The sequence below is a fragment of the Stenella coeruleoalba genome, assembly GCF_951394435.1.
Source record: "Stenella coeruleoalba genome assembly, chromosome: 20".
Lineage (NCBI taxonomy): Eukaryota > Metazoa > Chordata > Mammalia > Artiodactyla > Delphinidae > Stenella > Stenella coeruleoalba.
This window is the reverse complement of record NC_137166.1, coordinates 56696490-56767629: the sequence shown is the minus strand read 5'-3', so window position 1 is coordinate 56767629 and position 71140 is coordinate 56696490. Positions and strand designations below refer to the sequence as shown.

General features: G+C 48.0%; 3 protein-coding genes across 3 annotated transcripts in view; all 3 read left to right on the top strand.

Moving 5' to 3' along the window:
- The window catches only part of LOC307178749 (uncharacterized protein), an 8259-nt gene extending 5268 nt beyond the window's left edge, over nucleotides 1-2991 (top strand). Inside the window, exons 3-4 of the mRNA XM_079907256.1 lie at nucleotides 274-365; nucleotides 2710-2991. Of these exons, the coding sequence (XP_079763382.1) occupies nucleotides 274-365; nucleotides 2710-2892 (275 nt within the window). The 3' untranslated portion in view covers nucleotides 2893-2991. The remainder of the gene's footprint in view (nucleotides 1-273; nucleotides 366-2709) is intronic.
- A 13200-nt stretch (nucleotides 2992-16191) lies between these two features.
- LOC307178750 (uncharacterized protein) lies at nucleotides 16192-22491 on the top strand. The gene is made up of 4 exons (XM_079907257.1): nucleotides 16192-16249; nucleotides 18363-18452; nucleotides 19209-19300; nucleotides 22218-22491. The coding sequence occupies exons 2-4, from the start codon at nucleotides 18383-18385 to the stop codon at nucleotides 22398-22400; spliced, it is 345 nt and encodes a 114-aa protein (XP_079763383.1). The 5' UTR covers nucleotides 16192-16249; nucleotides 18363-18382; the 3' UTR covers nucleotides 22401-22491.
- A 6972-nt stretch (nucleotides 22492-29463) lies between these two features.
- LOC307178499 (uncharacterized protein) lies at nucleotides 29464-64747 on the top strand (the record flags this gene model as incomplete). The annotated part of the gene is made up of 9 exons (XM_079906691.1): nucleotides 29464-29533; nucleotides 30176-30267; nucleotides 33252-33357; nucleotides 35720-35809; nucleotides 37788-37879; nucleotides 39583-39706; nucleotides 46969-47058; nucleotides 52643-52732; nucleotides 64626-64747. 9 exons carry the CDS (start codon nucleotides 29464-29466, stop codon nucleotides 64745-64747), a joined length of 876 nt encoding a protein of 291 aa, XP_079762817.1.
- Nucleotides 64748-71140: the final 6393 nt, after the last annotated feature.

Sequence of the window (71140 nt, the reverse complement as noted above, 5' to 3'; positions counted from 1 at the left end):
TGTCTGCAGGCACTGCTGTGCAACGTCCCTAACCTTTCTGTGCCTCCGTTTCCTCCTCTGTAAAATGAGATGATAATAGTAGTTATTTCAGGGAGTTATAATGAACAACCAGACAAGCTAATAATTGTAAAATGCTTAAAAGTGTCCCTGCCACATCGCAAGTACTCCTCACATATTAGCTCTTGTCAAGGGTTCGTGATGAAGATTTTATTATTATTGTTTCTCAAGCCTCAGAGGGCAAGATGGCCTCATGCCTCTTTCTTCCTCCCTCAGCCCTGCCTTCTGAGGTTCCTGATGATCTGCTGAACAGTCCCTCCAAAACGGAGGGAACGATGTCAGCCAAACTCCTGCCGATCTGTCCCTTGGTAAGTCTGCTTGTTTCCTCGCTTGACCAGAGTCCCCTGGGTTCTGAGAGGAAAGGCACATCCACCACCCCCTCTGCCCAGCAGAGACCCTTGGGTGGCTCAGTGCCCCTTGTACCCTTGAGGATGTAGCCCCAGCTCTGGGGGATGGTTTTCTTGGAGATGCTGCCCTCTTTCCTGCCTTCTTTTCTTTCCTAATTCCTGCCTCTGCTCCAAGGTCACCTCCTCCATGAAGCCTCCCTTGCTCACTTTGGCCTCATTTCTCTCTAACCCCTTGCTTTGCTCAGTTTCTTCAGCGTTATTATTGCTACCTGAGGGCACACCTGTATCTGTGTGTTCATCATCTGTGTTCCCTACTCGAGTGGTTCTTGGGGAGCAGCAACCTCCTCTGTTGTTCAATGGCATATCCCTCTGCCTAGAACAGATGTAACCAGCGTTAGGCACTGTATACACATGGGCTGATTAAGTGAGGAAATGAGTTACGTAAGGGTCCCTCCTGCGTAGGCAGCTGTGGCTTTGTCCACCTGGACACCATTCCTCCTTCTGCTACTAACACCCTTGATTTTTCTTGGGGGACCACCTGTCTCCATGCCCTTCGGATGGATCTGATCCCATCCTCAGACCAGCTCCAGGTATGCCCCTGACCAATCAGAGCCAGCAATGCCAAGGTTCCCTATGATTGGTTCCAGGCTGGGCAGGTGACTCAACCTTTGCCAGTGAGGCGTCTGCTCTGTGTCTGGGATTCTTAACAGGTAGGGGCGGAGTTTGGAGCGGCCCTGATGGGGAACCATGGGTGCCACGGGGAGAGGTCAGGGGAGGCACAGGGTGAGGATGCTCGCAAGAACACGTTTCCTATTAGTGCCTGCAGCAGTCCCAGGGAGAACTCCCTAGAAATCTTATTAGAAAAGAATGTAAGAGTCACAGATTTTGCAAAGCAGTACAAAGATCATCCAGATTCACCAATTGTTAATATTTTGTATTTTCATGTTCTCTCTAATATATATATTTATATATACATTCCTCAGTCTATCACCTTAGATATAGAATATACTCTTACGTAAGTGTGGGACTGTTGTAACATTCAGGCTTTTATCCTTATGCACACTTTCATCTGATCTATGTCCATATTCCTGTTTTGTGAATTAGCTACATACTACCTTTTCTTTTTCGTTCTTTTCCCCACAGCACAAGTCCATTCTGGTCCAGGTATTGCGCTTAGTAATGTGTCTTTAGAACTCTTTAATCTGGAAAATCTCCTCAACCTTTCTTGCCTATGACAACTTTGAAGACCAGAGTCACCCCGCCCCATATTGTTTTATTTATTTATTTGTTTGTTTATTTTTTTTTTAACCATTTCCCCGCGAATGAGATTCAGGGTAGCTATGATCTCTGGAATACCACCTAAGTGATGCCCTGTCCTTTTCTAGACATCACATCTAGGTGCACACGAGGTCTGTCTGCCATCATTGCTGATGTACTCGGAAGAAATACTTGTCCGATTTCTCTACTGAATACTTTCTGATTTTGTTTTCTCCCTGCAGCTAGCTAATAAGAGGTCAGTTGGGACACATTTTTCATGAAGCAAAAATCTTAGAAGCGGACAGCATTCTGTTTGGCCCATTTTGGGTACTTTGCCCACCACTGAACCAATCATCAGCCGAGGGGATGCAGGACCCTAATTGCCCCAGCCTGGGTCCCATGACCATGGGAGTGTGTGGGGTAGAAGGTCCTTACCTTTCCCCAAACTCAGAGAACAGAAGTATGGATGAGGAAGTGATTCTCAACCAGAGGCAGTTTGCCCCCCTGCAGACATCTTCAGTGTCTGGAAACATCTGTAGCTGTCACAGCTGAAGGGGTGATGCCGCTGGTGTACAGCAGGTAGAGGCCAGGGTTGCCTCTCAACTTCCTACAATGCACAGCGTGCAGCATCCCCTGCAAAGGATGATCCCGCCCCACAATGTCCGTAGTGTGGATGTTGAGAAACCCACACTAAGGCCATTTTGGGGAAGAACTGCTTTGCAAAGATGAGGGCACTGAGTAGAAGAAAACCCCTCTGACTAAGCAGGAGGCATTGTTAAAGATGCTTTTCTTGGATTATCCTGTTCAATCCTCACGACTCCCCTTTGAGAAAGCACTTATTTATACTTCATTATACAGAAGTGTACACTGAGGCAGGGGAAGGTCAGGTCGCTTGCCCCAGGATCCCCAGCTGTTTGTAGCCAAGTTGGAATTCAGCCCCAGGTGGGCTGCCGCTGAGTGCACGTGCTCAGCCCTCACACTTGGGAGAGGGGATGCTACCCAGGGCACTAACGTTCTCCTCTTTCTTCTGTGTTCTCGTTCCTTTAAGCCAACTGTTTGCTTCGCCTATTACTTGGAAACGGATGACTCTGACTCTGATTCCCAGTTTCCTCCTGAACCTTCGAAACCTGGCTCGAACTGCACCTCCCCTTCCAAGCCTGGTGCAGAGTACGAGGAGATCCAGGCATGGGAATGTCCCCTGTGCTGCCTCAGCATCCTCTGCCTTTCCTAATACCCGAGGTCCCTCTGCTTCCCGCTCTAGACCCCGTGCTCCCCAAACATGCATGCTGGGCTACTGTGATGTAAAATTCCAAAATATAGCTGCTTAAATATGCCAAAATTGATTTGTCCTCCGTGTTGGTGGTCTGTGTGTAACCTCTCGGGGCGAAGGTGTAGACACTCTTTGGAGTTGGGCAGCCAGGGTCCTTTGACCTTGGTGCTCTGTGCCACATGTCTGGAGAGGGCTCACCCCCACGTCCCATCCACATTCTGGCTCAGGGGAAGGGGAGAAGGATGAGGAAAGGGGAAGACACACTTTAGTCCTTCAAAGGGCAACTCCTACAAGATGCCGGATCACTTTTCCTCAAACCTCATTGGCCAGAGCATAGTCACATGACCACATCTAGCTGCAAGAGATGCTGGGAAGTGCAGTCCTTAGCTGGGCAATCCTGTGCTCACCTAATTGCTTCTATTATTATAGCAAAGGAAAATGGCTATTGTGTCCCTACTGATTGGGTCTGTTAAGTTAATTTATCCTCAGCACCAGACTGTAATGAATACACGAGTGAGTAAGTGTATTCTTCAGTTCTGTATCTCTCTCCCCTTGACTAGGATCTCCTCCATTTTTACACAAATATTTAGAATAAGGAATATTTCGGGACTTCCCTGATTAAGACTCCAAACTCCCAATATAGGTGCAACGGGTTTGATCCCTGGTCAGGGAACTAGGATCCCCCATGCGGCATGGCATGGCCAAAAAAAAAAAGGAATGTTTCTTGAGCACTGACCATGTGGTAAGCCCTGAGCTCATTTCTTTACACTTTTTGATTCCCTTAATCCTCACAACCACGTGACAGGTTCTGTTATCTCTCTTTCCAAGACAAGAGAACAGAGGCACAGAGAGTTCATGTCACTTGCTTCAGGTCACACAGATCATAAGTAGCCAAGCCAGGATTCACACCCAGGCAGGCTGGCTCCAGAGTCTCTGCCCTTAACCATCATGGTAATAACCTCACACATGTGGACACTGGGACTTTCCCAGATGGTCACACAACTGTGAGCGGAAGAGCATCTTCCAACATTCATACCTTCCAAGATTCATAGCGTCCATTCACTTACCTCTTCAGATATTGCGTAAATACTCGGAATATGCATGCAGCACTTACGTTTAGACACAGTAGTGCCACTTAACTGCAACAACAACAGAATCCACAGAAATTGTCGACTGAAGTGAAAATGTACAATGTGAGAGCTGTGAGTTTCCATTTTGTGTGGGGTTTACTGAGGACTATAGCCCAGGAGACAGCCGCTCTGCTCCACAAGGTAGGTAGGAGGTCAGGTTCTGTGTGATTTTGGAGAACGTGTATGCGCAATGACGCACACCGCTTGGTAGGAGGGTACCGTTAGTCACAAGGAACACATATGTCACTTATGATTTTAGCCCTTTTCTAAGTATGAGAAGATACAAGAATAGTGGTTTTTAAAATTTTCTCCTGAAAACATCTAACTCTCTGAAAGCCTTTCTGCCGGTTTTCCCAGAGCATAGAGTACCTCAGCCTGATCTTCACTCTTAATTACTTTCCAGATGTATTGCTGGTATCAACTGAAGTGGTTAATGACTTCATTTTTGTAGAAGTGGGTGGTGGGGAACCTTCTTTTGTTGGCAGTGCCTTCCTCTTGGTCATAAATTCAACCAAGGTTTGGGAGGCATTTTATAGCCAGTTTCTCCCTCAGCACTAGTAAGGTTTGTTGCTAGCTCAGGCGCGTATTTAACCGCTAGCCCGTTCAATGTGTTATTGCTGGACTATGCCCTGTTAATGGTAGCCATACCTGTCTCTGGACCACCTATCTTACTAGTCCCTTATGGTCCAGGAAATGGTTCCCTCTTGTTGCTTCTTCCCGTATCTAGCATTACACTATTACGATCACTGATCTCACGTGGAACCATATATTCGATCCGTTGTTTCAAGGCGCCTAGGCATCATTATATTTATTGGAGGCTCAGTCACACAATTCTGTTTTATTTTTTTAAATATTTATTTACTTATTTTGGCTGCATCAGGTCTTAGCTGTGGCACATGGGATCTTTGTTGCAGCATGCAGGCTTCTTAGTTGTGGCACGCATGCGGGATCTAGTTCCCCGACGAGGGATCAAACCCGGGCCCCCTGCATTGGGAACGTGGAGTCTTACCCACTGGACCACCAGGGAAGTCCCAGTCACATAATTCTTAATGCAAGAAATAACAATATTGTAAATAGGCAGAATACAAGCAATATAGCTGGTAGCGTCACAAGTAAATGTTTAAGACAAGAAATTCCAGTAGGTGCAGCCCAGTATATCCCAGGTCGTTTGTCCCTGTCTATTACATACCAATCACTAACTTTAAGAGAAATGATATATTAGCATTGTTCATAAAGCACCCAGCCCAATTCCCTGTAGTCATTAAGCTGATTATCCTTAGCATGATTTAATTTTCCTCCACATAAGGGAAACCCTTAAATTTCAATGACCATACCCTGATATTTGCAGTACAAATTCATCCTGTAACTGAGGGACAGTCCCTCCTAAAAAACAGAAAGTTATATTCTTTGACTGAAATTTTCCTCATTGCTCTGATTGAGCTTGAGTAACGTTTAAAGATGATTCATTTAAAAAATTTATTTTATTAAAGTATAGCTGATTTACAATGTTGTGTTAATTTCTGCTGTACAGCAAAGTGATTCAGTTACACGTATATATACATACTTTTTCATATTCTTTTCCATTATGATTTATCAGAGGATATATTTATTTGTTTATTTATTGCTGTGTTGGGTCCTCGTTGCTGCACGTGGGCTTTCTTTACTTGTGGCGAGAGGGGGCTACTCTTCACTGCGGTGTGCGACCTTCTCATTGCAGTGACTTCTCTTGTTGCGGAGCACGGGCTCTAGGCGTGCAGGCTTCAGTAGTTGAGGCATGTGGGCTTAGTTGCTCCATGGCATGTGGGATCTTCCCCAACCAGGGCTCGAACCCATGTCCCCTGCACTGGCAGGCGGATTATTAACCACTGCACCACCAGGGAAGCCCTATCAGAGGATATTGAATATAGTTCCCTGTGCTATACAGTAGGACCTTGTTGTTTATTCATCCTATATATAACTTGCATCTGCTAATCCAAAACTCCCAATCCATCCCTCCCCCAACCCCCTACCTTTGGCAACCACAAGTCTGTTCTCTATGTCTGTGAGTCTGTTTCATAGATAAGTTCATTTGTGTCATATTTTAGACTCCACATATAAGTGAGATCATATGGTATTTGTCTTTCTCTTTCTGACTTACTTCACTTACTTTGATAATCTCTAGGTCCATCCATGTTGCTGCAAATGGCATTATTTCATTCGTTTTCATGGCTGAGTAGTATTCCATTGCATATAAGTACCACATCTTCTTTATCCACTCATCTGTCGATGGACATTTAGATTGTTTCCATGTCTTGGCTATTGTGAATAGTGCTGCTATGAACATTGGGGTGCATGTATATTTTTGAATTATGGTTTTCTCAGGATATATGCCCAGGAGTGGGATTGCAGGATCATATGGCAACTCTATTTTTAGTTTTTTGAGGAACCTCCATACTGTTCTGTATAGTGGCTGCACCAATTTACATTCCCACCAACAGTGTAGGAGGGTTCCCTTTTCTCCACCCCCTCTCCAGCATTTGTTATTTGTAGACTTTTTAATGATGGTCATTCTGACCAGTGAGAGGTGGTACCTCATTGTAGTTTTTATTTGCATTTCTTTACTAATTAGCGATGTTTAGCATCTTTTCATGTGCCTGTTGGCCATCTGTATGAAATATGATTCATTTTTATGGCTATGGTCAGAGCAAGTAGTTTGATTGGCTAAGTGAGGGGGTCCCATCTTGTAATATGAGTAGTGGCCCAAATAAAGCAAAGACAGTACAAAAAAGAAAATTACAGACCAATGAATAAAGGTGTAAAAATCCTCAACAAAATATTAGCAAATTGAATATGATAATATATAAAAAGTATCATACACCAGGATCAAGTGGGTTTTATTCCAGGGATTCAAGCATAGTTCACTATCTGCAAATCAATCATTGTGATACACCACATTAACAAAAGGAAGTCTAAAAGTCACATGATCATCTAACAGACACCAAAAAAGCATTTGGCAAAGTTCAACCTCCGTTCATGATGAAAACTCTGATGAAAGTGAGTATAGAGGGAACATACCTCAACTGAAAAAAGGACATTTATGACAAACCCACAGGGAACATCGTACTAGATGGTGAAAGCTGAAAGCATTTCCTGTAAAATCAGGAAGAAGACAAGGATGCCCACCCTCACCACTGCTATTTTACATAGTATTGGAAGTCCTAACCACAGCAGTCAGACAAGAGAAGGAAATAAAAGGCATCCAAATTAGAAGGGAAGAAGTAAAGCTGTCACCATTTGCAGATGATGTGATACTATATACAGAAAACACTAAAGTCTCCACCAAAGCTATTAGAATTACAACAAGGTCCTACTCTATAGCACAGGGAACTATATTCAATATGTACAGCAAAAATTAACACAACATTGTAAATCAACTATACTTCAATAAAAAATAAATTAAAAAAGCTATTAGAACTAATAAATGAATTCAGTGAAGTTGAAGTTTACAAGATTAATATATAAAAATCTGTTGATTTTTATACAATAGTAATGAACTATCACAAAGAGAAACAAGAAAGTAATCCTGTTTAAAATGGCATTAAAAATAATAAAATACCTTGAAATAAAATTAACCAAGGAGCTTAAAAACCTATACTCTGAAAACTATAAAACATCGATAAAGGAATTGAAGATGATAAAAAGAAATGGAAAGATACCCCATGTTCATCATTGGAAGTATTAATATTGTTAAATGTCCATACTAAACAAAGCAAACTAGAGATTTAATGCAATCCCTATCAAAATACCAAGGACGTTTTTTCACAGAACTAAAACAAATACTAAAATTCATATGGAACCACAAAAGATCTTAATTGCCAAAGCAATCTTAAGGGAAAAGAATAGAGCTGGAGTAATAATGCTCACTGACATTGGACTATACTACAAAGCTACAGTAATCAAAACAGCATAATACTGGCACAAAAACATACACATAGATCAATGGAACAGAATAAAGAGCCCACAAATAAACCTGCACACATATGGTCAATTAATCTATGACCATAAAAGGGCAAGAATATGCAATGGGGAACAGAAAGTCTCTTCAATAAGTGGTGGTGGGAAATTTACACGCTACATATGAAAGAGTAAAATTAGAACATTTTCCCACACCATATACAAAAATAAACTCAAAATGGATTAAGGACCCAAGTGTAAGACCCAAAACCATAAACTTCTGAAAGAGGACAAGGCAGAACACTCTTTGACATAAATCAGAGCAATTTTTTTTTTTGGATCAGTCTCCCAAAGCAGAAGAAATAAAAGCAAAAATAAACAAATGGGGCCATATTAAACTTAAAAGCTTTCGCACAGCAAAGGAAACCATCAACAAAATAAGGACACAACCTACTGAATGGGAGAAAATATTTGCGAATGATGTGATGGGCAAGGACTTAATTTCTAAAATATACAAAGAGCTCATACAACTCAATATCAAAAACAAACAAACAACCCAATCAAAAAAAGGGCAAAAGACCTAAATAGACATTTCCCCAAAGAAGACATACAGATGGCCAACAGGCACACGGAAAGATGCTCAGTATCACTAATTATTAGAGAAATGTAAATCAAAACTACAATGAAGTATCACCTCACACCGGTCAGAATGACCATCATCAAAAACTCTATAAATAATAAATGCTTATTATTATAAATAATAATAAGTGTGGAGAAAAGGGAACCCTCCTGTGCTCTTAGTCGGAATGTAAATTGGTGCAGCCACTGTGGAAAACAGTATGGAGGTTCCTTAAAAAACTGAAAATAGAGCTACCATATGATCCTGCAATCCCACTCATGCGTATATATATATATACATACACATATATATATTAAAAAAAAGAAAACACTAACTTGAAAAGATACATGTACCCCAGTGTTCATTGCAGCATTATTTACAATTGCCAAGATATGGAAGTGACCTAAGTGTCCAGCCCCACATGAATGGATAAAGATGTTATACACATATAACATCTCACACACACACACACACACACACACACACACACATATACACACACACACACACAATGGAATACTACTCAGTCATAAAAAAGAATGAAATTCTGCCATTTGCAACAACGTGGATAGACCTGGAAGATATTAGCCTTAGTGAAATAAGTCAGACAGAGAAAGACAAATACTCCATACTATTACTTATATGTGGCACCTAAACAATAAAACAAAAAAATGAACATAACAAAACAGGAACAGACTCACAGATGTAGAAAATAAACTAGTGTTTACCACTGGGGAGGGGAGGAGGGGCAAGATAAGGGTAGGGGGTTAAGAGATACAAATTACTATGTATAAAATAAATAAGCAACAAGGATGTATTATACAGCACAGGGAAATATAGCCATTACTTTGTAATAACTTTAAATGGAGAATAATCTATAAAAATATCGAATCACTATGTTATTCATCCAAAACTGATATATTATATATCAACTATACTTCAATAAGAAAAATAAATAATGGCCCCAACAGAAGTATAACTTCTTTCTTCTAGAATAAATTTCTTAAGGGCTATCCAATTAGAGTCTTGCACAGGAGAAATCCACCAAGATAACCCAGTAGTAGATGTAGTGGATGTGGGTAACTGACCATAAACCCAACGACTGGAATAATCTTTAAACTCTGCATAGGATTGTGCTAATGATAGCAAAACATTTCATTCACATGCAAAAGTCCTCACAATCAAAAAACAGTATAAATAATCATACGAGTCAGGTCTGGCATCTTGGGATAGCCCTCTACTTCTGATGCCATCTTCTTTTTGTCCTGGTCTGAATATAATTTCTCCTGTGTTTGAGCATCGTTGTGAGATGAGGTTGAGGTCAGCAGTCCTCTCCATAGACCAGTCATATTCCACCTGCGATATCTACAGATTTGGGTGGTTTCCTCTCTTCTCAAGGTCTCCAACGTGTCTTGAGATTCCTCCACCTACTAGGAGGTATCCTTCCTTCCCAGTGTTGCTGGGAACTCTGAAGCAAGGTGCCAGGTTATTTTTCCAAGGGGCTTTATGGCTCCATAAAGTTCACCTTGGTTCTTTAAAGCTGTCTAGTCATATCTGATTCTCTGCATATTCTTAAATATGACATGCCAGTCAAAGCAATGGTAATAAAACAAGTGTTTCCATTTATGTCCTGTTACAAGGAGAATAGATTCTTATTGAACTTATGCAAATAACTATGTTGTCATAAAACTAAGAATACTAAGAGTTTCCAAATGCTGGAAGGATCAGGTAGAGAGAAAATATAAATGTTTCTGCTTACAAAGGTGTAATTTACCAAATTGCTGTCATAATTAGTTGAAAGTGAAATGCTTCCTTATGTCTAGAAAACAAAGATTAAAAGCCAGTGATATTTCAGACAAAAAGCCATAAAAATTAAAAACATATTCATCCCTTCACTGAGTCCTATGGAACTAATCCTTGTTGATCTTAATCTTGTGTTAACAATTTATGAAGTCATCAGGTTTTCCATTTGAATTCTTTAATTTCTTACCCAGTTCAGTGGTATGATTCGAAAGTTATCAGAAATCTGTATCTGTCAAAAAGACATTTCAATGTAAACAAATTAAACATAAAGTTCAAAACAGTTTCTCAGGCCCGCCAGGCACATGTCAGTGGCCAGATGTGGCCAGAGGCTACCATACTGGACACTGCAGATACAGAGCATTTCCATGGGCACAGAAGGGTCTGTCTCAGGACTGCTTTAGATCTCTTACATTATCAGAATTATTACACACCATTGCCCCCAGAAAGTGAGGATGTGGGCTTGGTGCTGTGAGACACTGAAGAAGCACAGCCAGACAGAGCATCTTATCAATGGCTCTTGGAGACTCCTGGCTCCATGCACGGTCCTCTGGGCAGTTTGAGTCTCAGGGTGGCCAGTGCCCTGCCCGCAGGACAACCCCTCTGCCTGGGGCAGATTAACCAGTCGGTTGCTGATAGTGTAGATAAATGCTAACATTTCCTGGGCACTTTCCACCTGTCAGATATGGTGCTGAGCACTTTACATAGATGATCTCCTTTACCCTTCACCAGAGTCCTAGGAAGCAGGAACTAATATGATCCCCAATTTGTAGGAGAGAAGAACAAGCTCATGAGAGCTTTTTAAAAAAGATCATTATTTCAGGTTTTGAACATAAATCAAGGCTCTATGGCTATTTTTTATATTACACTTTTTCAACTTCACGGGATTCAAATTTTCACAAACTATATCTCTAAAAAATAAAGTATAGCTGCTTTCATTTCTGCCCAAACTGCCCCTTTTCCAGGAGCGGCTTGGCTTTATCTACTGTAGGAGCTGGCACAGAAAATTCTCTTGGTCAAGGGTGGGCAGACTCTGGCCATCCAGCCCACAGCCTGTTGTGTAAATAAGGGCTCTTGCCACAAGTACACCCATTCCTTACCTAACGTCTGGGCTGCTTTCATGCAAAGTCTTTTAGCTGCGACAGAGACTTATTGGTTCAGAAAGGCTAAAATATTTGCTGTGAGACCTTTGACAGAAAAAGGTAACTGACTGCTGCTTCTGAATACCTTCAGGATACATAAATAAGATTGAGCCAAAGGGTGTGCTAGGGACTGGATGTGGAAGACCAAGGAGTGGTGGGCGTGCTTTTCTTTTTCCTTTTGGCCACACTGTGCAGCATGCAGGGTCGAATCCATGCCCCCTGCATTGGGAGCACAGAGGCTTAACCACTGGACCACCAGGGAAGTCCCTGTGGGGGGCGTCTTGAATGACTTCATGAATTCTGGCTTGAGCCACTGGAGGTGCTGGGTTCCAAGTTGAGGATGACTTGGGAGGGACAGAAGTAGGATGATAAGGGTTCATTTAATTTTGGACGTGTTAAGTTGAATTATAGCCAAATAAGCCTTAGCAAGCGCAGGGAGTGTGCATTAAATCTACAAATATTTAATTGAGCTTCGTGTCTGTCTGGTTTTTCAAATTACCTTAATATTCACCCATTCCCTCTTGTCCAGGAATCTGGCACTGCCCAGTGAGTTCTGATCTGCAGGTCAAGCTTGAAACTTGATAGTCAATTAAGTCATTCATTCATTTATTCCAAAATCTTTTACTGACACCATAAATAAAGTCAAAATTTGAATAAGAAATGGATCAAAAGTACATTCAGTACACATTACAGAGGAAAGATCAATATCCTTAATATGTAAAGAACACTTACAAATAGATAAGAAAAAGACCAATGACCCAATCAAAAATTGGTGAGATATATGAAAAGGTAATTCATAGTAAAGAAATGAAACTGCTTCTAACCATGTTTTCACCCAGCAGTTGGTAAAGATTAAAAAATATGTTCAAAAAATAATAAAAAATGTGTTCATATACTGACTTGGCCTCTCCAAATGCATTGTTAGTTGGGTTCTCATCTGGCACTCTTTGCATAGAGCACTTTGGCAATAGCTGTCCCCAAATTTGAAATGCACATACGCACTGATGCAATTCTTTCAGTTCTAAAACCTATCCTGAGAAGCTTCCAATTGTGTGCAATGACACATTTTCAAGGAAGGTCATTCCAGTAGTGTTATTAGTAAGAAAAAAACCAGAAGGCACCCAACTATCCAGTCTTAGGAGACTTGGTTAAACAAATCATGGTAAAGTCATTCAGGGGAATAGTCTACCACCATCAAAAAGAATGAGGCAGTTCTGTATGGACTGACATGGCAAGATTTCCAAAATATATTCGTTAGCTAAAAAAAGAAAACAAAAGCAAGAGTGTGTATAGTAGGATATCATTTATGTAAAAAAAGAAACAGGTGGCTAGTGGCAGATGAAATATATTTTTTATATACACACGTGCATATACATGTATAATTAAACCTATAAATTAACATATAATTAAGCATACAAATAAATGAATAAATATTTATCTCTGAAAGCATAGATAAGAAATCCGTTAATGCCAGTGGGGATTAGTCTAAGGAGGGAACACGGTGGGGAGAGCTGGAGGAGAAGGAGACATACTCTTTTCCATATGTTTTATCCTGTTGGAAGTTTTCACCACCCTTGCAGAAACCAAAGTTCCTCTACATCCACTTCCCCTTTCTTCCAGGACATTAGAACCCTGAATCTCAGCTGGGATATTGCTACCTGAACGAAGGACAGCATTTCTCACCTATTGTGCTGGTAGTCCGTTTGATTAAGGTCTGGCCAGTGAGGCATAGGGTAAGGACCATCCTTACCAGACAGCCCAGGTGGGGTGTGTTTCTGCACCTGTGTGCCCATCCGCAAGTGAGTCTCAGTTGTTACCAGCAGACCTGGGAGGCTGAGGCGTTATCTCGGGGGTTTTGAAGGTATGCCATTGTGAGTAGCAGTGAGTGTGTGGGCGTCTGGGAGAGGGGTCACCGCTTGCCTGGGGGTCACTGTGCTTCTGATGATACTGCAGGACCAGCCCCCAGCCCCCAGTAACCGCTTCCCCCGACCCAAGCATCCAGGCCCTTGTGTCTCTGCTGCTCAGAAGCATAACTTGAGGCTCTTCCCTGTCAACCCGCACCTCCCTTCTCCTGGAAGACCTGGTCCAGGACAGAAGGCTAGACTTTTTGGGGAGGGGCGCTGGGGGGAGGATGGCTATCTGGGGCCCAATTGGAAAGCCCAGCAACAGAGACAGTGATGGAGGGAAGCTGGGGTCAGAGAGGAGGTGCAGGACCAGGATTTCCAGTCCTCAAACCCTGACAACATTATACTTTGTTTCAGGCGCTGTTTCAGTCACTGGACCTGAGTATCTATGTGGACAGGAAAGGGGCGGTGGTCGTGAGCGGCTCCTTTCGCGCTTTTGTCTTGCGCGTCCCCGGGCACGTTTTCTGGACCCCCTGCAGGATGCCAGGGACCAGCACTGAGCTAGCCCGCCCCGCCCCTGCCCCCCGGGAAGCCCGCGCCAAGTCACAACCCGCGAGGGGAGGGCAGTCCCGCCGCTGCCTCTCTGAAGGGTCTGCGCCATCTGTGCGAGTGCGCAGTAGGGGGCGGGGGGCGGCGGGGTGGCGCTGTGGGGTCTCCGCGGGGAGGGCTGGGGCGCCCAGCCAAGATGCGCGGGTGCGTTCTTGGCAATAGGGCGCAGGAGCTGCTGACTAGGAGCCCCTGAGACCAGATGGTGTGCGCGCTGTGGAGCCCCTTGAGGAACCCGCGTCTCCCCTGAGGGCGGCCAGAGTCCTCAGACCCTTCTCAGCCTCGGGGCGACTCCTGGTCCGAGGATTTCTCGGGCCACTGAGAGGACAGAAAACTGGAGGGGACCGAGGAGGACTGGGCTGTCCGGGTTAGGGGATGGCTGGGACTCCTTCCAGGTCAGGTGGAAGAGGAACAGGGTTCCGGTCCCGAGATTTTAGGAGGTAGGAGGGTCAGATCTGGGGACTTCGTAGTTTGATGGAGGAGGCGGGAGGTATGGGAGTGGGACACTGGATAGATCAGTTGGGGGTCGGGGGCTAGTTACCGAATTGACTGAATAGAACGTAGGAAAATGACTTGGGTGGGGGGGAGTCCAGAGGGCATTTGGGGAGTGGGGGGGGGTCGTGAAGCCCCGCCGGAAGCTTTTGGGGGAGCCAGAGGAAGCTTGTGAGAAGGGCGCTTGGAAAAGGGTTTTCGAGCCTCCAGCGATTTTGCACGCCCGTGCCTGCCTGAGGGTGGTGGCTGGGAGCTTGCCGGGGGCGTGCATCTTGGAGGGGCAGCCTCTGGGGTATGGGCCCTGGGTGAGACCTAGGGCCGGTCCTGGGTGTCAGCCAGAGGGGATCATGTGTCTGGAGGGTGATTTTCAGCTTTGAGATGTGTCTGCAGATGTGTTTGTGTCTTTATGCCCTGCTTTCCAAAGTATTTGAAAATATGTGTTTCTACAAGTGTGTGTGTGTGTGTGTGTGTGTGTGTGTGTGTGCGCGTCTATGTCTGCCTGGGGTGTCTGCTGTTTCGAGCTCTGTAAATCTGAACCTGCGCGTTTGTGTGTGTGGGTCTGTGAGTGGGTGGCATTGTTTCTAAAAGGCCTGCAAGCTGAGGGGGTGTCTCTGATTTTCTAGGAATGTCTGTGACTGCAGTGTGGGTGTGTGTCTGCAGTGTGTGTGTGTGTGTCTGTGTGTGTGCACGACTGGGTGTTGCTGAGCTTTTGGATGGATTTCCGCATATTTGTCTGTCTGATCTGCTAGTAGGTCTCAATGTTTTCAAGCCTACAAGGCTGAAGGAGTGATTCTGAGGTTTAACGTGAGCCACTGTGAGTAGGAGCTGGGGGGCGTCCAAAGCAGAGTGACAGGGGGCATCTGAGGTGAGAGGCTACTGGGGGGTTGGGTCCCCAGGTGAGACTGAGGGTGGACTCTGGGGTGTCAGGCAGAGGTGGTCTGAGTATCCCATAGGGTGCCCTTTGAGCTTTAAGTGTGCAGGCGTGTGTGTCCTGCGTGTGTGTGTGCCTGGTGTGCCCAGTATCTGAAGCTGTGTGTATATGCACATTTGTGTGTGTGTGTGTGTGCGTGCACGTGCCTGAGTGTTACTGAGCCTCAGGTTGTGTTACTGCCCATTTGTGTGTATTTGAGGGTCTACAAGTGGGTCTTAATTTGTACAAGTAGAACACCGAGGCCGAAGGGGTGTCTCTGAGTTTCTCAAAGTATCCCACTGTGAGTAGGAGTGTGAGTCCTGGGCAGGAGGCCACCTCGTGGGAGGGAGTCATTGTGCGCCTGATGGTCCTGCAGGACCCACCCTGTCCCCCAACCACCCCCAAGGGGTCCCCAGGCCCCAGTGCCTCTGATGCATGAGCCTCTGTGCCTTTCCTAGGAAGGCCTGGCCTGGGCAGTGGGGGAGGAGCGCTGGGGGAGCAGACGGATTCTGAGGCCCAGTAACAAGGATAGTGATGCTGGCAGGCTGGGGGCCTTCGTGGAGGAAGAGGCCCCCAACCCTCCCCCCTAAAAATACAATTGTAGCCAACACTCTGACGCCTGTGCTGGTGTCAGAGACTGTTTTAACCACCTGACTTGTGTTCGGGGGCGGGGGTTGGGGGTTTGTGCGTGTTGCTGAGCGACTCGGCCCCGTTCATTCACGTGAGTTTGTCCACAGATTCCCTGGGCATCTCCGGAGCCAGCGCTGCTCGGGCGCCAAGGACAAGCACTGAGCAAGCCCGCCCGCTCCTGCCAAGGGGGGCAGATAGACCCGGGTCTGGAGGTCAGTCCCACGGCCGCAGCTCTGAAGGGTCGGCGCCATCAGGGCGGGGGCGCAGCGAGGGGCGGGGTGCGGGGGGAGGGTGGCGGCCGGATGGCGCTGCAGGGTCTCCGCGGGGAGGGTGGGGCACCAGGCAGGATGCGCGGGTGCGTTCAGGGCAATGGGGCGCAGAAGCTGCTTTCTAGGAGCCCCTGAGGCCCGATGGTGCCCACGGTGGGGCCCCTTCTGGAACCCGCGTCTCCCCTGAGGGCAACCCATGTCCTCACGCCCTTTGAGCCTCGGGGAAAGTCAGGGTCCTATGATTTCTCTGGCCACTAGCTGGAGAGGAGACTGGAGGAGACAGAGGAGGCTGGGGTGTCAGTAGTAGGGGTGGCGGGGACTCCGTCCAGGACAGGTGGAGGAGGAGCCCGGGTCCTGGTCCCGAGATTTTAGGGGGTAGGACGGGCAGACGGGGGACTCCGTAGTTGGATGGAGGAGGCGGGAGGTATGGGGGGGGGTGCTGTAAGGACACTGGAATGGTCGGGGGGCGGTCAGGGGGCCAGGTACAGAATTGGCCAAAGAGAACATAGGAAAACTATCTGGGGGGAATCCAGAGGGGAGTTTTGTGGACAACTTGGGGCAGGGAGCCTTTTAGAGGCGTTTGGGGGTCCGCTGAGGACACATATGATGATTCGCTGATGAATAAGGTGATTGCAAATGCAAAAGTGTTTTTGAGCCTCCAGTGATTCTGGGGGCTCATGTCTGGCTGCAGGTGGGGGCAAGACCTGGCCCAGAACCAGGGCCTGGATGGGTGGGGGAGGGGCGCTGCGGGAGATCAGAGGTCAGAGGCCAGGTTGGAAGGTCCTGGCATCAGGGACAGTGATGCAGGGAAGGTGGGGGTGGGAGAGGAGGTGGAGGAAGAGGCCTCCTAACTGCCCTCCCCCCCACCAATAACAACAGAGTTGGATCCAACACATAAACTGCCTGACTGTGTGTCAGGCTGTGTTCTCAATACCTGACATGTGTTTAATCATATTCAACCCTCCTGTTTAATCCTTCGTTGTCCTTATGTTTATGGAGGGGACACCTGACAGCACAAGAGGTTAAATACCCGCTGAATCGGGGCTTGTTAGGTAAAATGCAGGATGCATACTTAAATTTGAACTCCAGACAAACAAAGAATTACCTTCCAGTGTAACCATGTCCCAGATATTTCTTGCCTCTACTTAAACATAACTTGGCAAAATAAATAAAGGGTGATTTTTTTATGTAGACCCGTCCCATGCAGTGTTGGGAGCTACTTATACTAAAGTATGGTTTGTGTATCTGAAATTCAAATCTCAGTTTGCTGTGTGTTTCTTGTAATCTTGTTGTTAAATCGGGCGAGCTTGATCCTTGAGGTCTCTCCGCTCGTGACTGGAAGGCTGGAACCCCCCAGTGCACCCTCCAGACACACTGGCCCAAGTCCTGCCCAGGGTAAAGCTGGGGTGGAGGCGGGGTCCCAGGACCCCTCAGCTGAGCCTGCTGCTAGGCACCCTTGCTGCAGTGCTGGCCGCTCGCTCCCCAGGGGCTGTGGTGAGGGGTCTGTGGACCGGCCCCCTCATCTTCACAGCAGTCCTGAGAGGCATCCTGTACCAGAAGAGGCCCCCGAGGACAGGGAGGAGGGGTCCTGGTCTGTACTACTTGGTCAAGCTATCTTGTAGCCTTAGGACAGGGCTGGAATATGGCACTGAGAATGCTGACCATGAGTGCACTTATTTAGTGCCTACTGTATGCCAGACTCCAGAGGCCCTTTTGATACTCAGTTAACTATCACGTTCACCTCCAGGGTCCCAGCACTTTGTGTCATAATTTTTCTATTCTTAAAGAGGCATAAACCCCACACCCATGATCCCTGCCCTTGCCCTTGCCAGGTGCCATGGCCATCGCTCGCCCCACATCACACACTGGGCCTTGGAAGCCACTCTAGGAGGGAGGCATTGCCAACACTTCCCCTTGGATGTTGGGGACCTGGAGACTTGGGGAGGGGATGGAGCTGCCTGAGTCCATCCAACATCTGAGAGCAGTGCTGGGGTTCACACCCGGGCCATCTGGGTCCCCAGCCCGGGCACTGACTGCTCTGGTCTCCTGTCCATAGGGAGCACCTGTAGTGTCACGATGCTACCTCTCAGCACCATCGAGGACCAGGAAATGGAGGAGGTGCAGACCAAGCCGCCGGAGAAAGGAGGTGAGACACACATGGGCTGGAAAACTGTGCGCAGGTGGCAGTGGGCAGGGTCTCCAGGGCATGGCTGATGAGGAAGTGTTGACCCTGAAGACTGATCTCAACCCCAAATATCTCCCACTGGCTCCTCTTGGGGAGGGCGGGCCCTGAACTGCCCCCGGTAGTTCTATCTTACATGATGATAGGACAACATCAAAACTAGCCCATGGCTATTTGCACAATCCATGTGTATTTTTCCATGTATTTCATCACATGTGTAGTGGCCTGTAACAATCATACAGGAGACAGAAAATACCTGACCATTTCCTGCAGAGGCATCCCCACAGGCAGCTGCATATCAGCTGTCCCTTCCTCCTGGACACGGGCTCCCCAGGGTGCTACCATCTCCAGAGCCCCCTGTTGTCTTACCCCAGCCCCTTCACTCACTGACCTGCCCTCTCTGTTCCATTTGGGCCTTCAGGATGCAATTTAATGCATGTCTGCAGGCAATGCTGTGCAACCTCCAGCAAGTGTCCTAACCTCTCTGTGCCTTCGTTTCCTCTCTAATGTTGGATTAATATACTACCCATCTCAGAGACTTATTATGAAGAACCAAATAAGATAATCCATGTAAAATACTTAAAAGCATGCTTCACACATAGCAAGTACGCCACACATATTAGCTCTTGTCAGTGGTTTCATGATGAAGATCTTATTATTACTGAGTTTCTCAAGCCACAGAGGGCAAGATGGCCTCACGAGTCTTTCCTCCTCCCTCAGCCCGGCCTTCTGAGAACCCTGGTGGGGCACCAAAGAAGCCCCCCAGAAAGAATGCAAGAGTGTCAGCCAGACGGGTGCCGATCTGTCCCATGGTAAGCCTGTTTGCTTCCTCCCTTTCACCAGAAGCCCTTGGGTCTGAGCTCAGGCACATCTGCCACCCCCTCTGCCCAGCAGAGACCCTTGGGTGGCTCAGTGCCCCTAGTGCCCTTGAGGATGTAGCCCCAGCTCTGGGGGATGGTTTTCTTAGAGTTGCTGCCCTCTTTCCTGCCTTCTTTTCTTTCCTAATTCCTGCCTCTGCTCCAAGGTCACCTCCTCCATGAAGCCTCCCTTGCTCACTTTGGCCTCATTTCTCTCTAACCCCTTGCTTTGCTCAGTTTCTTCAGCGTTATTATTGCTACCTGAGGGCACACCTGTATCTGTGTGTTCATCATCTGTGTTCCCTACTCGAGTGGTTCTTGGGGAGCAGCAACCTCCTCTGTTGTTCAATGGCATATCCCCCTGCCTAGAACAGATGTAACCAGCGTTAGGCACCGTATACACATGGGCTGATTACGTGAGGGAATGAGTTACGTAAGGGTCCCTCCTGCGTAGGCAGCTGTGGCTTTGTCCACCTGGACACCATTCCTCCTTCTGCTACTCACACCCTTGATTTTTCTTGGGGGACCACCTGTCTCCATGCCCTTCGGATGGATCTGATCCCATCCTCAGACCAGCTCCAGGTATGCCCCTGACCAATCAGAGCCGGCAATGCCAAGGTCCCCCGTGATTGTTCCAGGCTGGGCACGCGGCTCACCGTGGCCAATGAGGCGTCTGCTCTGCCTCTGGGATTCTTAACAGGTGGGAGGGGAGTTTGGAGCGGCCCTGATGGGGAACCATGGGTGCCACGGGGAGAGGTCAGGGGAGGCACAGGGTGAGGATGCTCGCAAGAACACGTTTCCTATTAGTGCCTGCAGCAGTCCCAGGGAGGACTCTCTAGAAATGTTATTAGAAAAGAATGTAAGAGTCACAGATTTTGCAAAGCAGTACAAAGATCATCCAGATTCACCAATTTTTAGCACTTTTTCTATTTTCGTGCATTCAGCCCTGATACACACTTTCATCTTATCTCTGTCCACATTCCAGTTTTGATAGTTTGCTACATGCTGTCTGCTTGGTGTTCTTTTTCCTCCTACACAAGGTCTGGTCTAGGGCAGGTATTGTGCCTAGTAATGTATCTTTACTTCTCTTAAAAGCTAGAAAATCTCCTCAGCCTTTCTTTGCCTCTATGGCACTGAAGATTTTGAAGTCCAGAGTCACACCCCGCCCCATATTCATGTTTTATTGGGTTTATTTTTTACTATTTCCCCATGAATGAGTTCCAGCATAGCTATAATCTCTGGAATACCACCTAAGTGATGCCGCGTCATTCTCATGACATCACATCGAGATGCACCCTAGGTCTGTCTGCCGTCACTGGTGATATGAATTTTGATCCATTCAACCAAGATGCTTGTCCCATTTCTCCACTTAATAATTTCTGATTTTCTTATTTCTCCATGTAACTAACTAATAAGAAATCATTGGAGAGACACTTGTAGATGAACCAAATAACCTAGAAGCAGAGACCATTCTGATTGGTCCTTTCAGGTCCTGTGCTCACCACTGAACCAAGCATCCGCTGAGGAGATGCAGGACCCCAGTTGCCCCAGCCTGGGTCACATGCCCATGGGAGTGTGAGAGGTTGAAGGTCCCTACCTTTCGCCAACCCCGAGAACAGAAGCATGGGATGCAGCAGTGATTCTCAACCAGAGGTGTTCCCCAGGGGACACCTTCAGTGTCTGGAAACACTCTTGTTTGTCGCAATTGAAGGGGTGATGCTGCTGGCATCTGGTGGGTAGAGACCAGGGATGCTGGTCAACGTCCTGCAATGTCCAGGACGTCCCCCCCGACCCCTGCAAGAAGGATCTGGACCCACAGTGTCACTAGTTTGGAGGGTAGGTAACCCGGAAATAGGGGAAAGGACGATTCTGCACAGGTGATTACACTGAGTGGAGGGAAAGCCTTCCTGTCCACCCTGAGCCTCCCAGCCGGGAGTGCCAGCCTGGTGAAGCTGAGAGCACAGACTCCAGAGTCGCAGTGCTGGCTTCAAATCCGGCCTCAGCCACCACGAGCTGTGGGACCCGGAACCAGTTCCTGAACTTCTCTGAGCCTCGGTTTCCTCATCTGTGAAATACGGCAGTAGGAACACCCCCCTCACAGGGTTACTACGAGGATTAAGTGAGTTCACATTTGTGCTATGCTTACAACAGTGCCTGGGATATAAGTATCTGTCACATGAATGATGGGAGATCTCTGTCCCCTGAGGAGGTTATATACTCACTTCTAATCCTGACTGCCTGATATCCCCCGCCTCTATGCCTGATCATAAAGAGTGAGAAAACTTACTGGTCCCTCCCTACCTCCATTACCTCATCTGTAGGATGGAGAAATAAGAACAGAGGCCACCTCTTGAGGATTAAATGGAACCTGACATGTCATTCATGCAGCAGAGTAAATACTCAATAACCACTGGGTAGAAATAATAGTCCTCTCAGAAATTACTGCAGCTACATACTGCCAGCACCGTGGGAGACACTTTATATTGAAAAGAAGTGTTTAATTTTTTTAGGAAAGCAGATGGTTTTAAGAAAGCAGCAAAGCAAACGTTGTCACAGCTAACGGGTTTCCAGCTCTCAGTAAGTGGCAAACATTGTTAAATTTAAAGATCCTTTTCTAGGATTACCTTGTTCAGTCCTCACACTCCTCTATGAGAGAGCAGTTATTTTTATTCCTTTATACAGAAATGTAAACTGAGGCCAGGGAAGGTCAGGATGCTTGACCCAGGATCCCCAGCTGTACGTGGCCAAGTAGGAATGCAACCCTAGGTGGGCTGCCCCTGAGTGCACGTGCTCAGCCCCCAAACTAAGGGTGACTGGACACTACCTAGGCGCTAACATTCTATTCCTTCGTCTCTGTTCTCTGTCCTTCCAGCCAAGTGTTTGCTTCACCTTTTACATGGAATCGAATGACTCTGACTTTGAATCACAATCTTCTTCTGAAACTTCGAAACCTGGTTCAAAGCGCACCTCCCCTTCGAAGCCTCGTGCAAAGTACAAGGAGATCAAGGCGTGGGAATGTCCCCTGTGCTGCCTCAGCATTCTCTACCTTTCCTAATACCTGAGGCTCCTCTGCTTCCCACCCTAGACCCCGCGCTCCCAAAACACACTTCCTGGGCTGCTCTGGTGTAAAACTCCAAAATACAGCTGCTTAAATATGCCACAGTTGATTTCTCTCTGATGGTGACTGTGTGTAAACTTCCAGGGGGGAAGTGTTACAAACTGGTGGATTTGGGCAGCCAGGGTCCTTCAACTTTGTTGCTCTGTGCCACCTGGCTGGAGAGGGCTCGCCCCCCACACCCAGTCCACATTCTGGGTCAGGGGAAGGGAGAGGGGAAGAGGGAAGGGGAAGACACACTTTAGTCCTTCAGAGGACAACTCCTTCAAGATGCCCAGATCACTTTTCCTCAAACCTCATTGGCCAGAGCATAGTCACATGACCACATCTAGCTGCAAGAGATGCTGGGAAGTGCAGTCCTTAGCTGGGCAATCCTGTGTCACCTACTAGCTTCTATTATTACAGCAAAGGAGAATGGATATTGTGTCCACCGCTGACCAGGTCTCTTATGTTAATTTAGCCCTGACACCAGGCTGTGATGAATACATGAGTGAATAAATGTACTCTTCAATTCTGTATCTCTCTCCCATTGACTAGGATCTCCTCCATTTTTACACAAATATTTAGAATGATGAACCTTCGAGCACTGACCATGTGGTAGGCACTGAGCTAATGTCTTTACACATTTTGATCCACTTAATTCTCACAACCATATGGCTGGTTCTGTTATTATCCATCTTTCCAAGAGAAGAGAACAAAGAGGCACAGAGAGTTCATGTCACTTGCTTCAGGTCACGCAGATCACAAGTAGCCAAGCCACGATTCATACCCAGGCAGGCTGGCTCCAGAGTCTCTGCCCTTAACCATCATGGTAATAACCTCACACATGTGGACACTGGGACTTTCCCAGATGGTCACACAACTGTGAGCGGAAGAGCATCTTCCAACATTCATACCTTCCAAGATTCATAGCGTCAATTCACTTACCTCTTCAGATATTGCGTAAATACTCGGAATATGCATGTAGCACTTACGTTTAGACACAGTAATGCCACTTAACTGCAACAACAACAAAATCCACATAAATTGTCGATTGAAGTGAAAATGCACAATGTGAGAGCTGTGAGTTTCAGTTTATTTGGGGACTTACTGAGGACTATAGCCCAAGAAGCAGCCTGTCAGAGAGCTCTGAGGAACTGCTCCAAAAGGTAGGTAGGAGGTCAGTTTCTGTGTGATTTTGGAGAAGGGGTCCATGCAGTCAAGCACACATCTCAGCACACGGTTCCTGTTGGTCATGAAGAACAGACATCTCAGTCAATGATTTTAGTGCTTTTCTAAGTATGGGAAGATGCAAGAATCTTGGTTCATAGTATTTTTTTCCTGAAAATATCTAATTATCTGAGGGCCATTTCTGCCACTTTCCCCAGAGCATAGAGTGCCTCACCCAGGTCTTCACCCTGAATTCCTTTCAGGGTGAACTGTAGGTGGTTTGGAATGGTGGGCAGCGTCCTTTAGTTGGCAAACTTCAGGAGCAAAGCCACAAGGGGTCGTGGAGGTGTCTCTGCTGAGGTTTCTGGGCTCCTCCAGATGCCTGGTGGATGCTGGTCCTCAGCTCACCCAGGCTGGCTTCTCTTGGGACACTGGGGAGACCTGGCCCTGCTCCAAGTATCTTTCATCCTCCAGCAGGCTTGCCTGGTCATGTTCATCCTCATGGCAGGGGTAAAGATGCAAGAGAGAAACAAATACCAGTTTCACAAGTACTTTTCAAGCTTCTGCTTGAATCACATTTTGCCAGCATCCCTTTGGCCAAAGCAATTCCATGGCCAAGTGCAGATTCAGAAGAGGAGGGCACTAAACACTTAGGGGGCTGCAGGTTTGGACATGGGGGAGGGTGGAAAACTGGGGCCATGTTTGCAACCTACCACAAGGCAGGATTGTGATCATATCCCCAACCTGCATCGGCTCCCACCTGTTAGAACACAAGAGGATTCACCAGCCAGGCACCTGGGAGGGAAGCCAGGAATGTGGGAGAACCTTCACCTGCCAGGTGGCCCTTCTCAAGCGTCAGAAAAGTCTCTGGGACGATATGTTATCAGTGTGAGGGATGAGGAAAGACTTCCTGCGTATGCCAAGTGTTCAGAGTCATCAGAGCATGCTTCCCAGATAGAAACCCTACAGGTGTCCTGAGTATGGGAAAGCTTTCCCCAAGACCCACCTCCTAATAATCACGGGAAATTCCACACGGCAGGGAAGCCGTGTGCATGCACCAAAGGTGGGGTCCTTCGGGCAGGTCTCCTCCCTGACGCACCACCAGGAAATTCATGTTGGAAAAGACTGTAAACTCTCCCAGTGTGAAAAGACCTTTAGCTGGAATGCACGCAAAACCCCCCAGTGCAGGTAAAATGAGGGAACCTCTGTGGGTGGAATTTTCCTTCATTTGTCCTCAGAAGTTTTCTGGTAGATCAGAAGTTCTCATTTGGGGTGATACCCCACTGCCCCTCCTGGAACTTCTCCACAATGTAGGGATATTATGGTTGGTCCAACGTGGTGGTGCTACTAGGCTCTCATGGGCAGGGGCCAAGGATCCTCTACACCTCCCCCAATGCACAGGCACAGCCCCTGCACAAGGAATGTTCTGGCCCCAAACGTCAATAGCGATACCATGGGAAACTGCATTTGAGAAGGAATTCAGTTTAATTTTCTTGCCCACAGCAAAGTAACCATGAACTTCATATGGCTACTTCAACGTAAAGGAGTCAAACATAAATAAAATTCGGAACAGAGTTTCTCAGCTTCTCCAGGCAAGTTTCGGTGGCCAAATGTGCTCAGGGGCTACCATACCGGACACTGCAGGTGCAGAACATTTCCACGGGCACAGAAGGGTCTGTCTCAGGACTGCTTTAGATCTCGTAGGCTATCAGAATTATCACAAACTGTATCCCCCAGAAAGTGAAGATGTGGGCTTGGTGCTGTGAGAGACTGAAGAAGCACTTCAGACAGAGCATCTTATCAATGGCTCTTGGAGACTCCTGGCTCCATGCACGGTCCTCTGGGCAGTTTGAGTCTCAGGGTGGCCAGTGCCCTGCCCGCAGGACAACCCCTCTGCCTGGGGCAGATTAACCAGTCGGTTACTGATAATGTAGATAAATGCTAACATTTCCTGGGCACTTTCTACCTGCCAGATATGGTGCTGAGCACTTTACATAGATGATGTCATTTACCCTTCACCAGAGTCCTAGGAAGCAGGAACTAATATGATCCCCATTTTATAGGAGATAAAAGCGAGGCTCTCATGAGCTTTTTCAAAACACTATCGTTTAAAATTTTCTACCAGATTCAAGACTATGTGCCTATTTGTATACTATGCTCTTTCCATTCACAGGATTCAATATTACACTATTTTTTCAATATTATTTTCATAAAATATTTCTTTTTTTTAAAGACATGCCCGTTCAGTTTTCTGCTCAAACTGCCCTTTTGCCAGAGAGCAGCTTGGCTTTATCTACTGCAGGGTCTGGTACAGAAAATTCTCCAGGTCAGGGATGGGCAGACTCTGGTCATCCAGCCCACAGCCTGTTGTGTAAATAAGGGCTCTTGCCACAAGTACACCCATTCCTCACCTAACGTCTGGGCTGCTTTCATGCAAAGTGGAGTAGCTGCTACACAGAGCCGATGGCCCAGAATTCTAAAGTATTTGCCATGACATCCTTGACAAGACAGGTGACTGACCTTTGCAAACTGAAATCAATACGGGTGGAGGTGTGAGAATGGTTAGAAAAAGGAGGGAAAATCGTGAACTATTGGGACTGTGATGCACAGTGTAAAAGATATTTTGTGTTTGAGTCCAGGGCACAGGCTGCATACATGTGTTCCTCCGTGTGTGGCGTGTGTTTGTTCATATTCGAAGAACAAGTTTAGAAATACTACGTACTCTTATTTCCTGCACAAGTAATTCTCAACCACTAAAAACCCTGCCCAGGGCGACCTTCTAAATTGCTTTCCCTAACGAACGAGGACGAAGAGGCCCCCGACCCTCCCCTCTATTAACGGAATCGCAGCGAACACGCTGACGCCTGTGCTGGTGTCAGAGACAGTTTTAACCACCTGACTTGTGTTTGCGGGCGGGGGTTGGGGGGTGTGCGTGTCGCTGAGCAGCTCAGCCCTGTTCATTCGCGCGAGTTTGTCCACCGCGTCTCCGGGCATCTCCGGAGCCAGCTCTGCGCGGGCGCCAAGGACAAGCACTGAGCAAGCCTGCCCGCTCCTGCCCAGCGGCCCAGCCAGAAGCCGGGTCCGCAGGTCAGTCCCGCGGCTGCAGCTCTGAAGGGTCTGCGCCATGCGGCGGGGGCGCAGCGCGGGGCGGGGGTCGGCGGGATGGCGCCGCGGGGTCTCCGCGGGGAGGGCGACGCTCCCAGGCAGGATGCGCGGGTGAATTCTGGGGAGTGGGGTGCAGGAGCTGCTGCCTAGGAGCCCCTGAGACCCGATGGTGCCCGCGGTGGGGCCCCTTGAGGAACCCGCGTCTCCCCTGAGGGCGGTCTGGATGCTCAGGTCCCCGTGAGCCGCGGGGCGACTCCAGGTCCGAGGATTTCTCTGGCCACTAGCTGGAGAGGAGACTGGAGGGGACAGAGGAGACTGGGGTGTCAGTAGTAGGGGTGGCGGGGACTCCGTCCAGGACAGGTGGAGGAGGAGCCCGGGTCCTGGTGCTGAGGTTTTAGGGGGCAGGACGGGCAGACGGGGGACTCTGTAGTTGGATGGAGGAGGCGGGAGGAACAGGTTTGCTCTGCACACCAGAGAAGCCGGTCGGGTATCGGGGGTCAGGTAACGTACTGGCCAAGTAGAAAATCGGAAAATGGTACTGCAGGGAGTCCAGAGGGTAGTTTGTGGGATGAGGAGCGGGGAGCCCCTCCGGTTGTGTTTGGGGGTTCGCTGAAACGCACAAGAGGTTTGCAGATGAGAAGGGCCTTTGGAAAACAGCTTTTGAGCCGCCAGCGCCTCTGTGCGCCTGCGTGCTGCGGGTGGGGGCAGGGAGCCTGTTGGGGGCGCGCATCTTTGAGGGGCAGCCTCGGGGGCATGGGCCCTGGGTGAAACTGGGGATGGGCCCTGGGTGTCAGCCAGAGGGAACTTGTGTTGGAGAGGGTGATGTGTAATTTCATCTTCTGCGCCTGCAGTTGTGTGTGCCCCGAGTGTGTGTGTGTGTGTGTGTGTGTGTGTGTGTGTGTGTGTGTGCATGTCCAGGACTGCCTGTGAGGAGGGTGTTCAGTACTGACAAGCACGCGTGCCCTCCTGAGTGGCGGGGGTCTCTGAGTCTCCCTGGAGTGTGTCTGCAGGTGTGCTTGTGTCGTCATGCCCTGGTTTCCCCAGTGCTCACCTGAAAATGTGTGTCTCTAACAATTGTGTGTGTGTCTATCTGGCCGGGTGTTCCCGCCCTTTGACGCACCTTGTATTTGCACGATTATGTGTGAGGGTCTGTGATGGGTCTTGTTCTTTAAAGAGGCTTAGAGGGAGAGGTTTGACTCTAAGTTACCAGACAGTGTGTCCTGAGTGTGAGTGTGTGTGTGTGTGTGTGTGTGTGTGTGTGTGTGTGTGTTTAATCGTATTTAATCCTCAGGCTTAATATTTATAGTCCTCATTTTCATGACAGCGCAAGAGGTTAAATAACCCCTGAATCAGGGATGGCAGGTAAAATACAGGACACCTGCTTAAATTCGAATTTCAGATAAATAACGAATTACCTTTTAGTATAAGTATGTCCTGAATATTTCATGGGACTTACCTACACTTAAACATAATTTAGCAAAATAAATAAAAAATGGTTTTTGTGCAGACATGACCCATGCAGTGCTTGAACATCCTTATGGTAAAAAATGATTTGTGTATCTCAAATTCAAATCTCAGTGTGCTGTGTATTTCTTGTGATCTTGTTGTTGTTAAAATCTGGCGAGCTTGACCCTTGAGATCTCTCGGCTAGTGACCGGCAGGCTGGAACCCCCCAGTGCACCCTCCAGACACACTGGCCCAAGTCCTGCCCAGGGTAAAGCTGGGGTGGAGGCGGGGTCCCAGGACCCCTCAGCTGAGCCTGCTGCTAGGCACCCTTGCTGCAGTGCTGGCCTCTCCCCAGGGGCTGTGGTGAGGCGTCTGTGGACCGGCCCCCTCGTCTTCACAGCAGTCCTGAGAGGCAGTCTTAAGACTTAAGACTTAAGCCTCCTGTACCAGAATGGGGCCCCTCAGTCCAGGGAAGCGAGGTCCTGGTCTGAACCATTTGGTCAAGCTGCCTTGTCGCCTTAGGACGGGGGTGAAACATCGCACTAGGAATGATGGCCATGAGGTGCACCTGTTGAGTGTCTGCTGTATGCCAGACACCAGAGGCCCTTTTGATACTCAGTTAACTGACATTCCCCTTCAGGGTCCCAGCTTTCTGTGGCATAATATTTTTTCATTTTTACTTATTTACAAAACAGAGGCAGACTCACAGACTTAGAGAACGAACTAACGGTTACCAGGGGGGAAGGGATAGTTGGTGAGTTTGGAATTGACGTGTACACACTGCTATATTTAAAATGGGTAACCAACAAAGACCTACTGTACGGCACAGGGAACTCTGCTCAATGTTGTGTGGCAGCCTGGATGGGAGGGGAGTCTGGGGGAGAATGGATACATGTATATGTAGGGCTGAATCCTTTTGCTGTGCACCTGAAACTATCACATTGTTAATCGGCTATACTCCAATATAAAATAAAAGGTTTTTTAAAAAAGGTAATATTTCTTCATTGTTTAAATGGTCAGAAACCCCACACCCATGATCCCTGCCCTTGCCCTTGCCAGGCGCCATGGCCATCGCTCGCCCCACATCACACACTGGGCCTTGGAAGCCACTCTAGGAGGGAGGCATTGCCAACACTTCCCCTTGGATGTTGGGGACCTGGAGACTTGGGGAGGGGATGGAGCTGTCTGAGTCCATCCGACACCTGAGAGCAGTGCTGGGGTTCACACCCAGGCCATCTGGGTCCCCAGCCCAGGCACTGACTGCTCTGGTCTCCTGTCCATAGGGAGCACCTGTGGTGTCACGATGCTACCTCTCAGCACCATCGAGGGCCAGGAAACGGAGGCGGTGCAGACCAAGCCGCCGGAGAAAGGAGGTGAGACACACATGGGGTGGAAACCTGTGGGCAAGTGGGAGTGGGGAGGGCCCCCCGGGGAGACCTGATGAGGAAGTGTTGACCCTGAAGACTGATCCCAACCCCAAATATCTCTCACTGGCTCTTCCTGGGAAAGGAGTGTCCTGAGGGGCTCCCAGGATGGAACGACCAGACATCACCTCATGTCAGTAGGTCCTGTCACTGCCCTGCTCAGACCCTTCAGTGATCTCTTGAGAGCTGAATGAATCTGGGCTCCTTTCTGTGGCCTGGACACCCCTGTTGTCTTACCCCAGCCCCTTCACTCACTGACATTCCCAGTCTGTTCCCTGTGGGTCTTCAGGATGCAATTTAAGGCATGTCTGCAGGTGCTGCTGTGCAACCTCCAGCAAGTGTTCTAACCTCTCTGTGCCTTGGTTTCCTCATCTCTAAAGTGGGATGATGAGAGTAGCCATTTCAGAGAGTTATTATGAAGAACCAAAAAAGATAATACATGTAAAATACTTAAATACATGCCTGGCACAAAGCAAGTACTCCACATATATTAGCTCTTGTCAGTGGTTTCACGATGAAGATTTTATTATTATTGAGTTTCTCAAGCCTCAGAGGGCAAGATGGCCTCATGCCTCTTTCCTCCTCCCTCAGTCCTGCTTTCTGAGAACACTGATGATCCACCAAAGAAGCCCATCAGAATGAAGGGAACGATGTTATTCAGAGTCCTGCCGTTCTGTCCTGTGGTAAGTCCGCTTGTTTCCTCCCTTTGGCCAGAGGCCCCTGGGTTCTGAGAAGTCAGGTACATCCACCACCATCTCTGCCCAGCAGAGACCCTTGGGTGGCTGGGTGCCCCTCTGTCCATCTCTCATTCCGGATGTGGCCCCATCTTGTGGGGGATAGTTTTCCTTGAAGATGCTGCCCTCTTTCCTGCCTTCTTTTCTTTGCTAATTCCTGCCTCTGCTCCAATGTCACCTCCTCCATGAAGCCTCCCTTGCTCACTTTTTCTCCATTTCTCTCCAACCCCCTTGCCTTGCTGAAGTTTTTTCAGAGTAATTATTGCTACTTGAGAGCATACCTTGTATCTGTGTGTTCATCATCTGTTTTCCCTACTAGAGTAGTGCTTGGGGGCAGGAACCTCCTCTGTTCCTCAATGACATACCCCTGTGTGTAGAACAGATGTAACCAGTGGTAAGCACTGTATACACTTGAGCTGATTAAATGGAGGAATGAATTAGGGAACGGTCCCTCCTGCGTAGGCAGCTGTGGCTTTGTCCACCTGGACACCATTCCTCCTTCTGCTACTAACACCCTTGATTTTTCTTGGGGGACCACCTGTCTCCATGCCCTTCGGATGGATCTGATCTCATCCTCAGACCAGCTCCAGGTATGCCCCTGAGCAGTCAGAGCCAGCAATGCCAAGGTTCCCTATGATTGGTTCCAGGCTGAGCAGGTGACTCAACCTTAGCCAATGAGGCATCTGCTCTGTCTCTGGAATTCTTAACAGGTGGGAGGGGAGTTTTTGGAGCGGCCCTGATGGGGAACCATGGGGGCCCCGGGGAGAGGTCAGGGGAGGCACAGGGTGAGGATGCTCGCAAGAACACCTCTCCTGTTAGTGCCTGCAGCAGTCCCAGGGAGGACTCTCTAGAAATCTTTTTAGAAAAAAAATGTAAGAGTCACAGATTTTGCAAAGCAGTACAAAGATCATCCAGATTCACCAATTGTTAACACGTTTTCTATTTGCATGTTTTCTCATATATATATCATATACATATACATTATATATAATATACATATGTATTCCTCAGTGTGTATGGCCTTAGAAATAGAATATTTTCTTTGGTAAGTGTGAGACTGTTGTAACATTTGGGCTTTTAACTCTTACATGCACTTTCATCTAATCTAATGTCCATATTCCTGGTTTGTTAGTTTAATACCTAATTTTTTTTGACGTTCTTTTTCCTCTTACACAAGGTCTCGTCTAGGCTTTTTAGTAATGTATCTTTAGTCTCTTTAAGCTGGAAAATCCCCTCAGCCCTTCTTTGCCTCTTACAACACTGACGATTTTGAAGACCAGAGTCACACCCTGCCCCATATTGATGGCTTTTTATTTTGTTGTTTTTGTTGTTGTTTTGACCCATTCCCCCTAATGAGATACCACCTAAGTGATGCCCTGTCCTTCTCAGGACATCACATCTAGATGCACATGAGGTCTTGCATGTGAGAAGGAATTCAGGTATAATTTTCTTGCTCTGCAACACAGTAATCACCAACTAACTGCATGAGACTACTTCAATGTAAATGAATCAATCTTAAAAAAAAAATTCAAAACACGGTTTCTCAGCTGCTCAGGGCAGGTTTAAGTGGCCAGACGTGGCCAGTGCCTCCCGCACTGGACAGTGCAGATACAGAATATTTCTATGGTCACAGAAGGGTCTGTCTCAGAACTGGGTTAGATCTCTTAGGTTATCAGAATTATCACAGAGCATAGCCCCCAGAAAGTGAGGTTGTGGGCTTGGTGCTGTGAGACACTGAAGAAGCACTTCAGACAGAGCGTCTTATCAATGGCTCTTGGAGACTCCTGGCTCCTTGCATGGTCCTCTGGGCAGTTTGAGTCTCAGGGTGGCCAGTGCCCTGCCCGCAGGACAACCCCTCTGCCTGGGGCAGATTAACCAGTCGGTTACTGATAATGTTAGATAAATGCTAACATTTCCTGGGCACTTTCCACCTGTCAGATAGGGGGCTGAACACTTTAATGATCTCGTGTAACCTTCACCAGAGTCCAAGAAATAGGAACTAATATGATCCCCAATGTATAGGAGAGAAACCCAAGGCTCATGAGAGCTTTTTTAAGGTTGTTATTTCAAATTGTGTACATCATCAAGACTCAATGGCTGTTTTTATATTACACTCTTTCCATTCTCAGGATCCATATCTTCATAAAGTATTTCTTTTTTAAAAGAAAAACAACAAAGTGTATCTGTTCACGTTTCTGCCCAAACTGCCCTTTTGCCAGAGAGCAGCTTGGCTTCATCTACTGCAGTAGCTGGCACAGAAAATTCTCTGGGTCAGGAGTGGGCAGACTCTGGCCATCCAGCCACAGCCTGTAGTGTAAATAAGGGCTCATTAGCACAGCCACGTCCATCCTCAGGTAGGGTCTGGGCTGCTTTCCTGCAAAGTCCAGTAGCTGTGACACAGACCTGGTGGTGCACAAAGGCTAAACGATTCGCCATGACATCCTTGACAACAAAGGTGGCTGGTCTTGCTTTGAATAGATGCCAGACTGAAGTCAATACGGGTGAAAGTGTGAGAATGTTTAGAAAAAGGAGGGAAACTCTTGCACTACTGTGAGTGTGATACAGTATATAAAAGATACTTTGTGTTTGGGTCCAGTGTACATGCTACATACATGTCTTTCTAGGTGTGTGCGGCATATATTTCCTCATATTCAAATAAGAAGTTTAGAAACAGTACTTACCCTTATTACCTGCATAACTGATTCTCATTCTGTTAAAACCTGCCCATGGCGACCTCCTTAACTGGTTCCTCTAACGAATGAGGCCCCCGACCCTCCTCCCTAAAAATAAAATTGCAGCCAACACTCAGACACCTGTGCCGGTGTCAGAGACTGTTTTAACCATCTGACTTCTGTTTGGGGCCCGGGATGGGGGAGTGCTTTGCGTGACGCTGAGCCACTCAGCTCTGTTCATTCCTGCGAGTTTGTCCACAGATTCCCTGGACATCTTCGGAGCCAGCGCTACCCGGGCGCCAAGGACAAGCGCTGAGCAAGCCCGCCCGCTCCTGCCCAGCGGCCCAGGCAGAAGCCGGGTCCGGAGGTCAGTCCCGAGGCCGCAGCTCTAAAGGGTTTGCGCCATCCGGGCGGGGGCGCAGCGCGGGCCGGGGTCGGGGGGAGGGGAGAGGTGGCGGCCGGATGGCGCTGCGGGGTCCCTGCGGGGAGGGCGGGGCCGCCTGGCCAGGATGCGCCGGTGCGTTCGGGGCAATAGGGCTCAGGAGCTGCTGCCTAGGAGCCCCTGAGACCCGATGGTGCCCGCGGTGGGGCCCCTTGAGGAACCCGCGTCTCCCCTGAGGGCGGTCGGGATGCTCAGATCCCTGTGAGCCACGGGGCGACTCCAGGTCCGAGGATTTCTCTGGCCACTAACTGGAGAGGAGACTGGAGGGGACAGAGGAGGCTGGGGTGTCAGTAGTAGGGGTGGCGGGGACTCCGTCCAGGACAGATGGAGGAGGAGCCCGGGTCCTGGTCCTGAGGTTTTAAGGGGTAGGACGGGCAGACGGGGGACTCTGTAGTTGGATGGAGGAGGCGGGAGGTATGGGGGTTGGTCTGCACACCTGAGAGGCCAGTTAGGTGTCAGGGGTTCAGTTATCTCACTGGCCGAATAAAAATATAGGAACATGACTTTGGGGGGAGCCCATAGAGCAGTTTTAAAGGAGGAGCGGGGAGTCCCTCCGGAAAGGTTTGGGGGTTCACTAAGAACGAATAACAAGGTTTGCCGAGAAGCGCGCTTGGAAAACAGCTTTTGAGCCTCCAGCGCTTCTGTGCGCCTGCGTGCTGCGGGTGGGGGCAGGGAGCCTGTTTGGGGCGCGCATCTTTGAGGGGCAGCCTCGGGAGATGGGCCCTGGGTGTCAGCCAGAGAGAAATTGTGTGGGAGGGTGATGTGTAATTTCAACTGGTGCATCTGCAGTTTTGTGTGTCCCGAGTGTGTGTGTGTGTGTGTGTGTGTGTGTGCGCGCGCGCGCGTGTGCAGGATTGCCTGTGAATGGGGAGTTCAGTACTGACAAGGAGGTCTGCCTACTTGAGTAGTGGGGGTCTCAGATTTCCCTGGAGTGTGTCTGCAGATGTCGGTGTGTCGTTATGCCCTGGTTTCCTCAGTGTTCATCTGAAAATGTGCATTTCTGTGTGTGAGTACCTGGCCGGCTGGTCCCACTCTATGATGCACCTTAAATTTGCACGATTATGTGTGACAGTCTGTGATGGCTCTTAAGCATCTTAAAAAGGCTTCAAAGAAGAGGTTTGACGCTAAGTTACCAGATAGTGTGTTCTGAGTGTGTATTTAATCATATTTAATCCTCATGTTTAATCATTTATTTTCCTCATTTTCATGGACGGGAAAGCTGACAGCACAAGAGGTAAAAAACCCCTGAATCGGGGCTTGCCAGGTAAAATACAGGATGCATACTTCAATCTGAATTTAAGACAAATAATGAATTACCTTTTAGTATACGTATGTTCCAAATATTTCATGGGACTTGCCTATACTTAAACATAATTTAGAAAACTAAATAAAAAATGACTTTTTATGTAGACATGCCCCAGGCAGTGTTCGGATATGCTATACTAAAAAATGATTTGTGTATCTAAAATTCAAATCTCAGTTTGCTGTGTATTTGTTGTAATGTCTTTTTGTTCTATCTGGCAAACTTAATCCTTGAGATCTCTTGACAAGTGACTGGCAGCCTGGAACACCCCCAGCCCACCCCTTCCAGACACACTGGTCCAAGCCCTGCCCAGGGTAAAGCTGGGGTGGAGGCGGGGTCCCAGGACCCCACAGCTGAGCCTGCTGCTAGGCACCCTTGCTGCAGTGCTGGCCCCTCCCAAAGGGCTGTGGTGAGGTGTCTGTGGACCGGTCCCCTCATCTTCACAGCCGTCCTGAGAGGCAATCACTTAAGCATCCTGTACCAGAAGGGGTCCCAAGGCCAGGGAAGCGAGGTCCTGGTCTGAACCATTTGGTCAAGCTGCAATGTAGCTTTAGGACAGCCCTGAAATACAGCACTGGGAATGCGAACCATGAGCGCACTTATTTAGCGCCTGCCACATGCCAGACACCACAGGCCCTTTTGATATCCAGTTAACTGTTATTCACCTTCAGGGTCCCAGCTTTTTGTGTCAAGATATTTCTTCTTTTTCTTAAAGGGGCATAAACACCAGACCCATGATCCCTGCCCTTGCCCTTGCCAGGCACCATGGCCATCGCTCGCCCCACATCACACACTGGGCCTTGGAAGCCACTCTAGGAGGGAGGCATTGCCAACACTTCCCCTTGGATGTTGGGGACCTGGAGACTTGGGGAGGAGATAGAGCTGTCTGAGTCCATCCGACACCTGAGAGCAGTGCTGGGGTTCACACCCGGGCCATCTGGGTCCCCAGCCCAGGCACTGACTGCTCTGGTCTCCTGTCCATAGGGAGCACCTGTGGTGTCACGATGCTACCTCTCAGCACCATCGAGGGCCAGGAAACGGAGGAGGTGCAGACCAAGCCGCCGGAGAAAGGAGGTGAGACACACATGGGGTGGAAAACTGTGGACAGGTGGGAGTGGGGAGGGCCCCCCGGGGAGACCTGATGAGGAAGTGTTGACCCTGAAGACTGATCCCAACCCCAAATATCTCCCACTGGTTCTTCCTGGGAAGGGAGGGCCCTGAGGGGCACCCAGGATGGAACCTCCCCGACATCCCCTCATGTCAGTGGGTCTTGTCTCTCCCCTGTTCAGAGCCTGCAGGGGTGTCTCTTGGGTCTCCTGAGAGCTGGAATCAATCTGGGCTCCTTTCTGTGATCTGGTCACCTGCCTGGACTGGCCCTGCATCCAGTTGCCAGGTCTAGGGGCTACGAGGTCATTTGTTTGGGATATGATGGAGGCCTGACGCAAGGATTTAGCTGAGGGGATGGGCAAGAGTGGGGTAGGTTGTGGACCCTGCTGGTGGCTTGGTCTCATGAGTGAGGGATTCTGGGTCTGTTGGGATGCTTCCTTTCTGAAACATCTTACTTTGCAATAATTTTATATTCTCAAGAAGTTGCCATAGTAGCACATAGAAGTTCCATGGACACTTCATCCCATTTCCCCCAGTATCTTTATTTTATATGATGATACTACAACATCAAAACTAGCCCATGGATATTGGCACAATCCATGTGTGTTTTTACTTGTGTTTCATCACATCTATAGCTGTGTGTAACCATCGTACAAAACAAGATACAGGCCACTTTTTTAGCTACCTACTCCCTTACCAGAGGTAGCTACTTTCCAGCTTCTTGTCCAATCTTCCAGAATGTTCTATGCTCACTCATACAGACAAGGATGTGTATCTGTTACTATGCATTTATGTCTGATGCACTGTGTGTACTCTATATGCCACTGCCGGTTCCTATTTTGTCTTCTTTCATTTAATTCTGATCTGACACTTGGTATCTTCCAGTCCCAGTCCCAGTGCTTTCCAAGCACCCAATCACTCATGCTTCACAACTCTGTGAGGTAAGGACAGTGATTGCCCCCCTTTGCAGATGGGAAATCTGAGGGGTGACAGGGATGAATGATTAGCTCATGCTGGGATTTGAAGCGTTTGGCCTCGGGGTCTTTGACCTTAAGCCCTGTGTCCCCTGTCCATCTTGGGGACTCTTCCCCACAAGATGACAAGTTTGTGTTCCAGCTGTCTGGCATTCCATGGTCTGTCTGTCCTGTCCTGTAGTTTATTTAACCTGGTTCCTGCAGGTGGCCATTCGGGTTATTCCCAGTCTTTGAGGAAGACAATAAGTGCAAGTAGAGATAAGATTATAGTTGGGTCATATTGCACACAGGGGAATATACCCTGGACAATATGTTTAAAAGGGGGAATGGCTGCATCAAAGGAGGATGTGCACTTGTAATTTGGTGAGTTTGACTGAATGGTCCTCGGTAGAGAGGCGGATTTCCATTCCCAGCAGGAGAGTAGGAGTTTCTAAGAAAATATCTGGATTTGTTGGTAGCTTTGAAATATCAGGAGACTTCACTCTAAATCAAGACATCTGTCTTCTGTGGGGAAACTAGACAATTTTCTGGAGGGGCATCCCCACAGGAAGCTGCATATCAGCTGTCCCTTCCTCCTGGACACGGGCTCCCCAGGGTGCTACCATCTCCAGAGACCCTGTTGTCTCACCTCAGCCCCTTCACTCACTGACATTCCCTCTCTGTTCCCTGTGGGCCTTCGGGATGCAATTGAATGCATGTCTGCAGGCGCTGCTGTGCAACCTCCAGCAAGTGTCCTAACCTCTGTGCCTTGGTTTCCTCATCTCTAAAGTGGGATGATAGTAGCCATCTCAGAGTTATTATGAACAATCAATTAAGCTAGGATGCGTAAAATACTTAAAAGAGTGCCTGACACATAGCAAGTACTTAACACATGTTAGTTCTTGTCAATGATTTTATGATGAAGATATTATTATTGAGGTTCTCAAGCCTCAGAGGGCAAAATGGCTCATGAGTCTTTCCTCCTCTCTCAGCCCTGCTTTCTGAGAACCCTGATGTACCACGAAAGAAGTCCACTGGAATGAAGGGAAGACTGTCATTCAGAGTCCTGCCGATCTGTCCCATGGTAAGCCTGCCTGTTTCCTCCCTTCAATCAGAAGCCCCTGGATTCTGAGAGCTCAGGCACATCTGCCAGCCTCTCTGCCCGGCAGAGACCCTTGGGTGGCTGGGTGCCCCTGTGCCCCCAGGGATGTGGCCCCATCCTCTGGGGGATGGTTTTCCTTGAGGATGCTGCCTTCTTTCCTGCCTCCTTATCTTTCCTAATTCCTGCCTCTGCTCCAATGTCACCTCCTCCATGAAGCCTCCCTTGGACACTTCCTCCCCATCTGGATCTAACCCCCTGCCTTGCTGAATTTTTTTCAGAGTAATTATTGCTACCTGAGAGAATACCTTCTATCTGTGTGTTCATCATCTGTCTTCCCTACTAGAGTAGTTCTGTTGGGGGGCGGGCAGGACCCTGCTCTGTTGTTCAATGACATATCCCTGTGCATAGAACAGATGTAACCAGCGGTAGGCACTGTACACAGGTGGGCTGATTAAATGGAGGAATGAATTAGGGAACGGTCCCTGCTGAGGCAGGCTGCTATGAATTTGTCCACCTGGATACCATTCCTCCTTCTTCTGCTAATACCTTTGATTTTTCTTGGGGGACCACCTGTCTCTATGCACCTTGGATGGATCTGATCCCATCCTCAGACCAGCTCCAGGTATGCCCCTGACCAATCAGAGCCGGCAATGCCAAGGTTCCCCATGATTGGTTCCCGGCAGGGCACAGTTGACTCAACCTTGGCCAATAAGGCATGTGCTCAGTCTCTGGGATTCTTAACAGGCAGGAGCGGAGCTTGGAGAGGCCCTGATGGGGAACCAGTGGGGCCACGGGGAGAGGTCAGGGGAGGCACAGGGTCAGGATGCTCGCAAGAACGCCTTTCCTATTAGAGCCTGCATAGTAATGTATCTTTAGTCTCTTTAAGCTGGAAAATCCCCTCAGTCTTTCTTTGCCTCTTATGACACTGATGAGTCTGAAGATCAGAGTCACACCTCATACAATGTTGATTGCTTTTTTGGTTCTGTTTTGTTTCATTTCTTTGCTTGTTTGTTTTTTATGCTGTCCCTCTAACGACATTCAGGATAAGCTATGATCTCTGGAATACCACCTAAGTGATGCCCTGTCCTTATCAGAACATCACATCTAGATGCACCCTAGGTCTGTCTGCCATTGTTGGTGATACGAATTTTGCTCCACTCAGCTGAGATGCTTGTCCCTTTTCTCCACGGAATACTTTTGATTTTTGTTTTCCCCATGCAACTAACTAATGAGATATCAGTGGGGCGACACTGTAGATGAACCAAGTAATCTAGAAAGAGAGAGCATTCTGATTGGTTCATTTCGGGTCCTGTGCTCACCAATGAACAAATCATCAGCTTAGGAGATGAGAACCCTAAATCTCTCAGCCTGGGCCACATGCCCGTGGGCAGTAGAAGTTCCCTACCTTTCCCCAACCACAAGAACAGAAGTATGGGATGAGGCAGCTATTCTCAACCAAAGGCAGTTTATCCCCCAGGGGACACCTTCAGTGTCTGGAAAATTTTTCTTTGTCACAGCTAAAGGGATGGTGCTGCTGGCACCTGGTGGTAGAGGCCAGAGATGATGCTTAACATCTTGCAATGTACAGGATGCCCCCCCTGACTACAAAGAATGATCTGACCCCAAAATGTCATTACTGTGACACTAATGTTCTCTTCTTTCTTCTCTGTTCTCTTTCCTTCCAGCCAAGCGTTTGCTTCACCTATTACTTGGAACCGGATGACTCTGACTCTGATTCCCAATTTCCTCCTGAACCTTTGAAACCTGACCCAAATTGCACCTTCGTTCCTCTGCCTGTGTTAGAGTTTCGTGAAATCAAGGTGTGTGAATGTCCCCTGTGCTGTCTCAGCTTTGTCACTGCTTCCTAATACCTGAGCTCCCTCTGCTTCCTGCTCTTGACTCAGCACCCTGGAATCATGCATGCTGGGCTACTGTGATGTAAAGTCCCCAAATACAGCTGCTTAAATAAACCGAACTTGATGTCTCTCTCATAGCTGTGGTCTGTGTGTAAAACTCCCCCAGCCGGCGTATTGCATTCCCGTAGAGTTGGGCAGCCAAGTTCCTTTGACCTTGGTACTCTGTGCCATGTGGCTGGAGAGGGCTCACCCCCACATCCCATCCACATTGTGGCTTAGGGGAAGGGGAGGAGGATGAGGGAAGGGGAAGACACACTTTAGTCCTTCAGAGGACAACTCCTACAAGATGCCCAGATCACTTTTCCTCAAACCTCATTGGCCAGAGCATAGTCACATGACCACATCTAGCTACAAGAGATGCTGGAAAGTGCAGTCCTTAGCTGGGCAATCCTGTGTCACCTACTAGCTTCTATTATTACAGCAAAGGAGAATGGATATTGTGTCCACCACTGACCAGGTCTCTTATGTTAATTTAGCCCTGACACCAGGCTGTGATGAATACATGAGTGAATAAATGTACTCTTCAATTCTGTATCTCTCTCCCATTGACTAGGAGCTCCTCCATTTTTACACACATATTTAGAATGATGAACCTTCGAGCACTGACCATGTGGTAGGCACTGGGCTAATGTCTTTACACATTTTGATCCACTTAATTCTCACAACCATATGGCTGGTTCTGTTATTATCCATCTTTCCAAGAGAAGAGAACAAAGAGGCACAGAGAGTTCATGTCACTTGCTTCAGGTCACACAGATCATAAGTAGCCAAGCCGAGATTCACACCCAGGCAGGCTGGCTCCAGAGTCTCTGCCCTTAACCATCATGGTAATAACCTCACACATGTGGACACTGGGACTTTCCCAGATGGTCGCACAACTGTGAGTGGAAGAGCATCTTCCAACATTCATACCTTCCAAGATTCATAGCGTCCATTCACTTACCTCTTCAGATATTGCGTAAATACTCGGAATATGCATGTAGCACTTACGTTTAGACACAGTAATGCCACTTAACTGCAACAACAACAAAATCCACAGAAATTGTCGATTGAAGTAAAAATACACAATGTGAGAGCTGTGAGTTTCAGTTTATTTGGGAACTTACTGAGGACTATAGCCCAAGAAGCAGCCTGTCAGAGAGCTCTGAGGAACTGCTCCAAAAGGTAGGTAGGAGGTCAGTTTCTGTGTGATTTTAGAGAAGGGGTCCATGCAGTCAAGTACACACCTCATTACAAGGCTACTGTTGGTTGGGATGAACGGACATATCAGTTAATGTGTTTAGTGCTTTTCTAAGTATCGGAGAATCAAAGAATCTTGGGTCATATTATTTTCTCCTGAACATATCTAATGTCTGAGGTGTAACCAAGCCCAGGACTGGCCACTTGCTGCTCATAAGCTAATAGCTCAAGAGGCAAGTGTCAATAGAAAGGAAAGGTGCTTTAATCAGGAAAGCCGACAATCTGGGGAGATGGTGGACTCATGTCCAGGGACCAACTCCAAAGATTCTGCTCAGCCTTGACAGGTTTTAAAGGGAAAAATGGAGGAATCTCAGTGAATCATCGAGGCAGGAGGTTGGGCTCTGCATCATTCTCCATTGCATGCGGAACTGGCTGAGTCTCTCTTCAAATGTTATCTTGCCCGCATGATCTGCCGGCAGGATTGCTTAGGGGCGCTATTGGGGGTAGAGAGCCAGTCATACTTCTTTTTATCTAGGAAAAGAATCGACAGGTTAGACAAGGCATGATGTGCATTCAGGAGAGAATATAAGTCAGGAGTGGGTTTCAATTGCTTAGTGATCTCATTCCTCTGATTAGGTTCTTTTAAGGTTAGAGGGGAACAGAAATGGACAAACAGGAAAGGGCCAAGAAAGCTGCATTCAGAGGGACCTTTCTGCCACTTTCCCCAGAGCACAGAGTGCCTCACCCTGGTCTTCACCCTGAATTCCTTTCAGGGTGAACTGTAGGTGGTATGGAATGGTGGGCAGCATCCTTTAGTTGGCAAACTTCAGGAGCAAAGCCACAAGGGGTCGTGGAGGTGTCTCTGCTGAGGTTTCTGGGCTCCTCCAGATGCCTGGTGGACGCTGGTCCTCAGCTCACCTAGGCTGGCTTCTCTTGGGGCACTGGGGAGACCTGGCCCTGCTCCAAGTATCTTTCATCCTCCAGCAGGCTTGCCTGGTCACGTTCATCCTCATGGCAGGGGTAAAGATGCAAGAGAGAAACAAATACCAGTTTCACAAGTACTTTTCAAGCTTCTGCTTGAATCACATTTTGCCAGCATCCCTTTGGCCAAAGCAATTCCATGGCCAAGTGCAGATTCAGAAGAGGAGGGCACTAAACACTTAGGGGGCTGCAGGTTTGGACATGGGGGAGGGTGGAAAACTGGGGCCATGTTTGCAACCTACCACAAGGCAGGATTGTGATCATATCCCCAACCTGCATCGGCTCCCACCTGTTAGAACACAAGAGGATTCACCAGCCAGGCACCTGGGAGGGAAGCCAGGAATGTGAGAGAGCCTCCACCTGCCAGGTGGCCCTTCTCAAGCGTCAGAAAAGTCTCTGGGACGATATGTTATCAGTGTGAGGGATGAGGAAAGACTTCCTGCGTATGCCAAGTGTTCAGAGTCATCAGAGCATGCTTCCCAGATAGAAACCCTACAGGTGTCCTGAGTGTGGGAAAGCTTTCCCCGAAGACCCAACTCCTAATAATCACGGGAAATTCCACACGGCAGGGAAGCCGTGTGCATGCACCAAAGGTGGGGTCCTTCGGGCAGGTCTCCTCCCTGACGCACCACCAGAAAATTCATGTTGGAAAAGACTGTAAACTCTCCCAGTGTGAAAGCGCCTTTAGCTGGAATGCATGCAAAACCCCCCAGTGCAGGTAAAATGAGGGAACCTCTGTGGGTGGAATTTTCCTTCATTTCTCCTCAGAAGTTTTCTGGTAGAGCAGACGTTCTCATTTGGGGTGATACTCCACTGCCCCCTCCTGGAATTTCCCTGCAAGTTTGGGGATATTTCTGGTTGTCCAAAATTGGTGTTGCTACTAAGCTGTAATCGGTAGAGACCAATGATCCTCTAAACATGGTGCAATTCACCAGAAAACCCCCTGCACAGAGAATGTTCCGGCTCCAAATGTCAATGTCAATAGTATCATTACAGAGAATTGCATTTGAGAAGGAATTCAGGTATAATTTTCTTGCTCTCCAACACAGTAATCACTAACCAGCTGCATGAGACTACTTCAGTGTAAACGAATCAATCTTATATAACATTCAAAACAGAGTTTCTCAGCTGCTCCAGGAATGATTCAGTGGCCAAACATGGCCAGTGGCTACGGCACTGGGCAGTGCAGATACAGAAAATTTCCAAAGTCACAGAATGGTCTGTCTCAGGACTGCTTTAAATCTCGTAGGCTATCAGAATTATCACAAAGTGTAGCCCCCAGAAAGTGAGGATGTGGGCTTGGTGCTGTGAGAGACTGAAGAAGCACAGCCAGACAGAGCATCTTATCAATGGCTCTTGGAGACTCCTGGCTCCATGCACGGTCCTCTGGGCAGTTTGAGTCTCAGGGTGGTCAGTGCCCTGCCTGCAGGACACCCCCCTCTGCCTGGGGCAGATTAACCAGTCGGATACTGACAATGTTGGATAAATGCTAACATTTCCTGGGCACTTTGCACCTGTCAGTTATGGTGCTGAGCATAGAAGATCTTATGTAACCTTCACTGGAGTCCTATGAAATAGGAACTAATATGATCCCCAATTTGTAGGAGAGAAACCCGAGGCTTATGAGAGGTGTTTTTAAAGCTTGTTATTTCAAATTTTGCACATATATCAAGAATCTATTCTTATTTTTATATTACACTCTTTCAATTCACAGGATTCAAATTTTCATAAAATATATTTTTTAAAGTATATATGTTCGCATTTCTGTCCAAACAACACTTTTTACAGGAACTTCTTGGCTTTGTCTACTCCAGGTTCTGGCACAAAATATTCTCTAGGTCAGAGATGGGCAGACTCTGGTCATCCAGCCCACAGCCTGTTGTGTAAATAAGGGCTCTTGCCACAAGTACACCCATTCCTCACCTAACGTCTGGGCTACTTTCATGCAAAGTGGAGTAGCTGCTACACAGACCCGATGGCCCAGAATTCTAAAGTATTTGCCATGACATCCTTGACAAGACAGGTGACTGACCTTGCTTCGTATAGATGCCAAACTGAAATCAATACGGGTGGAGGTGTGAGAATGGTTAGAAAAAGGAGGGAAAATCGTGAACTATTGGGACTGTGATGCACAGTGTAAAAGATATTTTGTGTTTGAGTCCAGGGCACAGGCTGCATACATGTGTTCCTCCGTGTGTGGCGTGTGTTTGTTCATATTCGAAGAACAAGTTTAGAAATACTACGTACTCTTATTTCCTGCACAAGTAATTCTCAACCACTAAAAACCCTGCCCAGGGCGACCCTCTAAATTGCTTTCCCTAACGAACGAAGACGAAGAGGCCCCCGACCCTCCCCTCTATTAACGGAATCGCAGCAAACACGCTGACGCCTGTGCTGGTGTCAGAGACAGTTTTAACCACCTGACTTGTGTTTGCGGGCGGGGGTTGGGGGGTGTGCGTGTCGCTGAGCAGCTCAGCCCTGTTCATTCGCGCGAGTTTGTCCACCGCGTCTCCGGGCATCTCCGGAGCCAGCTCTGCGCGGGCGCCAAGGACAAGCACTGAGCAAGCCTGCCCGCTCCTGCCCAGCGGTCCAGCCAGAAGCCGGGTCCGGAGGTCAGTCCCGCGGCTGCAGCTCTGAAGGGTCTGTGCCATGCGGCGGGGGCGCAGCGCGGGGCGGGGGTCGGCGGGATGGCGCCGCGGGGTCTCCGCGGGGAGGGCGACGCTCCCAGGCAGGATGCGCGGGTGAATTCTGGGGAGTGGGGTGCAGGAGCTGCTGCCTAGGAGCCCCTGAGACCCGATGGTGCCCGCGGTGGGGCCCCTTGAGGAACCCGCGTTTCCCCTGAGGGCGGTCGGGATGCTCAGGTCCCCGTGAGCCGCGGGGCGACTCCAGGTCCGAGGATTTCTCTGGCCACTAACTGGAGAGGAGACTGGAGGGGACAGAGGAGGCTGGGGTGTCAGTAGTAGGGGTGGCGGGGACTCCGTCCAGGACAGGTGGAGGAGGAGCCCGGGTCCTGGTGCTGAGGTTTTAGGGGGCAGGACGGGCAGACGGGGGACTCTGTAGTTGGATGGAGGAGGCGGGAGGAACAGGTTTGCTCTGCACACCAGAGAAGCCGGTCGGGTATCGGGGGTCAGGTAACGTACTGGCCAAGTAGAAAATCGGAAAATGGTACTGCAGGGAGTCCAGAGGGTAGTTTGAGGGATGAGGAGCCGGGAGCCCCTCCGGTTGTGTTTGGGGGTTCGCTGAAACGCACAAGAGGTTTGCAGATGAGAAGGGCCTTTGGAAAACAGCTTTTGAGCCGCCAGCGCCTCTGTGCGCCTGCGTGCTGCGGGTGGGGGCAGGGAGCCTGTTGGGGGCGCGCATCTTTGAGGGGCAGCCTCGGGGGCATGGACCCTGGGTGAAACTGGGGATGGGCCCTGGGTGTCAGCCAGAGGGGAATTGTGTTGGAGAGGGTGATGTGTAATTTCATCTTCTGCGCCTGCAGTTGTGTGTGCCCCGAGAGTGTGTGTGTGTGTGTGTGTGTGTGTGTGTGTGTGTGTGCATATCCAGGACTGCCTGTGAGGAGGGTGTTCAGTACTAACTAGCAGGCCTGCCCACCTGAGTGGCGGGGGTCTCTGAGTTTCCCTGGAGTGTGTCTGCAGGTGTGCTTGTGTCGTCATGCCCTGGTTTCCCCAGTGCTCACCTGAAAATGTGTGTTTCCAACAATTGTGTGTGTGTCTATCTGGCCAGGTGTTCCCGCTCTTTGACGCACCTTGTATTTGCACGATTATGTGTGAGGGTCTGTGATGGGTCTCATGCTTCTTACAAAGGCTTAGGGGAAGAGGTGTTGACTCTAGCTTATCAGATAATATGTTCTGAGTATGTGTGTGTATTTAATCATATTTAATCTTCATGTTTAATAATTTATAGTCTTCCTTCATGGAGGGGAAAACTGACAGCACAAGAGGTTAAATAACCCCTGAATCAGGGCTTGCCAAGTAAAAAACAGGATAGTTTCTTAAATTTGAACTTTAGACAAATAATGAATTACCTTTGGGTATAAGCATGTCCCAAATATTTCATGGGTCTTGGCTATACTTAAACATAATTTAGAAAACTAAATAAAAAATGATTTTTATGTAGACATGACCCATGCAGTTTGAACATACTTATACTAAAACGTGTGTTGTGTATCTGAAATTCAAATCTCAGTTTGCTGTGTATTTCTTGTAATCTTGTTGTTGTTAAATCTGGCGAGCTTGATCCTTGAGATCTCTCGGCTAGTGACTGGAAGGCTGGAACCCCCCAGTGCACCCTCCAGACACACTGGCCCAAGTCCTGCCCAGGGTAAAGCTGGGGTGGAGGCGGGGTCCCAGGACCCCACAGCTGAGCCTGCTGCTAGGCACCCTTGCTGCAGTGCTGGCCACTTGCTCCCCAGGGGCTGTGGTGAGGGGTCTGTGGACCGCCCCCCTCGTCTTCACCGCAGTCCTGAGAGGCCATCCCTTGAGCATCCTGTACCAGAAGAGGCCCCCGAGGACAGGGAAGAGGGGTCCTGGTCTGAACCGTATGGTCAAGCTGCAGTGTAGCCTTAGGACCGGGCTGAAACACAGCACTGGGAATGCTGGCCATGCGTGTGCTTATTTAGTGCCTGCTGTATGTCAGACACCACAGGCCCTTCGGATATCCAGTTAACTGACATTCACTTTCAGGGGCCGAGCACTTCGTGTCATAATATTTCTTGTTTTTCTTAAAGCATCAGAAACCCCACACCCATGGCCTCTGCCCTTGCCCTTGCCAGGCACCATGGCAATCGCTCTCCCCACATCACACACTGGGCCTTGGACGAACACTAGAGGGAGGCATTGCCAACATTCCCCTTGGATGTTGGGGACCTGGAGACTTGGGGAGGGGATGGAGCTGCCTGAGTCCATCCAACATCTGAGAGCAGTGCTGGGGTTCACACCCGGGCCATCTGGGTCCCCAGCCCAGACACTAACTGCTCTGGTCCCCTGTCCATAGGGAGCACCTGTGGTGTCACGATGCTACCTCTCAGCACCATCGAGGGCCAGGAAACTGAGGAGGTGCAGACCAAGCCGCCAGAGAAAGGAGGTGAGACACACATGGGGTGGAAAACTGTGGGCAGGTGGCAGTGGGGAGGGTCTCCAGGGTAAGGCTGATGAGGAAGTGTTGACCCTGAAGATTGATCCCAACCCCAAATATCTCCCGCAGGCTCTTCCTGGGGAGGGGGTGCCTTGAAGGACACCCAGGATGGAACTCCCTGACATCACCTGATGTCAGTGCAACCTGTCACTGCCCTACTCAGAGCTTCAGGGATCTCCTGGGAGCTGAATGAATTTGGGCTCCTTTTTGTGGCCTGGACACCCCTGTTGTCTTACCCCAGCCCCTCCACCCACTGGCATTCCCTGTCTGTTCCCTGTGGACCTTTGGGCTGCAATTTAATGCATGTCTGCAGGCACTGCTGTGCAACCTCCAACAAATGTCCTAACTTCTCTGTGTTTTGGTTTTCTCTTCTCTAAAGTGGGATGATGAGAGTAGCCATCTCAGAGAGATATTATGAACAACCAAATAAGCTATGATGTGTAAAATACTTAAATGCGTGCCTGGCACAAGGAAACTACTCCACACATATTAACTCTTGCCAGTGGTTTCATAATGAAGATTTTATTATTATTGAGTTTCTCAAGCCTCAGAGGGCAAGATGGCCTCATGCCTCTTTCCTCCTCCCTCAGTCCTGCTTTCTGAGAACCCTGATGATCCACCAAAGAAGCCCATCAGAATGAAGGGAACAATGTTATTCAGAGTCCTGCCGTTCTGTCCTGTGGTAAGCCTGTTTCTTTCCTCCCTTTGACCAGACTCCTGAGTTCTGAGAGATCCGGAACTTCCTTTGCCCAGCAGAGACACTTGGGTGTCTGTGTGCCCCTTGTCCCTCCCTCATCCCAGTTGTGGCCCCATCCTGTGGGGGACAGTTTTCCTTGAAGATGCTGCCTGCTTTCCTGCCTTCTTTTCTTTACTAATTCCTGACTCTGCTCCAATGTCACCTCCTCCATGAAGCCTCCCTTGCTCACTTTTGCCCCATTTCTCTCTAACCCCTGCCTTCCTGAATTTTTTTCAGAGTAATCATTGCTACCTGAGAGCATACCTGTATCTGTGTGTTCATCATCTGTGTTCCCTACTTGAGTGGTTCTTGGGGAGCAGCAACCTGCTCTGTTGTTCAATGGCATATCCCTCTGCCTAGAACAGATGTAACCAGCGTTAGGCACTGTATACACATGGGCTGATTAAGTGAGGAAATGAGTTACGTAAGGGTCCCTCCTGCGTAGGCAGCTGTGGCTTTGTCCACCTGGACACCATTCCTCCTTCTCCTACTAACACCCTTGATTTTTCTTGGGGGACCACCTGTCTCCATGCCCTTCGGATGGATCTGATCCCATCCTCAGACCAGCTCCAGGTATGCCCCTGACCAATCAGAGCCGGCAATGCCAAGGTCCCCCATGATTGTTCCAGGCTGGGCACGCGGCTCACCGTGGCCAATGAGGCGTCTGCTCTGCCTCTGGGATTCTTAACAGGTGGGAGGGGAGTTTGGAGCGGCCCTGTTGGGGAACCATGGGTGCCACGGGGAGAGGTCAGGGGAGGCACAGGGTGAGGATGCTCGCAAGAACACGTTTCCTATTAGTGCCTGCAGCAGTCCCAGGGAGGACTCTCTAGAAATGTTATTAGAAAAGAATGTAAGAGTCACAGATTTTGCAAAGCAGTACAAAGATCATCCAGATTCACCAATTGTTAATATTTTTCTGTTGGTATGTTTTCTCTTGTAAATATAATATGTATATTATATGTATATAATATGTATGTTATATATATGTGTATATATTCCTCAGTGTGTATCACCTTAGAAATAGAATATTCTCTTATATAGTGTGGTTTTGAAGACCAGAGTCACACTCTGCCACATACTAATGTTTTTTGCTGTTGTCGTATGTTGTTGTTTTTTACCTTTTCCCCCAATGAGATTCAGGGTAGCTATGATCTCTGGAATACCATCTAATTGATGCCGTGTCTTGCATTTGAGCAGGAATTCAGGTATAATTTTCTTCCCACCAGCACAGTAACCACTAACTGTATGAGGCTACTTCAATATCAATGAATCAATCTTAAAAAAAATTCAAAACACGGTTTCTCGGCCGCTCAGGTTTCAGTGGCCAGATGTGGCCAGTAGCTACCGTACTGGACATTGCAGATACAGAACATTGCCATGGTCACAGAAGGTTCTGTCTCAGGACTGGGTTAAATATCTTATATTATCAGAATTATCACACAGTGTAGCCACCAGAAAGTGAGGATATGGGCTTGGTGAGAGCTTTCTTATTTTAAGGTTGTTATTTCAAATTTTGTACGTAATCAAGACTCAATGGCTGTTTTTATATTATACTCTTTTCATTCTCAGGATCCATATCTTCATAAAGTATTTCTTTTTTAAAAGAAAAACAACAAAGTGTATCTATTCACGTTTCTGCCCAAACTGCCCTTTTACCAGAGAGCAGCTTGGCTTCATCTACTGCAGGAGCTGGCACAGAAAATTCTCTAGGTCAGGAGTGGGCAGACTCTGGCCATCCAGCCACAGCCTGTAGTGTAAATAAGGGCTCATTAGCACAGCCACGTCCATCCTCAGGTAGGGTCTGGGCTGCTTTCCTGCAAAGTCCAGTAGCTGTGACACAGACCTGATGGTGCACAAAGGCTAAACGATTTGCCATGACATCCTTGACAACAAAGGTGACTGGTCTTGCTTTGAATAGATGCCAGACTGAAGTCAATACGGGTGAAAGTGTGAGAAAAGTTAGAAGAAGGGGGAAAACAAACTGCTGTGACTGTGATGCACAGTGTAAAAGATATTTTGTGTCTGGGTCCAGCACACATGTGCTTCTATGTGTGTGGCATGTGTTTCTTCATATTCCAGTAAGAAGTTTAAGAAACACTACTTACCCTTATTACCTGAACAACTGATTCTCTTCCACCTAAAACGTGCCATTGGCGACATTTTATATTCGTTTCTCTAACCAATGAGGATGAGGAGGTCCCCGACCTCCCCCAATAGTGAAATTGAAGGGAACACTCAGATACCTGTGCTGGTGTCAGAGACTGTTTTAACCACCTGACTAGTGTTGGTGGTCAGGGGGGTTGAGGGGGTGTGCGTGACGCTGAGCGACTCAGCTCTGTACATTCCTCGGAGTTTGTCCACAGATTCCCTGGACATCTTCGGAGCCAGCGCTGCGCGGGCGCCAAGGACAAGCCCTGAGCAAGCCTGCCCGCTCCAGCCCAGCGGCCCAGACAGAACCCGGGTCCGGAGGTCAGTCCCGCGGCTGCAGCTCTGAAGGGTCTGCGCCATCCGGGCGGGGGCGCAGCGCGGGGCGGCGGGATGGCGCCGCGGGGTCTCCGCGGGGAGGGCGGCGTTCCCAGGCAGGATGCGCGGGTGCGTTCGCGGCAATGGGGTGCAGGAGCTGCTTCCTAGGAGCCCCTGAGACCTGATGGTGCCCGCGGTGGGGCCCCTTGAGGAACCCGCGTCTCGCCTGAGGGCGGCCAGGATGCTCAGACCCTTCTGAGCCGCAGGGCGACTCCAGGTCCGAGGATTTCTCTGGCCGCTGGGAGGAGGGAAGAGTGGAAGCGACAGAGGAGTTTGGGGTGTCAGTAGTAGGGGTGGCGGGGACTCCGTCCAGGACAGGTGGAGGAGGAGCCCGGGTCCTGGTCCTGAGGTTTTAGGGGGTAGAACGGGCAGACGGGGGACTCTAGTTGGATGGAGGAGGCGGGAGGAATAGGTTTGCTCTGCACACCACAGAGGTCAGTCAGGTAACGAATTCGCTTAATGGAACATAGGAAAATGATTTGCGGGAGAGTCCAGAAGGTAGTTTGGGGGGTCGGGAGGGGCAGGGAGTCCCTGCAGATGGGTTGGGGGTTCACTAAGGACGCATAAGAAGGTTAGCAGATGAAAAGGGCACTTGGAAAACAGGTTTTGAGCCTCCAGTGCTTCTGTGTGCCTGCGTGCTGCGGGTGGGGGCGGGGGGTGTGCTGGGGCGATTATCTTAGAGTAGCGGCCTCTGCGGATGGGCCCTGGGTGAGAATGAGCGTGGGCCCTGGGTGTAGGCAGAGGGAAATTATGTTGGAGAGGCTGATGTGTAATTTCAGCCTGTGCGTCTGCGTTTGTGGGTGGCTAGAGGGTGTGTGTGTGTGTGTGTGTGTGTGTGTGCGCGCGCGCGCGTACGTCCAGGACTTTGTGTGAGGAGGGCGTTCAGTACTAACTAGCAGGCCTGCCCACCTGAGTGGTGGGGGTCTCAGAGTTTCCCTGGAGTGTGTCTGCAGGTGTGCTTGTGTCGTCATGCCCTGGTTTCATCAGCGTTCATTTGAAAATGTGTGTTTCCAACAATTGTGTGTGTGTCTGGCTGGCTGGGTGTTCCCACAAATTGATGCCTCTTGTATTTGCATGATTAAGAGTGAGAGTCTGTGATTGCATCTTACACTTCTTAAAAAGGTTTACAGGAAGAGGTGTTGACTCTGATTTTCCAGATAGCGTGTTGTCAGTGTGTCTGTATGTGTGTGTATTTAATCATATTTCATCCTCATGTTCAATAATTAATTTTACTCATTTTTCTGGAGAGGAAAGCTGACAGCACAAGAGGTTAAAGAACCTCTGAAATGGGGCTTGCCAGGTAAAATACAGGATGCTTACTTAAATTTGAATTTCAGACAAATAATGAATTACCTTTGGGTATAATTATGTCCCAAATATTTCATGGGACTTGGGTATTCGTAAACATAACTTCGTATATCAAATAAGTGATTTTTATGTAGACATTTACCATGTGGTGATTGGGACCTATCATGCTAAAATATGATTTGCCTATCTCAAATTCAAATCTCAGTTTGCTGTGTATTTGTTGTAATATTGTTGTTAACTCTGGCAAACTTGATCCTTGAGATCTCTCAGCTAGTGACAGGCAGGTTGGAATCCCCACAGTGCACCCTCCATACAAACTGGCTGAAGTTCTGCCCAGGGTAAAGCTGGGGTGGAGGCGGGGTCCCAGGACCCCACAGCTGAGCCTGCTGCTAGGCACCCTTGCTGCAGTGCTGGCCTCTCCCCAGGGGCTGTGGTGAGGGGTCTGTGGACCGCCCCCCTCGTCTTCACAGCAGTCCTGAGAGGCAGTCACTTGAGCATCCTGTACCAGAAGAGGCCCCCGAGGACAGGGAAGAGGGGTCCTGGTCTGAACCATTTGGTCAAGTTGCCTTATAGCCTTAGGACACAGCTGAAATACAGCACTGGGAATGCTGACCATGAGGTGCACTTATTGAGTGCCTGCTGTACGCCAGACTCCAGAGGCCCTTTTGATACCCAGTTAACCGACCTTCACCCATGATTCCCAGCACTCTGTGTCATAATATTTCTTCTTTTCCTTAAAGGGGCACCATGGCCATCGCTCGCCCCACATCACACACTGGGCCTTGGAAGCCACTCTAGGAGGGAGGCATTGCCAACACTTCCCCTTGGATGTTGGGGACCTGGAGATTGGGGGGGGGGATGGAGCTGTCTGAGTCCATCCAACACCTGAGAGCAGTGCTGGGGTTCACACCCGGGCCATCTGGGTCCCCAGCCCAGGCACTGACCACTGTGGTCTCCTGTCCATAGGGGGCACCTGTGGTGTCACGATGCTACCTCTCAGCACCGTCGAGGGCCAGGAAACGGAGGCGGTGCAGACCAAGCCGCCGGAGAAAGGAGGTGAGACACACATGGGGTGGAAACCTGTGGGCAAGTGGGAGTGGGGAGAGCCTCCAGGGTAAGGCTGATGAGGAAAGGTTGACCCTGAAGACTGATCCCAACTTCAGATATCTCCTAGTTGCTCTTCCTGGGAAGGGAGGGCCCTGAGCGGCACCCAGGATGGAACCTCCCTGACATCCCCTCGTCAGTGGGTCCTGTCTCTCCCCTGCTCAGAGTCTTCAGGGGTGTCTCTCGGGAGGTGGAATCAATCTGGGCTCCATTTTGTGACCCGGATACCTGCCTGGACTGGCCCTGCATCCAGTTGCCAGGTCAGGAATTGCAGGGTCAGGTCATTCAGGTGGAATATGAAGGAGGCTTGACCCAAAGAGTCGGCAGGAGTGGGGTGATTCCTGTGAAGCCTGTGGATCCTGCTGGTGGCTTGGACACATGAGTGAGGGCTGTTGGTTTTGCTGGGATGCTTCCTTTCTGAAACGTCTTACTTTGCAATAATTTTATATTCACAAGAAGTTGCCATAATAGCACATAGAAGTTCCATGGACACTTCATCCCATTTCCCCCAGTATCTTTATTTTATATGATGATACTACAACATCAAAACTAGCCCATGGATATTGGCACAATCCGTGTGTGTTTCTACTTGTGTTTCATCACATCTATAGCTGTGTGTAACCATCATACAAAACAAGATACAGGCCACATTTTTTTTTTTTTTTTTTTGCGGTACGTGGGCCTCTCACTGTTGTGGCCTCTCCCGTTGCGGAGCACAGGCTCCGGACGCGCAGGCTCAGCGGCCATGGCTCACGGACCCAGCCGCTCTGCGGCATGTGGGATCTTCCCGGACCAGGGCACGAACCAGTGTCCCCTGCATCGGCAGGCGGACTCTCAACTACTGCGCCACCAGGGAAGCCCAATACAGGCCACTTTTTTAGCTACCTACTCCCTTACCAGAGGTAGCTACTTTCCAGCTTCTTGTCCAATCTTCCAGAATGTTCTATGCTCACTCATACAGACAAGGCTGTGTATCTGTTACTATGCATTTATGTCTGATGCACTGTGTGTACTCTATATGCCACTGCCGGTTCCTCTTTTGTCTTCTTTCATTTAATTCTGATCTGACACTTGGTATCTTCCAGTCCCAGTCCCAGTGCTTTCCAAGCACCCAATCACTCATGCTTCACAACTCTGTGAGGTAAGGACAGTGATTGCCCCCTTTTGCAGATGGGAAATCTGAGGGGTGACAGGGATGAATGATTAGCTCATGCTGGGATTTGAAGCGTTTGGCCTCGGGGTCTTTGACCTTAAGCCCTGTGTCCCCTGTCCATCTTGGGGACTCTTCTCCACAAGATGACGACTTTGTGTTCCAGCTGCCTGGCATTCCATGGTCTGTCTGTCCTGTGTTCTAATTTATTTAACCTGGTTCGTACAGGTGGCCATTTGGGTTATTCCCAATCTTTGAGGAAGACAATAAATGCAAGTAGAGGTAGGATTATAGTTGGGCCATATGGCGCACGGAGGAGTATAACCATGATAATGTGTTTAAAAATTGAAATGGAAGCATCAAAGGGGTGTGCATTTGTAATTTTGACGGGTTGACTGAATGGTTCTCCATAGAGAGGCCGATTTCCATTCCCAGCAGGAGAGTAGGAGTTTCTAAGAAAATATCTGGATTTGTTGGTAGCTTTAAAATATCAGGGGATTTCACTCTAAATCAAGACATCTGTCTTCTGTGGGGAAACTAGACAATTTTCTGGAGGGGCATCCCCACAGGCAGCTGCATATCAGCTGTCCCTTCCTCCTGGACACGGGCTCCCCAAGGTGCTACCATCTCCAGAGACCCTGTTGTCTCACCTCAGCCCCTTCACTCACTGACATTCCCTCTCTGTTCCCTGTGGGCCTTCGGGATGCAATTGAATGCATGTCTGCAGGCGCTGCTGTGCAACCTCCAGCAAGTGTCCTAACCTCTGTGCCTTGGTTTCCTCATCTCTAAAGCTGGATGATGATAGTAGCCATCTCAATTTAGCTATGATGTGTAAAATGCTTAACTGCGTGCCTGGCACATAGCAAGTACTCAACACATGTTAGTTCTTGTCAATGGTTTCATGATGAAGATCTTATTATTATTGAGTTCTCAAGCCTCAGAGGGCAAGGGGTCCTCATGCCTCTTTCCTCCTCTCTCAGCCCTGCTTCCTGAGAACCCTGGTGAGCCGCGGAAGAAGTCCACTGGAATGAAGGGAAGACTGTCATTCAGAGTCCTGCCAATCTGTCCCATGGTAAGCCTGTTTGTTTCCTCCCTTTGACCAGAGGCTCCTGGGTTCTGAGAGGTCAAGTACTTCCACGACCCTCTCTGCTCAGCAGAGACCCTTGGGTGGCCAGGTGCCCCTTGTCCCCCCCAAGGATGTGGCCCCATCTGTAAGGGATGGTTTTCCTTGAAGATGCTGCCCTCTTTCCTGCTTCCTTCTCTTTCCTAATTCCTGCCTCTGCTCCAATGTCACCTCCTCCATGAAGCCTCCCTTGCTCACTTTTGCCCCACCCCCCTGCCTTGCTGAATATTTGTCAGATAATTATTGCTACCCGAAAGCATACCTTGTATTTGTTTGTTCATTCTGAAGGGGTAGGAACCTGTTCTGTTGTTCAATGACATATCCCCCCTGGCTAGAACAGATGTAACCAGTGGTAGGCACTGTACACATGTGGGCTGATTAAATGAAGGAATGAATTAGGGAACGGTCCCTGCTGAGGCAGGCAGCTGTGGCTTTGTCCACCTGGATACCATTCCTCGTTCTTTTGTTAAAACACTTGATTTTTGGGAGGACCATCTGCCTCCATGAACTTTGGATGTGTCTGATCCCATCCTCAGACCAGCTCCAGCTATGCCCCTGACCAATCAGAGCCGGCAATGCCAGGGTTCCCTGTGATTGGTTCCAGGCTGGGCACGTGACTCAACCTTAGCCAATGAGGAGTCTCCTCCATCTCTGGGATTCTTAACAGGTGGGAGGGGAGTTTGGAGGGCCCTGATGGGGAATCAGGGGGGCCGTGGGTAGAGGTCAGGTGAGACACAGGGGCAGGATGCTCGCAAGAACACCCTTCCTGTTAGTGCCTGCAACAGTCCCAGGGAGGACTTTTGAAGAGGTTTTCTTATTAGGGAATAGTGTGAGAATCAAAGACTTTATGAAAACAGTACAAAGGTCATCCAAATCCACCGATTGTTAACACATTTTCTATTTGCATGTTTTCTCTAATATGAATATATATAATACATGATGTTGATGGTGCTCAACATCCTGCAATGTACAGGATGCCCCCCTTCCCCGAAAGAATGATCTGACCCCAAAATGTCATTAGTGTGACACTAACGTTCTGTTCTTTCTTCTCTGTTCTCTTTCCTTCCAGCCAAGTGTTTGCTTCACCTATTACTTGGAACAGGATGACCCTGACTCTGATTCCCAATTTCCTCCTGAACCTTTGAAAACGGACCCAAATTGCACCTTCGTTCCTCTGCCTGTGTTAGAGTTTCATGAAATCAAGGTGTGTGAATGTCCCCTGTGCTGTCTCAGCTTTGTCACTGCTTCCTAATACCTGAGCTCCCTCTGCTTCCTGCTCTTGACTCAGCACCCTGGAATCATGCATGCTGGGCTACTGTGATGTAAAGTCCCCAAATACAGCTGCTTAAATAAACCGAACTTGATGTCTCTCTCATGATTGTGGTCTGTGTGTAAAACTCCCCCAGCCGGCGTATTGCATTCCCGTAGAGTTGGGCAGCCAAGTTCCTTTGACCTTGGTGCTCTGTGCCACGTGGCTGGAGAGGGCTCACCCCCCCATATCCCGTCCACATTGTGGCTCAGGGGAAGGGGAGGAGGATGAGGGAAGGGGAAGACACACTTTAGTCCTTCAGAGGACAACTCCTACAAGATGCCCAGATCACTTTTCCTCAAACCTCATTGGCCAGAACATAGTCACATGACCAATCTAGCTGCAAGAGATGCTGGGAAGTACAGTCCTTAGCTGGGCAATCCTGTGTCACCTACTAGCTTCTATTATTACAGCAAAGGAGGATGAATATTGTGTCCACCGCTGACCAGGTCTCTTATGTTAATTTAGCCCCGGCACCAGGCTGTGATGAATACATGAGTGAATAAATGTACTCTTCAATTCTGTATCTCTCTCCCATTGACTAGGAGCTCCTCCATTTTTACACAAATATTTAGAATGATGAACCTTCGAGCACTGACCATGTGGTAGGCACTGAGCTAATGTCTTTACACATTTTGATCCACTTAATTCTCACAACCATATGGCTGGTTCTGTTATTATCCATCTTTCCAAGAGAAGAGAACAGAGGCACAGAGAGTTCATGTCACTTGCTTCAGGTCACACAGATCATAAGTAGCCAAGCCATGATTCAAACCCAGGCAGGCTGGCTCCAGAGTCTCTGCCAACAACCACAAAGTCAAAGCTGTTGACTGAAGTAAAAATACACAACATGAGAGGGGTGAAGTTCAATTTTACTTGGGGACTTACTGCGGATTAGAACCAGGAGATAGCCTCTCAGAGAGCTCTGAGGAACGGTTCCAAAAGGTAGGTAGGAGGTCAGTTTCTGTGTGATTTTGGAGAAGGGGTCCATGCAGTTAAGCACACATCTCAGCACAAGGTTCCTGTTGGTCATGAAGAACAGACATCTCAGTCAATGATTTTAGTGCTTTTCTAAATATGGGAAGATGCAAGAGTCTTGGTTCATAATATTTTCTCCTGAAAATATCTAATTATCTGAGGGCCATTTCCTCCACTTTTCCCAGAGCATAGAATGCCTCACCCGGATCTTCACTCTGAATTCCTTTCAGGGTGAACTGTAGGTAGGACTGGAGAGTGGGGAGCATCCTTTAGTTGGTAAATTTTAGAAGCAACAGCCACAAGGGGTCGTGGAGGTGGCTCTGCTGAGGTTTCTGGGCTCCTCCAGATACCTGGTGGACGCTGGTCCTCAGCTCACCTAGGCTGGCTTCTCTTGGGGGACTGGGGAGACCTGGCCCTGCTCTAGGTAACTTTCATCCTCCAGCAGGCTTGCCTAGGCATGTTCATCCCCACGCAGTGTTCAGGGCACAAGATAGAAACCAATAACAGTTTCTCAAGCACTTCAAACTTCTCTTTAAGTCACATTTTGCCAGGATCCCATTGGCCAAAGCAATTTTCATAGCCAAGCACAGATTCAGAACAGGAGGGCACTGCCCACTTAAATGTCAAATGGTATGGACATGGGGCAGGGTGGAAAACTCTGGCCATTTTTGCAATCTACCACAATGCAATTCTGAACACATTCCCAACTTCCAGTGGATTTCCATGTCCTCTCCTGGGCCGCGTGGGGGACCAGTCCCTCGGTGAACAAGGATGCTGTCTGGAGGTACAGGAACCAGTGATCTTCAAGGACGTGGCCATGTCCTTCACCCAGGTCCTGCTGGAGCTGGTTCAGAAGGACCTGTACAAGGACACGTTATTGACAACTGTGGGAATCTGAGCTCCCTGTGTAAGGACGGCCTCCCCCAGTTCAGACAGGGCTCACCAGAGCTTGGTGGTCTGGTGATTCCAAAAGGCTATCAAGTTTCCAGAAGACACGGATGAGCTCCAGCCCCGGACTGGCCTCTAGCACTGGGATTTTGATGGTGTTGGCTCTGCTCCTGGTCTCAAGACAGCTTCCAGGAGCCCCAGGAGCACCAGTGCTCTAATTCACTTGCAACAGGAATGGTAGACTATTTTGGTGCTTGTATTCCCCCCAGGAGTCTGACCTGATCTGATTGGACCTGGCTTCATCACATGACCACAGCTAACCAATTACAGTGGCCAGAGAGATAAGGTATGAGCTGATTGGCTGATGTACGCAATGGGGTGGGCTCTGCTGCCTGGGAACTACTTGGATCTCCATCCTTAGAGATTTGAGCTGGTGGGGTGGAAGGTGTGGGTAGGTCAAGGTGGATGTGGAGGCTGGGGAGGGAGTTTCCCCACGTTCTCTCTGGAGGTCCTTTTTTTATCACACTGTTGGTCTTTCTATGCAAACATTTGGTCTGGGTTGCATGCTGGGAGGCATCTCACTCTTCTTTCCTTCTTTGGAGCCGGGCATCAGGTTTTCAAACCAAAGTTGACCACCAGGTTGGAGCAAGGAGATGATCCTGGTGTCAGGGAGAGAGATGTCCCTGGAGCCCCCCAGCGAGGTGATGAGGAATCAACGTGAGCAGGAGAGATAGCACTGCAATCTCCATGGGAAATCCTCCCTATACGCCCCTGGGGAGGTGGGACTAGTCTGCAGGACAAGTTTCCTTCCAGGATGGCTTTTCCATTCCTCCAGCCCGAGAGATCCTTCCACTCTCATGTTCTCATCCCCACCCTTCTTCCTTGTCCTGCATCCTCTGTATCAGACTCCTTGGGTGGCAGGTGACAGAAACCCTGACTCAGGGCCTTGGCACTGGCTGTTTCCTCCATCTGCAGGGCCCCTCCTCCAGGGTTTCTCTGCTGCTGCTTCAGCCAGCACCTTTTCATTTTCCTCCTTGTACGCATGTAGTGGGGCCTTCATAGTTTACAAGATATTTATGGCAGTTCTTTTGTGCTGGCTGGTTTTAAGATTATCACCAGTTTGCAGCCCTCTGTTACTTAGGAAGGCATCCACCCATTTCTGAGTAGTAAAATTATCACCTATCAGCTTCTTCGCCTCAAGAATATAGGAGAACATACAGAGAGTTTTCTCATTCAGATAATACAGACATTTCATAAGAATCCCAAATAGTAACAAGGTGTCTTCATTATAAAAACAAACAAACAAACAACCTCTTTCTCACTCCAGCTTCTACTTCTGAAGTTCTAATTTTGTTGATATTTATAACCTATCCAGCTTGAGATATTTCAATAAATTAAAGTTTTGTTTTCCAAAACCAGATTCCAGTGGTACAAGTACACATCCATCAGAATGACTAGAGGAAAAATATGAGAGTTGGTGAGGCTGTGAAACCCCTGGAACTCTCATGCATTGTTGTGGAAGGGTGAATTGGTGCAGCTCTTCAGAAGAGAAAACTAGTGGCTGTCGTCTAGGAGAATTGCACCTATACATGCTCTGATCCGAATAACTCCACAGTGTGGCTGGGGGTCACTGTGTGTCTGATGATTCTGCAGCCCCCTACCCCGCCCCCCTCCCCGTGACCCGGGCATCCAGGCTGTTGTGTCTCTGCTGCTCAGAAGCATAACCTGCGGCTCTTCCCTGTCAACTCGCACTTCCCTTCTCCTGGAAGACCTGGTCCAGGACTGGGTCCAGGTGGGGAGGGGGAGAGGCGCTGTGGGGAGGATGGCTGTTTGAGGCCCAGCTGGAATGCCCAGAAACAGAGACAGTGAGGCAGGAACGCTGGGGTCAAAGAGGAGGTGCAGGACCAGGATTTCCAAACCCTAGTAACGATAAGTTGTAGCCAGCATGACAACTTTGTATACTTTGTTTCAGGCACTGTTTCAGTCACTCGACCTGAGTATCTATGTGGGCAGGGGAGGGGCAGTGGTCGTGAGGGGCTCCTTTCGCGCCTTTGTCCTGCGCGGTCCCCGGGCACGTTTTCTGGACCCTCTGCAGGATGCCTGGGACCAGCACTGAGCTAGCCCGCCCCGCCCCTGTTCCCCGGGAAGCCCGCGCCAAGTCACAACCCGTTCGGGAGGTCAGTCCTGCCGCTGCAGCTCTGAAGGGTCTGCGTGTGCTCGGGGCTGGAGGGCTGATGGGGGTCGGGGCGGCAGTGGGATTGCGCTGAGGGGCTGCAGAGGGAAGGGGAGGGGGCTCTCGGGGAGGGGGCTCCCTGAGAGCGCGCGCCAAGTGCGTTCAGGGTCTGGGGGTCTCAAGGGGCGCTGCCTAGGAACCTGGGACCCGTGTGGCGGGCGCGCCGGCTAGTCACGTTGAGGACCAGAGAGTCACCCCAGGACGGCCAGCAGCTCTTGGTGCAGTTGAGCGCACAGGCGACTCTGATTCCCGTGGATTCCTCCTGCCACCTAGAGGAGAGAAGACCGGAGGGACAAGACAGGACGCTGGGTCCAGCAGCGAGGGGACAACGGGGGCTCTGTCTTCCTGACTGGTGGGGAGCACGGGTCCAGGGGGTATGGGGACAGCGACAGGGACAGTGATGCAGGGAATCTGAAGCCCCGGAGAGGAGGTGAAGGAAGCCATCTCCTGATACTCACCCCCTAATAACAATAAAATTGTAGCCAACCCATAAATTGCCTGTGCAGGTCTCGTACACCATTTCTTTCAGTCACTTGACATGTGATGTGGTTCAGGATACCCTACGCCTAAATGTGGCACCTGGCATATTGAAGCTGAAGGGGTTTGAGAAAACAGCCAAAGCAGGAAATTCACTCTCACCTCTCCTTTCCCCTGCTTCCCTGAAACAGGTCATAAATCCCTCATGGGAGACGTGCCCTCCCTATACCAGGAGGAAAGGAGCATCCTTATCGCCAAAGAAAAAGGAACGCTTCCAAGAAGAATCCTAACACACAGGCCTTGCTAAGTTTCCACCAGGTTATTACACTTTCCTCCTATTCCTTAACCTCTTATAGTCTTCCACAACTGTCCACGCCCTATCAAACCTAGCATAAAATACTCAGGTCTGTTTCTTTGGGTCTTCATTTCCTTAGGAAGGCTCTTGTGTCATGTAAAAGTTATATTAAAACAACTTGTAGGCTTTTCTCCTGTTAATCGTCTTTGTTAGTTAACTTTCAGACCCACCCAGGGACCATAAGAGGGTAGAGGAAAAAACTTTCCTCCACTACGCATGTATTTAATCATATTTGATTCTTATATTTAATAAGTTACTGTCTTTTCATTCTGGAGGGACAAACTGAGGCTCAGAGAGTTTAAATGACCTCTGAGTTGTAGATTTCCAGATAAGGAGGGCACTTTTGGGGAATCCCCCCCACCAGGAGTTTGTGTGTTCCGACTTTGTGAGACTAGGCTTGACTCTGCAAGAGTCTGCACGTGTATACCTAAAAAGTCATCGCCAAATCTCAGGTCATAGGTTTTTCTCTTACGTTTTCTTCCAGGAGTTTTCAAGTTTTGGTTTTACATTTAGGTGTGTGATCCATTTTGAGTTAATTTTTGTGATGGGTATAAAGGTCTGTGTCAAGAAATATTAACCATTATGTCATCATCATCATCACTACCATGAACATCATTATGCATAAAATAATTATTGCACGTTTCAGTATGCTTTCCCCGCATATCTTGAGCCCCTGCCCGATAAATATTCTTTAGTTAAATACAAATGGCTCCTAAACACAGGAAAACATGTTCTACCTTGCTCATGAGAAAAGAAACATAAACTAGAACTGCCTTGAGTTTCTCAACATTGGTTTTGGAAAATTTGAAAAAGCATCATATAACACTCAGAATGCAGGTTTGCTCACACAGGCTGGTGGGGGTCTAAGCTGCAACAGTGTCTATGGAACGCAATTTAGAAATCTCTATCAAAATGACACACACATGTGCACTTTGCCTCAGCGATTCCACTCCAGGGGATTTATCTTCCTAGCAGATTTACACATCTCGGAATCACTGAAGGTCAAAGTTATGCACTGAATACTGGTAGCAAAGGGCTGAAAACAACTCAACCACCCAGTAGTCAGGAATGGGTTAAATAAATCAAGTCACAACTATACAGCAGAATCCAAACAGCTGTTCAGAAACAGTGGGCAAATTCTCTTTGTACTGATATGAAAAGCTCTCTGAGGTATACTGGTAAGTAAAAAAATGAAGGCACAGAATACTGTGCAAAGTCTCCCACCTTTTGTATAAAAAAGGGAGGAAATAAGACCATGAGTATTTTTGCAAACATAAAAATATATGTATTATTTTTGGACAAATATATAATTATACGTAATAGTGAATCTATGTATCATCATAATGATAGGTGTGTTATATATTACTTAAGTACACATTTTATGTTACAGTATATATCATATTGTACAAGTGTCATACATTGTATTATATCTTTACATTTTTAATTTATTTATAAGATATATATTATATTTATATATTTAAAATATTTTATATTTTAAAATATATTTATTTGTATTACAGATATATATGTACAGAATATATATTATAGTATAGATACATGTTTATAATATATATCAATGATAACCAGATGCATCTGTGTGTATAATGCACAAATACATATACATATAGATCTACTTATATATACATAAAGAAATTGTGGAAGGATGCTGAAAACGTTCATGCTTTCATAATTATTCAATATAATTATTCATAAATATTTAAATAATTGCACTGGTTACCTGGGTGTATGTGGTTTATGACATTAAAAAGTTGGTGGGTGAACACCACACACTAAAATAAACTCAAAATGGATTAAAGACCTAAATGTAAGGCCAGACACTATAAAACTCTTAGAGGAAAACATAGGCAGAACGCTCTATGCCATAAATCATAGCAAGATCCTTTTTGACCCGCCTCCTAGAGAAATGGAAATAAAAACAAAAATAAACAAATGGGACCTAATGAAACTTAAAAGCTTTTGCACAGCAAAGGAAACCATAAACAAGACCAAAAGACAACCCTCAGAATGGGAGAAAATATTTGCAAATGAAGCAACTGACAAAGGATTAATCTCCAAAATTTACAAGCAGCTCATGCAGCTCAATATCAAAAAAACAAACAACTCAATCCAAAAATGGGCAGAAGACCTAAACAGACATTTCTCCAAAAAAGATATACAGATTGCCAACAAACACATGAAAGCATGCTCAACATCACTAATTATTAGAGAAATGCAAATCAAAAACTACAATGAGGTATCACCTCACACCAGTCAGAATGGCCATCATGAAAAAATCTACAAACAATAAATGCTGGAGAGGGTGTGGAGAAAAGGGAACCCTCTTGCACTGTTGGTGGGAATGTAAATTGATACAGCCAGTATGGAGAACAGTATGGAGGTTCCTTAAAAAACTACAAATAGAACTACCATACGACCCAGCAATCCCACTACTGGGCATATACCCTGAGAAAACCATAATTCAAAGAGAGTCATGTACCACAATGTTCATTGAAGCTCTATTACAACAGCCAGGACATGGAAGCAACCTAAGTGTCCATCGACAGATGAATGGATAAAGAAGATGTGGCACATATATACAATGGAATATTACTAAGCCATAAAAAGAAACGAAATTGAGTTATTTGCAGTGAGGTGGATGGACCTAGGGTCTATCCTACAGAGTGAAGTAAGTTAGAAAGAGAAAAACAAATACTGTATGCTAACACATATATATGGAATCTAAAAAAAAAAAAAAAAAGGTTCTGAAGAACCTAGGGGCAGGACAGGAATAAAGACACAGACATAGAGAATGGACTTGAGGACACGGGGAGGGAGAAGGGTAAGCTGGGATGAAGTGAGAGAGTGGCACGGACTTATATACACTACCAAATGTAAAAGAGATAGCTAGTGGGAAGCAGCCACATAGTACAGGGAGATCAGCTCGGTGCTTTGTGACCACCTAGAGGGGTGGGATAGGGAGTGTGGGAGTGAGATGCAAGAGGGAGAGGATATGGGGATATATGTATATGCATAGCTGATTCACTATGTTATACAGCAGAAACTAACACACCATTGTAAAGCAATTATACTCCAATAAAGGTGTTAAAAAAATTGGTGGGTGGCACACACACACACACACACACACAAACGGTGAGCAGACTTTCCACTGCATACTGCTTATTTAATTAAAAAAAAATTTAAACCATGTGTTAACTATTGAAAAAATTACTAAAGCATTTACAGGAAGCAGGTCTTCCGTCCCCTCCAATCCAGCCTAGTTCTCGCGTGCCCCCAGCGGAGCCGGCCGGAAGCGGCCTGCGTTTCCCGCGCAGCCCTCCGGCCGCCCCACAAGGCGCACGCGCAGGCCGCACATAGCGCATGCGCCGCGGGTTTGGGCGCCAAGTCCGAGGTCGAGCGTTTCAGTCAGGCGGCGGCGACGGCGGCGTCGGGCTAGCAAGGTGAGCGCGCGCTGTCCCGGGTCGCACACTGCGGGAGGCACGTGGGGCCACGGAGCGGGCTCGCGGGCTGTGGAGGCGCGGGCCTACCTGAGGCGACGCTGGCGGGGCCGGGACCCTTCACTGGGAGGTCGACTGGAAAGGCGCTAAGTAGCGGCCCTGAGGGGAAGAGGCGGGAGGCCGCGCGGGCGGTGGTCGGCTCTGAGGAGGACGCGGCGGCCTCCCTGCCCCTCACGCCTCGGCCTCCTGCCAACGAGCTCCTCGGCCAGAAGGCTTTCAGGCCTGGACGGTCCGCCCGCCCCCACCCTTCCCCACCAAACACCCTCCTTTCCCCTTGAAGACCTTCGCCCACCCCTCCCCTTCGAGGGCCCCCCTTCCCCTCAGAACATCCTCCTTCCCCCTTGAGGACCCTCCCCCCGCCCTCCCCCCCAGAACCTCTCCTTCCCTCTTGAGGACCCCCACCCTCCCTTTCGAGTACCCCCCAGCCCTCCCCCTCCAGGACCCCTGCCCTCCTCCTCAAGGACCCAACCCTGGCCCTTCCCTTGCTAGAAGCACCCTCCCTCCCCTTGAGGATCCCCCCTCCTCCTCAAGGATTGCCCCACCCCCCTGCCCTCCTCAAGGACCACCCTCCCTTTTGAGGACCCCCCCCCAGTCACTTCCCCCCCCCCGTAGGCCCCCTCCACTCCGCATCCAGACCCCACGCCCCCTTAAGCCCCCACCTCTCCCCTCAAGGCCCAGCTCTCATACTTGGCCCTGCCTTTGTCCCGCCCCTCTGCCCTAACTCTCTCCCAGCTCCACCCCCTTTATCTACCTCAGCTCAACTCCTTCACTCTGCTCCCCCCTACCTCTGTCCCACCCTTCCTCTCTGTGTTTTTCCCCCTTGCTCTGGTTCCACCTCTCCTCTCCCAGTCCCTTACCTTCCCTCTACCTCAGCACTGTCCCCACTTCTGCTGCTCTACCTCAGTCCCACTCTGCGTCTGTCCGCTGTGCCTTGGCCCCTGCCCCTCCTTGCTGCTCCTCTCCCCCATCTCAGTCCCACCCCTCCTGTCTGTGTTCCTTCCCCTTGCCCCATGTCTCCTTCTCCCTCAGCCCTGTTCCACCTTCTCCTCCACTTCTGTCCCAACCCTCCTCTCCGTATCCTTCCCCTCTGTCCTGGCTCTGGACCCCTCTCTCTCCTCAGTCCCGCCTCTCTTTTCTGCTGCTCCTTTACCTGAGTCCTGCCCCTTCTTTCTGTGTGCCTAGCCCGTGCCCCGGCACACCCCTCCTTTCCCAGACTGGCAGCTCTTTTCTGCACTTCCTCTTTAGCTTGCCCCACTCCTCAGCTCTGCCCCTGCACTCTGCGTTGCCTTGCTTTGCTCCCTTTCTCTTGCCTCAGCACCTCTCTTCTGTTTGCTCCCTTCAGTCCCTGCTTCCTCCTCCCACCACAGCCTCTGCCCACCTGGGATCTCTTGGTCTCCGCCCCCTTCTCCCTCCACTCTCATCCCCATTTCTCTGGAAGTTCTTCCCTACTCAGAAATCAAGCAACCTACCATCACTCATACATTTTTTTTTTAGGAACTCTTGAGCTTTTTTTTAGTGTTTAACATATTAGCTGCTTTTGTCACTACCTTCTAACATGCTTCCCTGGAGAACCGGGTTGCGGGGGCGTGGGCACGGGGGTGAGATAGAAGGGGCTATTTGGGTAGGAAGGATAGAAAGTATAAATACTACCTTTCTCCTTTCAGGAAATTTACTTGCTGCCTTCTTTCGTTTCAAAATTCATAATATTTTTGCATTAACTTACATAATACATCTATTTTCGTCTTACTATAAAACATGTTTCTTAACAGTAGACTTAAAAATTGATTCTTCAGGATGGTATGCCTCGTGATTTTCAGCTCCCATCTTATTTAAACCTTACAGCAACATGAGAAAAAAGGTCTTTCTTCTTTTTCCTTATTTTCACAGATGAGAGAAGCTAAATTTATTTATTTATTGATTTTAAATTAATTTTTGGCTGCATTGGGTCTTAGTTACTGCATGTGGGCTTTCTCTAGTTGTGGCGAGCAGGGGCTACTCTTGGTTGCGGTGTGCGGGCTTCTCATTGCGGTGGCTTCTTTTGTTGCGGAGCATGGGCTCTAGGTGCGCGGGTTTCAGTAGTTGTGGCACACAGGCTCAGCAGTTGTGGCTCGTTGGCTCTGGAGCGCAGCCTCAGTAGTTGTGGCGCACAGGCTTAGTTGCTCCGCAGCATGTGAGATCTTCCCGGACCAGGGCTGGAATCCATGTCCCTTGCATTGTCAGGTGGATTCTTAACCACTGCACCACCAGGGAAGTCCCGAGAAAAGCTAAATTTAGAAAGGTGCTACTAATTACCCACGTTTCCACATCATTTTGTGTAGATGGCTAATGTTCCAAAATAAAGAAACCATTTACTTCCCGTATGTCAAGTAAATATTTAATAATGAATGTTTAAAGTGGAAATGAAATTATTCTTCTAAGGAACTTTTTGGTGAATGGAGAAATCAGAAGTGCAGTTATGAATTATTTTAAAAATAATCGAAACAGGAGTGGTGACATCCCCTAAATTTGATATACAACCAAAATTAACAGCTTTCAATAGTCAAGAAAGAATGAAATAAATTAGGCATTTGTTTCAGGAGATTCCCAAAGTTCCACAAACAAACTGATAAAACTCTAAAGGAACCAGGAGTAAGAAAATAATAAAGATAAGTGAAACTAATATGTGAGAAAACAAAAATAATGGCATTGGAAGTAGCAGCTGGTACTTGGGATGAGTGGCAATAATGAAAACAATAGCAGTAATTAACAAAAAAGACAAACTAGGAATAAAGCAACATTGATTATAGACAGGATAAAGTTGTGTACTTAGGATATTTCAAATTCTCAATCATGTGTTAATATATTTCAACTTCAAGCAAATGGATGATTTTCCTGGAAAAGTATTTTTTAAAAATTGGATTCAAGAAGTAGAAAACCTGAGCAGACCAATGAGCATTACAAAGCACCGAACAAAGTCATTAATTGGTTGACATCAGAGAGCCTTTTGCCCAGATGGCTTTAGTGGTATCAAGAGTTAAAAAAATAAAGTTTGAGTAAAAAAAATGTTAGGAAGAAAAACAATGTGCCAAGAACTACTGAGGTATGTGGTTAAAAGTTGGATGATAAGGGATGTAGGATTAGGATAAGACTGAGCTCCAAAAGATAGATATTTAAGGGAAGCAGAATCAAGAATTTATGTAAAAGAGAGAAAAGGAGGGATGCTGAGGGTGCCCTCTGAGGAGACAGAGCCATGAGCTTCTTTTCAGTACCTGTGGCCTGGAGGGCCTTGACTGTTCAAGGTCTTGCTTTCCCTCTTTGGGCCAGGAGAAAGGATTGTGACTCTCTGCTGTAGCTTTGGACCTGGCTAGTCTTGGGAGGCAGGCTGGCAGGATTTCACAGTCATTTCCACTACTCCTTTCTCAGGATCCTTCCCTGGAGGCTGCAGACCTAGAAATTCAATTCAGGGGGGCCTCATACATCCCAAGAAGGAAGTGATAGCAAATTTAATAATTGGTGGTAGGTGGGAAAGGTTTTAGAAAAAATTATACTCTTCTCATACCTTATCCCAGGCTAAATTCCAGCTAAAGAATTAAAATGAAATGTTTAAATAAAGAAATAAGAAAATATATTTAAATATTTAACTGATCTCTGAATGGGTAGTGATAAATTGGACTTTGAAATATTAAAATTCTATGAAGACTAAAGAGAAAGTGTGGCATGGTTGGAATTTTTTTTTTAAGCAAATAGGTCAAAGAGTGAATATCCTTTATTTATATGGAGCCTTTACCAATCAGCAATAGGAACATCCTGGTGGAAAAAGGGCAAAGGATAGGAGCAATGTATAATTGGCCAATATATCTGAAAAAAGTAGTAAGCTCTATTATTAATCAAAGGAAATGCAAAATTAAAAAATAAAATATATCTTTAATTTGTCTTATTGGCAACAGATTTTGAGAAATGATAATGTTCTTGGCTGGCAGAACTAGTTACATAATTTGTAGGGTGGAGTGCAAAATGAAAAAGTGGGGCCCCTTGTTTAAAATATGGAAAGTCTCAAGACAGCAACAAGAGAGCATTAAATTAAGCTTGAGCCCTTGTGAGGCTCTGTGTGACTGCACTGGTTACATGACCATGAAGCTGGCCTATTGACGTGCAGGGTGGGTATGTAATCTTATATATTGAGATTGGAAGAAGAAATTGGTGGAAGCCTTTGGGAGGAAAATTTGGCAGATTGTGTTAAGAACTTTTAAAAAAGTTCATACCCTTTGTCCAGGTAATTTCGCTTTTAGGAATCTGTCCTACAAGGGAAATATCAGAGATGTGGACAAATACTTAGTTTCAGTGGTGTTCACTCATTATGATTTATAATAATGAAAAACAAAAATGCCTTCAAACAGAAAAACTGCTTGTCATATAAATCACAGGTGCATGTTTTTTAGTGGAGAGGAGAAAAGAAAAAAGGAAATGTTTCCCCCAAGTGGCAATTTTGTTCGTGATTTCATAGAGTGCAAATTTTATAGAAGAAAAGTATTTTTTATTTTCCTGATCATAGAAGATAGAAGGTTCATTGTAGGACATTTGAAATTAGGAAGTAGTTTTGAGGGAGAAAGTATAAAATCACCAGTAAAAATAATTTGTAGTCTCACTGCTCATAGATAACCCCTTTGGTGTGGTATTTTGGTTTACTTTCCAGTTTTTTTCCTGTGCTTTATATGGTTGAGTATACATTCTATATTCAAGTTTGTTTCCTGCTTTTTCACTTAATATTACAACCTAGATATTTCCCCACGACTATAACACAGCTAAAAAATTTTTAGTCAAATATAATACAGAAAAAGGCACAAACCATTAGTATATAGCTCAGTTTTCACAAAACGAACACACTGTGTCCATGTCATGAGCTCCTGGATTAAGAAAATAGACCATTACCAGCTTTCCAGAAACGTCTTATGTTGTCCCCTCCCAGTCATTACCACTGCCCCCCGAATCTCAGTCCCAACTATTACCACCATTCTGACTTCTAACACCTTAGACTTGTTTTGCTTGTTCTTGACCTGTGTACAAATGGACTCATGTAATGTGGACCTTTTTTTGAGCCTGGTTTCTTTTACTCAACAGCAAGATGCATCCATATTCTCAATTCTGTTTAGAATTCCACTGTTATGAATATACCATTCTGTGGTTCTGTCTCCTCTCAAACGCTTAACTATCATCTGAGTTTTTCATTTTGAATATTCTGGAGGGTGTGTAGTGATATCTCATTGTGGTTTTAATTCAGATTTCTCTGATAACTAATGAAGTTGAGCCCTGTTTCATATATTTACAGCCATTTAGCTGTCTTCTTTTGTGCAGTACCTGCTCAGATCTTTTAACCTTTTTGCTCTTGTTTTGTTTGCCTTTTTCTTACTGATTTGTATGATTTCTTTATATATTTTGCATATGAGTCCAGTTCTTTGTAGGATGTATGTTTTGTAAGGATCTTTCCTCATTCTGTATTAACTCATTTAAATTCACTTTTTTTTTTTTTTTTTTTTTTTTTTTTTTTTTTTGCGGTATGCGGGCCTCTCACTGTTGTGGCCTCTCCCATTGCGGAGCACAGGCTCCGGACGCGCAGGCTCAGCGGCCATGGCTCACGGGCCTAGCCGCTCCGCAGCATGTGGGATCTTCCCGGACCGGGGCACAAACCCGTGTCCCCTGCATCGGCAGGCGGACTCTCAACCACTGCGCCACCAGGGAAGCCCCAAAGTCACTTGTTTTTTTTTTTTTTTTTTTTGCAGTACGCTAGGCCTCTCACTGCTGTGGCCTCTCTCACTGTGGAGCACAGGCTCCAGACGCGCAGGCTCAGCAGCCATGGCTCACCAGCCCAGCCACTCCGCGGCATGTGGGATCCTCCCGGACCGGGCACGAACCCGCGTCCCCCGCATCGGCAGGCGGACTCTCAACCACTACGCCACCGGGGAAGCCCCCAAAGTCACTTTTTTAAGTGACATTCTTCTGTGATTCATCAGTTAGTTCAGTTCATTGTGGTTTGGGGTTCAAGCCTCTTTTCCCTTCACTGCCGTTTCTGAAATTTTTCTAGCCTGTGCCTGTGGATCTTCTAGACCTGGTACTGTGACTGAGGCAGCATCCTGTCTGTAGATGTGCAAATCTATGTGAATGTTCATTTAGACATTTGTGTGAAAAGAGCTAACTTCCTTTGCTTCAAATAACCTCTGCTGTCCAGTCCTAACTGTGGAAGCCATTTGTGAGTCTCTCTGTGTAATTTCTGGAGGTCCTGAGGTTTCTGAATCCTTTCTTCATCTGATACAACTCCGCACACCATCTTCCACAGCAGTGTGTTCTGAAACAGCCTG

Excerpts from the sequence above, each read along its gene's own strand:
- LOC307178750 (XM_079907257.1), top strand. The coding sequence starts at position 18,383 with ATGCTACCTCTCAGCACCATCGAGGACCAGGAAATGGAGGAGGTGCAG. Across the intron at positions 18,453-19,208 it reads CAAGCCGCCGGAGAAAGGAG|CCCGGCCTTCTGAGAACCCT; the intron begins GTGAGACACACA and ends CTCCTCCCTCAG. Across the intron at positions 19,301-22,217 it reads GGGTGCCGATCTGTCCCATG|CCAAGTGTTTGCTTCACCTT; the intron begins GTAAGCCTGTTT and ends CTGTCCTTCCAG.